At 38.4% G+C, this 72,089-nt stretch overlaps 3 protein-coding genes and 2 long non-coding RNA genes across 5 annotated transcripts in view; 1 reads left to right on the top strand and 4 right to left on the bottom strand.

Moving 5' to 3' along the window:
- Positions 1-3,323: 3,323 nt before the first annotated feature.
- On the bottom strand, positions 3,324-7,647 carry pex11a (peroxisomal biogenesis factor 11 alpha). The gene is made up of 3 exons (XM_034878270.1): positions 7,294-7,647; positions 7,007-7,122; positions 3,324-4,527 (listed from the first exon to the last, which is right to left on the bottom strand). The coding sequence occupies exons 1-3, from the start codon at positions 7,347-7,349 to the stop codon at positions 3,959-3,961; spliced, it is 741 nt and encodes a 246-aa protein (XP_034734161.1). The 5' UTR covers positions 7,350-7,647; the 3' UTR covers positions 3,324-3,958.
- Positions 7,648-21,196: 13,549 nt separating this feature from the next.
- gnrhr4 (gonadotropin releasing hormone receptor 4) lies at positions 21,197-43,803 on the bottom strand. The gene is given in 3 exon segments (XM_034878267.1): positions 21,197-21,660; positions 22,891-23,086; positions 43,226-43,803. Coding segments are annotated over 3 exon segments (1,176 nt in total). The 5' UTR covers positions 43,742-43,803.
- Positions 43,804-62,261: 18,458 nt separating this feature from the next.
- Positions 62,262-72,089, top strand: part of LOC117948578 — a 13,672-nt gene continuing 3,844 nt past the window's right edge. The window contains exons 1-2 of the long non-coding RNA XR_004657485.1: positions 62,262-62,332; positions 66,239-66,243. This is a non-coding gene — a long non-coding RNA (uncharacterized LOC117948578). The remainder of the gene's footprint in view (positions 62,333-66,238; positions 66,244-72,089) is intronic.
- LOC117948579 overlaps positions 64,667-72,089 on the bottom strand; it is a 21,906-nt gene continuing 14,483 nt past the window's right edge. Inside the window, exon 3 of the long non-coding RNA XR_004657486.1 lies at positions 64,667-64,678. This is a non-coding gene — a long non-coding RNA (uncharacterized LOC117948579). The remainder of the gene's footprint in view (positions 64,679-72,089) is intronic.
- Positions 67,540-69,767, bottom strand: si:dkeyp-59c12.1 (uncharacterized protein LOC555379 homolog). Its single transcript, XM_034878271.1, has 4 exons — positions 69,556-69,767; positions 69,413-69,466; positions 69,251-69,327; positions 67,540-68,668 (listed from the first exon to the last, which is right to left on the bottom strand). The coding sequence occupies exons 1-4, from the start codon at positions 69,602-69,604 to the stop codon at positions 68,243-68,245; spliced, it is 606 nt and encodes a 201-aa protein (XP_034734162.1). The 5' UTR covers positions 69,605-69,767; the 3' UTR covers positions 67,540-68,242.

The following is a 72,089-nucleotide window of genomic DNA, read 5'->3' as shown; positions in this document are numbered from 1 at the left end:
GGTTCCAGGAAAGTGCTTGTGCACATTTAGTGTCAACTTCACACACATGTAGCCTACCACAAACTGCCTTTTCATCATCAACTCTCTCAAGTCTTCTGGTTCTAGGTTTGTTTACTGATACACAGTACACACAGTCATCATGCTTTATTTACGCTGTAGACTTATGACTACAAGCCCTTTGAAACAGAACTTTTCACTCTCCAGGCCATTTTAAAAGTTAACAGGGTATTTTATCTAAGTAATCAAGCTTGTCCACACATTTTTTGATTTACTATCTTTCTTGGGTTGAAGTCTTGAGATTGATTGCAATAGAGATGCCTTTAACTAAATGGACCTTGGAATTTTTAGTCCCACGTGTAAAGCGTGTGGAGGATGGCACTCTGGGCCGGTCACTCAGTTCATACCACTTTGGTTCTGATGAGTGTAGGAAGCAGGCGGGCCTCTAAAAGGCTGCTAGCAGGGATTTTACATTTGTTTTAGACTTTCTGGAGTTATTTGTCCCAAGACAGGTACATCAGAATAACCACAAAGTGTCATTTTATTTCACCTTAAAATGGTGTTAAAATTAGATGTAGCCTTAAGTAGGAAATAGTGATCAGATTTCAGTGTTCTCTGGATGTTTGCATCAATGTAGCTGTTGTCTTAATCATGGCTTAAAATGGGACGATTAAGCTAATATTTGCCTTAACACGCATGTCTGACATTTCCAAGAATATGCCATCCCTGTTCTGAAATGTTCTTGGTTGAACCTTTTTCCGTAAACGTATTTTATTTTGAAGGAACTTCAGTTACTGGATAAATGTTACTGGATAGTTGTGTTATCTGTGTTGTTCTTGGTTGTTTTTTTCATGTACGTCTTAATTATTTTCTGTTTTATCTTAATCTGTTGTCTCATAATCTGTCAAATAATCATGAACTAACTGATTGAATTCACTGTCCAATCTTCAGTCAAGCACCACTTTCGTCCTTACAGAAATCTACACAAAATAATGTGCTTTGCTTATCTTGATTTCTCAGTGAAAATACTTAGTGGGCTTATTGTCACACACTTAGCAGCTCTTCTGCATAAGTTAAATGTATGTTGTTTTTTTACATGTGGAGGGTTACTTCTGGTGTATTTCAAGGATGTAGGACTTGCAACAGTTGCTCTGTCTTGGCACATATGATCATTTCCAAATAAGGAATATTTATTAGCACTGACTATTGGAAAAATTAGAATAATAAACCCAGATTTTGAGCATTAAATACCATTAAAGCTGAAAATGCTGAATTTTTAAAGCTCCGGTACAACTAAATTTTTTTATTTTATTTTGACTGTTTGGATCTCGTCTCAGGGCCAGACCTCACATTTTTATGATTATTTTGTAAATATACATTTTGATGAGCCTAGCAAATAGCCACACAATGTAGCTCCACCCAACTAGAGAGAATATCTGACCAGTCAAAATGACTGAAAACTCAGTTCTGGTACTGGATCTGAACTTCAGTGAGGCATGGTTTAATTGTTTTAACCACGTCTACTCAGATATACTAAACCATTTCTGTTTTACAGAATTTGTTATTCAAAAGAGAAAGGTACTGAATGATCGAGGGATTGAAACATCAACATAACACCATTTAGACCATGAGACCCTAAAGGTAATCATTTAGAGAACTACTTTAAGTTAAGGGCTTCCTGTTTACCACTAAAGTAGTATTGGTCAATTATAGAAAACATGTAACCAAACCAATTGCAGCATGGGCAGAATATTAGTCTAATCTGTATGAATAAAGATAATCGGACCATTCATGTTAACCAGACCATTAGTGAAAGGGGCCTCTCAAGTGCTAACTGTAATGTGTTTTTTTTTTTTTACTGTCGCAGGAGCCAACTACTGATGGTGCCTTTTTCATTCAAAGAGCAGAGCCACTCTGCATGTAACTATCATTGGTATTTTGAGAAAAAAAAAAAACTTGGGTCAGCAGTATTTACACATCCGTAGTTTCACACTGTTGCCACTGTTCAAAGTGCTCTGTTCATAATTTTTTTAGATTAAGTTGATATCAGATTATGAAATGTATAGTTTGTTGGCGCTGACCTTTTTTCAGACATGAAAAAAGAAAAGATTTGAAAGAATTGCCTGGATTTTGCTTTCTTTTCTACTTCCAGACCAGCACACTATTTCAACAAATGTAATACCTGTGCGTTTAATTGTTTTTTTTGGTGCTGGAAAAATAACAGAAACGTGAAATCAAACATGTTGCCTATCATGACTCACCTAGGAGAACAGCTTTCATTATTTATTGCTTTGTTTGTTTGTCCTATTATAGGATTCATCTTTGATTAGTTTGACCCTTCTTTTCACAGCAAAATTCAGAGTAAGTTGAAAGGGAAATGGAATATATTTTTGCAATTTTTGATGGTGGATGCCTTATCAGAATGTCATCCTCTTGAGAAAAGATTTCAGAAAGAGTGTATTGTTGTCTCAGTATAAATAAAAAATAAAGCTTTTAATTCAACACTGTGTCATGCCTCCTCAAGAGGGCAGTGTTGCTCTGAAACAGCTGGTTTTTTATTGATCACCATACACACATTTTTTAACTTCATAAAAATATAAAACATGTAGTGTTGAAAAAGCACAATTTAAAATATTAGTTTGTTAGTGTTTTATTATTAACCTTTCAATCAACTGTGACAGTAAATCCTTAAGTCTTCTGAACTGAATGACACTACGACATGTGATAATAAATGTCAAGTGTACCTGCAGCTTTGAGGACTGAAGTTCATTATTTTCTAGAGCAAGTTGGAGGTTTCTAATTTATCCTTGCCCACTTGTTTTGACTTTTTCCAAAGATTTAAAACATTAAAAAAATACTGTACATAAACATACAATTCCTAGACAATATATTAAGAATAATTTGTAATCACATTATCAAGGGTGTCTTTGTTCATTAAAATAGTTACAACAGGAGCCTTTTTGTATTCATTGTTTCTTTACACTTTTTTTTTTTTATAAATGAACATAAAGTATAATCTGCTGAGTCAAAGTCCAGTCTTGAATAGCAGAATGAATAACAGATGAGATAATAGGCCTTTTCCACAGAAGATATTTTGAAATGTCACAGTAGGGAAAGCACAGGTGTAAATAATGAAATGAATGATGGCTCAATTCCATTTAGGTGCTGGGTCATGGTATTGTCCTAGTGGCTCACTCTCACTCTCCCTGGGACTCTTGTTGTTAGTTATAAGTAACACTTGTGCTTTTTCTACTTTGAAAGTCAAAATGTCTTGTGTGAAAGAGGCCTGCAGCTGAGCGATTTCATCCCTGAGAGATTTCATCTCCCAGCTGCTTTTTTACCTCTGGAGGCACTTCTGGTTGAGAAGCAGTTCAACTGATCAATTGAATCATAGAGATCAAACATTTAGCAGCATCAAATCACAAAACAGAGAGCCGAGACAGGCAGTGAACTTAAAGTGGCAACCCTACTCAGGTTAAGATCTTACTGTTTTCTCAGATAGGTACAAAAGCTTGTATCAATAAGAAGCACTTCGTAGTTATAAAACTGCTGTTATGTGGTGTTGGAGAAGACAGGAATGCACCAGTCCAGTTATTTAATTATGAATTATAAACAGGCTACTATGTAAACTTAATTTGCTTAGTTTTAAACCAGTGTTTCAAGTTAATTCTCTCTAATTAATTGTTAGTTTGATTTTCAAAAATATAATGTAATTTGTTTGATCAATTAATCAAAAATGTGTTAAAAAACTATCAAATTCGGTCCCTTCAATTATTGCTGGCCTGAGTTTGGTGTCAAACAAATGCCATTCAAACACCTGCTACAAAATGTGCCTGTGATAGACATTGACCTCGGTCCACCATTACAGCTCCAGGTAGATGACACTAAATCCTTTTAAAAACCCTTCATGATAATTTCTTATCTGCAATTAGTCAGTGAGGTTTTATCTCCACCCTTGTTATCACGGCTTGAGTCCTAACTTGGGCTGTGCAAGGGTTACAATCCCAATCAATGAGGATACCAAACCACAAAATCCCACCACTCCTGCATTTGACTTGTATATACCCATCCTGTCTAGGGGAATGAAGAGATCACATATATTTTTCAACGTGTCCAAGGCAACAGCAGGGTGCAACTTTAGGCTCTCTAAGAGCAGAAAGAGAAACGCATCTAGGGGAGGAACGACGACTTCAGCTATTTCAGGACTCTCATTGAGCTGCAGCTCCATTTTCTGTCTGAAGTGTTTATCTCTTGCTCTCTGTGTCATTAACTGGAGGACAACATAAACATCTCTGGTCAGACTCATAACTAGCGAGAGAAAGTAGCAGCGAGAGGAATTCAGGCTCCAGCGTTCCTTGTCGATATTGCGGATAAGACCGACATTTCTGGCCCAAAGTACATTGTCACAGATAAAGTAGAGAGCGCGGTTCATGTTGGCAGCAGTAAGGCAGAGGCACAGCACTCGGTCAGAGAGTTGCATGGTTCGCTTAGCAGCCTCAATGGAATTTACTGTGTTTCCCAGCCTGAACACTGACAAAGAGGAAGAAAAAAAGGATATTAGAGCAGTTACCAATTTAATGTGAAATGCCAGGTCAACATTTCATAGTAGCAGTCCACTTTGGCGAGAGGTCAAGGTACATCTAAACCAAACTGCCTTTCATCTCATTACATTTGTCACACTGAAGGAAAGAGATCATGGTTAGTTATTTAGCGTGTCTACATACTGTCACGGCACCTTTTCTAGCACGGGCTCTTCGATGCATTTGTTGCTTTCTGAGCCCTCCAGAAAGCTTGGTATTGGCATCATTTACAAGCCACTATCACAAGCTGGTAAATGGTCACACCTGCATGTCTCCATTACTGAAGCCAGACAGACCAGGTAGAGAGACAAAAGAAGCCAGTGGCAGCAGCTTGGATGCACAGAATAGATACTTAAGTGGTGCACAAACAGAGCCTGGCCTGGTTCTCTTTGGCCCCAAGAGGAGCAAAATCTTCCTTGCCTGACACTGCTCTAAGGCATTACCATATCCTTCATTTCCATGTGGAGCTTGTGTCAAGTCTCTCTCCGAAAGATTTTAAAACATTTTAAAACCACAGAGTGTTGTCAAACAGATTTGTGATTTATGGACAAATTCACACATAATCCTGAGAATTCAATAAACAGTAAAAAGGGAAACAATTAACCGCGTATGAAAATAATCATAAAGACACTACCAGGACCTCAGTATAAAGAACAAGTTGTATCAAAATGGTGTATACCTCCCCAACACAAATATCTGCCTGTCCTGTATAAACTAAAATGTAACCACAGGGCGTCAAAGTTAAAAAGGTTTCAGTCAGGGTTGTAATGTAAACTACTATCTATGAGCTGTCAAGGCCAGTTTCAGGGTAATCATTGTTATTGCCACAGTTGGTGCAGGTCCACTTGTCGGCATAGAGTGTACTCACCGACATAATGTCCATCTCAAATCAGAGCGGGTAAAAAGCTGAAGATACAAATCGCAATAGTCTGGTCTAAACAAATGGGCTGAGGGGATATAAATACCAACGAGAATGCAAAAATGCCAAATAGTACTCTTGTAAACATGTTCAGTGCATTTTGTACTACACTTTTATAGAGCTCAAACAAATACACTTTGACGGTATGTAGGTTGAGCAAACTTTAGTTAACCAAGTGCCCACTGCCACTTGGCTTGTTTGAAAGCCATGATGTCTCTCTCTCATGGCCGGGCCAAATTCTCTGGGTGGACAAAGCAGAGAAAAGGGAGGTAACCTTGCCCTTTATGACTTCATAAGGAGCAAGATTTCAGCTTGGCCCATCTGAGCTTTCATTTTCGCAAAGGCAGAGCAGGATACCCAGGGCTCGGTTTACACCTATCGTCCTTTCTAGCCACTGGGGGACCATAGGCAGGATTGGGGAACTCGTATTAATGTTAAAAAACTTAATAAAGTGGAATTTTCATGCCATGGGACTTTTAACTTGAATAACATATTTACCTTCATGGAAAAGGAGCAGATGTGCTATTTAACAGAGAATATAAATGTAATAACTGTTAAGGCTGTCATCTTCTATTAAACTGAACATGAGACAGGATGAGTAAAACCTAGGTTGCTTACCGTCTCTGCTAAACAATTTAATGTTTAGTTTAAAGTGAATCTGTGAAATGAATATTTAAACTGAAACTATTCTATCCCTCTATTCTTAAAGAAGCTATATTTCCTGGAACAAAGGTGTTGGTTCCAAAAGATTTTTCGTATAATAGATGAGATTATTGAATTATTGAAAATAGGGCTCGATGGGAGCTACAGAAAGTCAAACAACTGAAGCTGTTATTTGTTGTCACTCAGCTCCTGAATTGTGAGAAGTCAACATCTCACCATGACCTTGAGAATATCCTTATGTTTTTCATAAAGAAACTTTAAAAGGGTTTTGAAGGAAGGAAAAGTGGCTAAAAATTGCCATGTAGTGGAATAAAAACACTTGACTTCAGATTAGGGTGAGACCACAGGGCTATCTTATATTAATAAAATAATAAAAAAATAATTCTTTATGTTGCTGCTTTTGTGTATGATGCAAGCCTATGAAACTGATGGTGAATATGAAGGAAGATAACTAAACTGACTACGGAGCACAGTGACTCAGTGTTAACACAAGGCACTGATATGGTAAGCACTGTCTACATAAGTTGACTTAATTTTTGAATTGTAAGAATAATATTAATAACAGTTTATTTGGAATAGTATCTTTTAAAGACAAAGTCACAAAATGCTTCACATGACATAAAAAAGTACTTGTAATTGTATGTGAGGACATACCCCTAACCTTTGTAATGCATTATCAATGAAGGTCAATCTTAATGATTGTATTTTATATTCAGTTGCCCTACTCCTCATTTTGTAATGGACCTTCTAATACTTCGGGGGTTCCCCGGGGATCACCAAGACCAACTTAACTCCTGCAACGTTAGCTGCTGAGGGACCCCTCCCTCACTTTTGTTAGTATACTCACATTTTCGTCCAGCGCTCATGTTGGTCTCAAGACTTTTAAGCTTCGAGACAAGGTTAATTCTTTCGGAGTTGTTTCGAAGTAAATATATCGACAGTGCACATGTATATTGGGTTGCCCTGGGGGAAAAAGAAGACAGAGAGAGAGAAAGTTGACGTTCAATTAAGAGCTCTTTGCATGCGCTCTTTTAATCTCACACGCCTATCTAACGCTAGCAACTTAACTTTTCTATCAATGAAATACAACGTGGACAGTTTACGACCCGATCACAAACAGTCTCTACGACTCACCTGAATATACGGTCCCTTCCTTGACTTTGGCTTGTGAATTTTACAAACGCTTCCATGTTTAAATCGGTCAACAACAGCTTGTTCTAGTTAGTAAGAGAGAGAGAGAGAGAGTTGCACCCTCGTTCATAGATCGACCCGGAACGTAACCGTTGGTAGACTAGTCAGTTACTTGTATTCAGGTTAAACAACGCTAGTAATGTTGGTTCATTTAACGTTGCCGAATAAAACTCAAGCAGATAAAGTGAATTTGGAAACTTATTCCACATTCACCCTAAACTAATGTAAGGGTCGGTTTGGCATACAGCTGAGCCGTACTTGTTTCACTACGGACAGCTTTGCAAACGGACCAAAACCCGAACGCTTTTCGTTGGTTGACAGCATAGACAGTTAAAGAAGTAGAAGTGGTAGCATAGAGGCTGATAGACGTGCTGAACGTTTTTTTAATTTTTAATATTTTTTTTAATTTTATTGTACAATAGTCTTACAATTAATCAATGCACAATGTGTTTGTACATTTGTCAAAACGTGTTTACAGCTTTGAGGTATACTAAACAAAATATAAAAGAAAATAAAGAAAATAAGATACTGGGTGTCTTTAGTCCAGTAGGGAAAGTAAGTCCAATACTGCAGTTTTTACAGAGGCCAGTGCCGGCTGGAGGGGGGGAGAAGGTGCCTTGATACTTGAACACAGACAGGACCACTGAAGGGGCCTAGGTGAGATAACTTTTTGTTTCATTGACCAGAAAAACTACTTATTTAGACAAAACGGTGATGATGACTTTTTTTTTGAAAGTCAAAATGTAAATTACATAAAGGTGAACATTATAGGAAACGAACAACCTACATTATTTATCTATTTTGGGGACCCAGTGACAAGCCAATCAGAGAAACGTAGCAGATAAGTGGTGTAGCTGGTAGAGGTGATAAAAAATATCTACAGTCACCCAGTTTCCACCCTAGGATGAGTAGGTGAAGTAAAAAACAGAAACTCTGTGCAGCATTTTAAAAGAGGCCGGGAAGCTTGCTACTTCCACATTGACACTTGAGGGTGTTAAGGTAGCTTGCTACTCCCACTGAGACAGGTTAACCTGTGGGACAACCAGTGCACTTGAGGACGACCTGGTAGCTTGCTACTTCCTCAGAGATAGGTTAACGTGTCGGACAATCAGTGCGTCTGATTGTAGACACTTGAGGGTGTCAGGGGAGCTCGCTACTCCCACTGAGACAGGTTATCCTGTAAAATAGAGACATGTTTTCTTCCCCCCTAGAATAGACTACTTTGACTAACCTATTAAATGGGAAATAATTGCTGCGAGAAGCAGTCGGAGGAACTGACTAGGGATGGGAAATATGTTATTGAGGAGAAAAAAAAAAACGTTAAGTTTATACAAAATGGGAGAGAATACAAAAATGTCAAAGTAAAATTAATTGTACAAACCGTTCCCAATTAATGGCAGAAAATGTAAATAGAATGTGCTAATGAAGAAGAAAAAAAATGGGACAGCGCGAAATAGATACCTGGCTAGGGCAGACTGGTCATAAATGAATCGCTGCCTTCAAAAAGAGAATGAGGACATTGGTGTTTATTTCAAAAGATTAAAAGACACCTTTGATGCAAACAGCAACCTAACTGCTCCCTGGTTCCAGATCCAAACAGCCCTTATGAACAGTAACTAAAAACGTGTTTTTAAAAGGCTCTTTGCCAAAGATAGGTGGTTTTGTGGAAGAGCATATGATCGATTACCACACTGCTGGATTAACTAGTTGGGGTTGCAACCAAGTTTCTTGCACACAAACTACATCTCAAACCACATCTAATTTGTAAATATACTTTTGAATTCTTGAACATTAGCCATGAGGCTTCTGGCGTTCCACTGTAGTACGTGAATTACCAAATGTAATGTCCTAACATTCAGCAAGTGTATTTTCTCCATTTTCAGTTACTGTCAACAGTTCATGTATCTGATCTGCTTTAATAAACCTTATATCAAGGAATCTTTCTGCTGCCTCCACAATAGCCCTGATTGTATCACTTTTCTTTTTCAACTGGGATGCAACATTGCTAGTGTGACAAATGAAACCCACAAAGTTTACATTCTTCACTACCAATGTATCATCATCAACATTGTATTTGTGGTCACAGGCAACCTTAGGAAGAACTGGCGTCTGCACGTAGGCTTGATTAACTGGAACTATATTTCTTTGGACCATTCCACCAGGGTTTTTGTTATTTAAATCTTATCCCTCTGGGCTTCTCTGGCTTCTCTCTGCACCGCACATCCTCCTTACGCAGCAATATTCTCCCCTCCACAGTTACAGCAGTTAACTTTTGCATCCTATTCACACTTAACATACTCATACTGCCCCCCACATCTAGCGCACCTTTTCTTCCTTTGTACTGCTGTGCTGCATGCCCCATTCTTTGACATTTATAACACCTGATAGGTTTGGGAATGTACTCTCTCACTCTCTGTAATTTATGCAAACCATTTTCACCGACTTAGGGAAGGTTCTCTCAAATTGCATAACCACCGACATTTCCTATATTTCCTGGAGATACCCATCTCGTTTTGTTTTCAGCCGTGTGGCTTCAATCACTTTACCTCCCTGAATCTAATTTTTGCCATCTTCCACATAGTTATTGGGACACCTGAGATAACCCCTCTCACTTTTGCCTTCGCTCCTGGGATGTGTGCCTTCATTCTTTCCCCTTTAAGTGAGGACATTTTGAGAATCTTTTCTTGCTGTTGTTTGCTGGTTGCATATATCAGTATTCTTTCATTGCTCATAAACCTAGCAAATTTAATTTGACCAATCTCTTTCTCAAAAGCCTTGGTAAGTGGTAGTGTCCACCATCCTGATGAAAAATTACAACTTTCCAGAGGATTTCTTGAGCATTCTCCATTTTATCAGTTTTCTGCTTCACATACTGATTAGATCTCGACTTCTTGCTATTATTTCCCTCGCCAGTCTCACTATAGACCGACCAACTTGTTCCTCTAGCGCTTTCTTTCAAAGCCATTTTCAATCTCAAAGACCTGGATATCTTCCAATTCATTTCATTCCCATCTGAACTAGTTTACATGATGTACAGTCACAGTACAGTTTAGTTAAATCTGCCAAACCAATTGCTCAATCCGACAACCCTCCACCCAATTTTCCTGTTGTCAAAAAGAAGACAGCTTCGTGATTCACTTGGTTCTGTTTCTATCCAAAGCGTCAATCAAAGATCCTCTGCACACTTTATTTGAAAGATCACAGACATGTTGAAGTAGGCTAATTGAAAATACACATTAATAGATTTTAAAAATATAAAGTACGTTTTACGTTGAAGTAGGCTAATTGAAAACATTAGTTGGAAATCTGAACAGTTTAGCTCACAGTGGTTTGTCTAAAATGTACCTCATTATTTAAAGTTGTGGGCATGTTTAACATGAAAATTATAACACTATAACATTGTACCGTAGGAATGACAGAAAATACAGAAAAGCGTATGTGATCATTATAGTTATTATAGTTTGTCATTATAGTTATACATATATACTGTATATATATACAAACCATGTTCCTTGAAACCCTTAGATGTAGCCGTATGTTTTACATTTACCTCCAAGAATGATGTTATTTTTCTCTTAATCTTTAAAATACAGTATTAGATATGTTGCAGCTGGTGTCTCTGGTGTTTCACGGACACACTGAATCATAGCTAATAACATATGTTCCCATGTGAGTCCAAGTTTATTTCTGAGGTACATTTAAAAACACTAGAAACTGATTAATGTGCAAGAACAAAAGGATTAATCGATGTAGACAGATCGATGAATAGACCAGACTAGTTCAACAACAAAACCACACACACCGCAATGCATTTACAGACATGTCATGCCAAAGGGCCAAAGAGAGAGAAAAAAGGATGTGAGAACATTTTCAAAAGTGTCAGGGATGGGAGCAGATCGTATATAGTGTGGGAGGCTGATAGGTGGAATATTTCAGCATGTAGGTTTTCAACTGTATTTCATCTATTCTAAGGATCTTCCACAGAAGGCTTAGTTTGAGGTAGCCCCATCCCACAGTTGAGAATAGATCGGAATGTGTCTATCTATGAAGGAGGGGTTTGAAGGTGACACTGTATCACAGAAATAGATAAACCAACGTGTTATTCTACTGTTGAGAGAGAAATTTTGGGTACACAGTGTACCCACAGTTATCTTCCTTGTTTAATAATTGAATAAAGCTGCATTTAATCTAAATTTACTGGAATCGTCATGTGTAAAGTCTCCTCCATCATTTCCGGTCATTAATCCCAGATATCAGAGGCTGTTCCATAATGTGGGGGCTACGACCTCAAACAACCAATTTCCCTCAAGCTTCTGCATAGATTGTAGAAAGGCTAATAGGTATCTATTAAGGACCTGAAGGGCCTTTGGGTTGAGTCTGAATGTAGTTGTTCAGAAATGTAAAAAGAAAACAGCCCGTTAAAAGCCTTCCACCCAATAAACAGAAACTGAAAGTCACTACCACGCAAATAATTCAGTGAAGGCGTTCGCATGTCTGGGCTGATAGGCTCTGTAGTCAGCCAAATGGCCACCAGCAACTTTCTCTAAGTTTCTGCTAAAATGTGCAACCTTCAAGTCTTCAACATCTGTTAGCGGCTCCAGTTCTTACCGCTGCTGAGTTCCCACAAGGATGGTCCTCTGCAAACCAACTCAGTTCTTACCTAGTCAGATAAAACAGAGCTGTTGGTGCAGGCTTTTGTGATATGCTTCAGGTGGCTAAGATTTGCATATCATTTTTCTACTTTTACATAATATTATAATATTATTTTTAAGTAATATTCATCTAAAGAGAGAAGAGTATATGTGATCATGAGTGTTATTTTATAATAATAAAAAAGCTGCTGATGGTGAACCCCAGCCAATAATAGCAACTAAGCCACATTATAGCCTTTAACGTTCTAAACACAAGCAGCAACAGTAAGTAGACCTGTTGTTTGCTATGCACATGAATAAATAATGAAAGTGCACAGGCTTACAATTATTTACCAGTCTCATTTATAAAATGAGGATGGAATAGGAAAAGCACTTTAATTGAACATTACAAGTTGGCTTACTGCTACGGGCCAGCCCTGAAAACATAGCCATTTTTCATTGAAAACTCCGTAATTAATATGATAAAGAAAGTTAGAGGAGGCAGAATTTGATCTTCTGTTTTGCATGAGAGAGATGACCCTGCAAGGCTCTTTGAATAACGGCAGTGTATGCTTTTTTTCTGTACAATTACATTTGACTTTGACAAGGAGAATAAGCTAACAGCAGCAGTTACGGAAGCATTTTGGTAGTTCTAGTACCCAGCTTATTACAGTGTAGTTCTGCATTTATATTTATTGCCTATCTTTTGGTATGGAGATGCCAGAGTAGGCTGTTTAAAACAAAACTATCGTTAAATGAGAGATGCTCTAGCATCGTCTGGCTGGCTAGCTGAGTTGCAATCATCTGAGTGGATGACGATGTTTAGTCTGTGTGAAAAGAAGATTGCCATTAAGATAATTTCTGATGGAAGCTTCTCTATTATTTATGCATCTTCATTCATTTATAGTATGTACAATTTCATCTTAGATTGAGTTGGAACATATTGCCATTTCTATAAATCTACCAATATGCTTAAATCAATAGTGAAGTCATGTCGAGGATGCTACTTTGGCTTTTGGACTGCTGGAGTTGTACAAATGAAAAATATGACAAGGAGATAAGCTGGACAGTCTATGGAGAAAAAGGCTCATTGCTGGGCTCTGTTGGTTATTTTACTGTATTTAACTTACTTTCTGAACCTGGAAGGCTTCATTGCTTGTTTTTATTATTTAATGAATCAGAGTAGAGTATAGTCTAATCCAACAATCCAATGCCTGCAATGGATTATGTGTTATTTATAAGTGAAGAAATAGTGTTGAGTTTGTTTGCTGTTGTAAAGTTAAGCATTGTTTAGTCAACTATAATTTGTTGATTTGTTTCTCCCATATTTGTTTTGGTGTCCTCAGGTGTCCGAATGTACATCTTTTGATGAACTGCATCAAGCCGCAGAACCACGTACAGATTATCTGGCCAATACTGGATGTTTAAGGCCTTTGAAACGCATAGAGTACAAAGATCTCTTGGTGGAGGATATCATCATGTTTCAGGGGGTTCATCGAGTCAGTGGAGCATTTCAAAGGTTTGTGTAACTCAATTTTTTAGCAAACATAATTGAGTTTAATAATGAAAGATTTCAACATATCTTTTTAAAAACCAGGGCAAAACCTTACACACACTCAGAATACAGGCTCATATAAATGTGCTATATAAATAAACCTTGACCTTGATATAAAATAACCTAACGAACATCATGTTTTTGATTATTGTCAACGACAATGCCTTTTTGCACAATCAAAAACACTGAATTGTCTTGTAAGTCATCAAAAGATAGGAAAGTTTTCCTCATTACAATTTACTTCCACAAACAAAAACTGACCTTGAAAAAAAAGTAAAAAAGTAGAAATACCCCTGGCATTTTTTGTCCAACAAGGTTCTTTTTATCATTACTTTCTGCCTTTTGATTTAAATGATCCTTGTTCCTCTGAGTTGGTGTTAACTGTACTTGCAAAGCAACAAGCCCAACAGACAATGATAACTCAATATGGCCTCTTTAGCCAATGAGGAAGTGAGAATTCCTTTTAAACTATACTCATGTGATTAAGATTTCACTACGTGTGGCATGCAATTAACCTAAAATCTTTTTGTTATTGTACAGTGAAGAGGACACGTTTTGTAGGAGTTTTGAACCCGCATTACATCCCCAATGCTGCTGATACTATAGCATCTATAGTTATATTTATCAGCCTAGGATTATCTTGTACTACAACATTGATTAGACTAGAATACTATCCTTTGTTTGCTAGACTGCCTTTTCTTTATTGAGCCAATGTTACCCAATGATTTATTCTGAAAATATGTGTGTCTCAATGAGTGAGCTAAACTAAGAGCATAGATTAGGGCTGCTAGCATCCCCCATTTCCCCCCCCCCCTCTTTGTCCCTTCATGTTCCACTGCTCAGCGGAATGAGCTCCGTTTAAGCACAAATATTGATTTTAAATAGTCTTTCAGAGTTTACGATCAGAACTCCACCCAATGGCAATGATCTAAAAGATGATTTAAAAGACCATGTAATGCCACGATTGACCATGCAATATTGTAAAAAGTATATAACGAGGATGTTGTGATGATGTGTAATAACTTTCCCACTGGGTCAGTCTGTCTCACTTAGTGTTTCAGACACACATATTGGATTTTGAAGATAAAATAATGCAATTTTTACAATTGTAAGCTGTGATTTAAAATATACTACACTCTGTCTATATCTTTTTTATCTATTTTTTCTTTCTGGTGCTGATATTACAGCTGAAAACCAACTTGTCTCATGACACTCGCTTCCCTGTATACTCAAAGTTTAATATCACATCAAGCCTTCCTTTTTGCCGCAGGATTCTTCACTTTTTGATTGCCTGGTTTTCAAAATGGAAAAAGGATTTGGATTTGTACTTTGTATTCAATTGTTGTATTGTTGTTTTTATCTTTAAAAGCACTTTGGTCAACCCAGGTGTTTTTAAACTTGCTATATAAATAAATTGACATTTGTGAGTGGGAAAAGAAAAAAGAAACAATACTACACTGTTTCTGATTAGTTAGAACCTTATGTCCTTCATTAACAGTGACAGACAGTGATAACAGTGTAATCAGCTTACCTCTCCATCCATTCCCTATCATCAGTGGTGGTGGTCCGTACATTTTACAAGCAGGTAAGGGAACAACAGCATAGAGAGGTTGATTGTTCCTACAGCACTGGTCTCATCCCCATGATACATAAAATAATAAGAATGAATGACCTGTTGTATACCTCATCACGTGATTCTTGTTGGGTTTTAGGAGATGATACTGGCTGTGGCACAACAGTGTCTCACCATTTTCTCAATTCTCACTGTTTTCATGTTTGTTTTTATTGCAGCATTCATTCCCCCTTCGTCATTGGCTCAAACTCCTTGATTCTTATCTTATCAAACTTTCAAAGCTTACGCCCCAGGGGTCGTAAAGGTCACTCTATCTGTGCTTTTGCACTTTTGCAACGTTGAACTCTGAGTTGCTGATGCTTTTCCTCTTAATGTCCTGTCACTTTGTTGTGCACACAACAAGAGATCTCAGTCAACAACAATAATGGAGAGATTCAGGAGGACAAACGACGTAATACGATGAACGAGGCATATCCTAGAGGTGAATATGCCTAGATTAATAACCTTGGGTTTTGCTGCGGCTTTTCTGTTCCAGGTCACTAACGAGTATTTCACTGTGTACATCTAAGCATGTACCTGTCATCCACATCATGTCCGTTTTTACTGGTTCAGCAAGCATACCCTGCTCACTGCTGAAAATAAAGCTGCTCTAGCCTGAGTTTTTTTCTTTTTCTCTCAACATTAACAGAAAAGATTAATTATATTCATTCATTTATGACAGTTCTCAATACTTGCAGTCATATGCGTGATACACTTTTCACTGTATCTAAGTAAATAAAACAAATTCAAGTTTTATTCCATACATTTCAGCAGAGCCAATCTGTGAAAACATTACTAAATCATCACCATCAACTTTGTAGTAATTTTTGCAGTATAATGTGTTTGTTGGAGTTAGAGAGGTACAATACGAAGTTTTACACCAAATAACACTTCATCATTCTGATAACAGCTATCGATATCAATAGGAAATGTCAACTTTTCTATGTTAACCTTTGTGTTTTCTTCCTGAAGACCATGCACTTGTTGTCACCCCGGGTCAACATTGACCAGGTCTGTTTTGCTAGTTTACAAAGCCTGTTATGCTAAGAAAGTATAAATTATCACCCAATTCTGTGTTACATCTCCTTAGCCAACTTCTTTCCAACCAATAAGCACTAGTTTTACCAATATTTTTTGAATATGTGGTAAAAAAACAACACGATTTGTATAAAAGTATGCCTAATTTCTGAGTTAAAAAAGCTGAAATTATGAATTATTTTGCGGTTGAGATCAGAGGAATATATGTTGACGGGTTATTACAGACTGGTATAAGTCAACATTTAGTCAGGATACTGTTATGAAACCATTTCAATTTTTAGAATGGCTGCAAATAATGAAACAGCAAATAATTGACCTGGTCTGTTTTGAATATTTATAAAGCATAAAGTATAAATTATCACCGAATTCTATTTTACACCTTCTAGACAACTTCCTTACAACTCATTACCACTAGTTTTACACTTATTTTTGGAATTTATGGTGAATAAACTTCATTTAACTGAAATAATACCTTATTTTGAAGTAGAATAAGCATAAATTACGAATTATTTCATTATAGTTAAGATCAGATGAATCTATGTTCATGGCTAATCACTGACTGGTATATGTTAGTAATTAGTCAGGATACTGGTTTGAAAACATTTTATTATTTTTAATGGCAGCCAATATAAACACCTGTTGTTGTCCCAGATCAAAGGTGAGCTGGTCTGCATTGTTTGTTTATAAAGCAAAGGCAATTATACTTTAACACTCATTCTGTGTTAAAATTAAATAAAATACCCCAAAATTCAATAAAAGTAGTGATCATCAATTTTACTTCTGAAGAACATCATCGGGAACCATGCATGTTATTCTTGGTCAATTTGGTTGAAAGAAACTCATATATCTGACAAAGAAACCTTGACCCAAAGACAACACCAAGGTTAAGCAGGTTTTGCATAATTACGTGCCACAATAGAGTTGCACTAGAGATGAACTGTTGAATGACAAGGAAATTACTTGACATGGGTAGGTCTCTTAACACATTATGAACAATGTCACTTGATTAATAGTCCTCAGTAAGCTTTCATCTTACAAACTCCTCATGATGACTTTTGGAAAAATCACTTTTTGGCAGTGGACACAAAGGAAGAGATGAGCTTATGATTGTTACAAGGAATGTTGAATCCATGCTTTACAAAATGCTTGGATAATCAGAGAACAAAATTGTATTTTCATAGGAGTGTTATTCATCACAAGGTTTGCAGCTGGTCTGATCTTGACTCTGATTGCTGGTGTTGCAAAATGGATTCTTGACATTTGGCAAGTGGTTCTCAAATCTGAAAAAAATCTGAGTTTGGAAAATAGACAAACGTTGTTTTTACTAGTACCACATTGTGGTGTGCACAAGCATTGACAGGAAAAGGAACATACTGAAATTTCTACAGGAAGGGTTACATGTTCTGGGAGTGCTCTCCTATTGGTCAGTTCTGGAACCATAATGCATCCAAAATTTCCACCTTGATTAATGTTACTGTGCCTGTTACTGTCAATATTTTGATTCTGAATGACCTGTCAGCCGTTCAGCTTTCTAAAGCTCAAAAAGGTGCTGTGTTTGCTGGACTAATAAGAAGATGATAGCAACCCGTTGGAAGCCACCTCGTGACTTATCTGTTCGTTCATGGATCCTTTCTTTTTTGAATGTCACGTACACGAAACTCTCGACGGTTCGTGTGGGTGGAGCCCTGGGAAGACTTGTGATTGGTCCCTTTGGACTTGTGATTGGTCCCTTGTCTCGTGTCTGTCTGTTTCTGCATGTGTTGTTTTGTCTCCCTCCCTCCCGTTTTTCCTCTCTGTGATTTTGTGGTCCTGTTCCTATATTCTAATAGTGTGTTGTTTGTGATTGTTCATGAATGTTATGTTTACATTACAATTTTTTCTCAATATAAAAATAAAAATAAAAATGTGATAAAAAAAAAAATAGAAAGGCAATGATAGCAGGGTAAGACACAAATTGTGACGAAAATGTTTGCAATTCCTTTTAAAACCGTATTTCTGGTGGTGAGGATTATAGTTCATCACTGTAATGACCTTTGAAATTGCAGTTGAGAAATCTCACCACAAGGTCCATTTACTAGCTGTGGTGAAGCTTTCAATTATATCACATGGGCTTTATAGGCAGGTGGTGATGCCCACATGATTAAGAATTCCTGAAAGAAATGAAAACATCTATAATTCCGTGATGATAGGGAAAACTCCTCAGGGAAAAAGTCTGCTCATGTGATTTGATTAAAAGCTCTGAAAGGCTACTAAATGGGCCAAACAGTGAGATTGTTTTCTTTGCCCCTTTCTGGTTTTTGTTTTGCACGAACATAAGAGAAAATGCAACAAAGTTCAGTTCAAATTCTGTAATTATATTGTAGGAATAGGATGAAATGCAATGAGGAGCTACTCATATGTATCACCTCCGGCTTAACTAACTTTCTATTGACCTTTCCAGAAATAAAGAAAAACATATACTTCACTTTGTTTACAAAAGTCTCTCTCAACTGCATTTGAATTGAAAGTGCAACTGTAATTAATTGTTATACTTAAAATAGTTGTGATTCATTTTCATACGACCGGTTTATTGTCAGACAAATATATTATTCAGCAGCTCTATGACTCAGTTAAGTCTGTGCTCTTGTAAATACCAAGACGTGCTGGAATGGTTGAAAAAAGGTCACCCTTGCCAGCCAAATCTTACGCATCACTGCTATTTTAAAATAAACGGTTGAGGTATTACTTGAGGTTTTTATTTTGGTGGTGAAAAATAACAAGATATAAGAAATCAGCGAGTACACTAAAAGCATCATCATCCCAATACCATATTGATTTTCATATTTTCTCTATTTCCAGCTGATGATAAATGTACATAAAATCCGTGGGAAGCCGCTCATTGTTTGTGCATCACCCGGTGCCCGGGGGAAAAGGCATCATAGTTTTATTTAATAAATAAACATGCTCCACTGCAGCTATTTTAAAATAAACGGTTGAGGAATCAGGTGAGGCTTTTATTTTGGTGGTAAATAAATGGCAAGATCCAAGATATCAGTGATTACACTAAATCATCATCATCCCAGTACTATAATGATATTCTTATTTATATTATATTGACCAATTTTCAGCTGATGACAAATGTACAGTACATAAGTTCAGTGGGAAGCTGCTCGTTCCATGTGCGTCACCCAATGCCTGGGGGAAAATGCATTATTGTTTTATTCAACGAATAAACACATTGCAAGTATACATTACAACATCTTCTATGATTTGCAGGAAAGAAACACATTCATGCAAACAAACAAATGCTATTGATCGCTCTCTTTTTTGTAACAACATATCAGAAAAGTAAATGAATAATTTACTGTTAACCTAACAATATCACATAGTTTCAAATTTAAATTAAGCAGTTTGAATACTTCATTTTTGGTCACACAACTCACAACAAAATACCCCAATGACGCTAATATTAATGTAAAATATGACAAATGGAATGAATGAATCAAGGATGTTTGACAGAGCTTTGTTTCCAGTGTGATTTTATGCAACACAGTAAATACAGAATTAATCTTGACCAAATTAAGCAGTCAATAACTCATAAACAACATACTGTGCAGATACATTCAATACATAGAACTGTATGTCAACATTTATATAAAAGGCCTGAATTTATATAAAAGGCCTGAATGTTATGATCATGTCATAACATTCATGTTTACATTGAAACAAAATCACAACTTTTTACATTGCACACACAACACTGCTAATGACAATTTAGAGCAGTTTTAAGTCAATAAGCAAGGATTAGATGACCTTGTGGCAAAAAAACTCCCAACATTTAATAAATACAAAACGTAAATAAAGGTTACACCACATACAGTATGTGATCATAAATCAAATGCTGATTCTGGTTTCCAACTTTGCCCCAGGTGTGTCTGTTACAACATGGACGGAGACAACTTCTCTCTTTTGATGCTTTATTACAATCAAGCATCAGTACAAACATGGACGTGGGTAGCTCTGCTATGGCTTTGTCTGTGTGTGTGTGTGGTTGTAACATTGTAAAGGCTACCATATACAATGCATAGGAATTATATATATATATATATATATATATATATATATATATATATATATATATATATATATATATATATATATATATATATATGCTAGCAAATAATAAAAATACTATAAATTACATTATCTTAATGCAGTGTAACTGTAGCGTGTAAATAATGTACCTAAAATACAAACGTGAGCAAGGGCGTTCAACAATCGCCATTATGTCGAATCAACAGCCAGTGGCAGTCTAACTAACAGATGAAGAACACAAACAACAAAATCATTAGCTAACTTACTGTAAATGTGCCAGAGATAGACCAATACAACAACAGGCTTAAATGAATTGACAACATAAGTTATACAACTTTCTCAAGTATTTGTAACAAAGTATTTGTACTTTGTTACTTCCCATCTCTGGTGTGTGTGTGTGTGTGTGTGTGTGTTTGTGTGTGAATCAAAGGTAGATTTTTTATTTTTAAACCTACGGTTATGTAGGTGTGGTGCTAGAACATACGGGTGCAAGTCATTTTTGTTCATTTATAACTGTGGTATCTCTGCGCCATGTAGGAGTGCCTTGGTTATGCTTCCACCCAATATAGTCCCAAATCAATATCTGCCTAGGAAATCGTCTAGTCTTAATCTACATTGCAGTTGTAATCTGCATATGTGTATTTGTACACAGGCCACAAGAAGTAATTCATTTTTATTTTATTTTTATTTTTTTGGCTTACTTTTACTCATTACATGCTAACTGGCAACATAGGTTTCCATTCACTACGCCAATCTAACCAGACCAAAACAATGCATACACTGAGACAAAAAATGCGTTGGCCCAACTATCTACAACTTGGGGAGACCGTGATAAGCTCTATTTCAACTAATGATGGCATATTCCTTTATCTGCTGGCCACAACGGAGGTCTGCACACTGTCAGGTTCCAAGTAAATAGTTTTGTTTTTCTTTCCTTTACATCTTGCTTACTGGCATGATTGGCCTTGAGCCACTTTTTGGGCTGTTGTTGTCATTTCCTTCCTTAGTGTCTGTATTGTGGCCACTTGAGGCAATCCGCCTGTTAGATAACCGATGAGTCATGTGTAAAAGAAAAGTTGTGTTTTCTAATTCAGTCGGTGTGCTTGAAGTCGGACAGAATCTCTTAAGACCCTGGTGAAGATGAATGGTGAACAGACCATAGGTGATGGGGTCTAGACAAGCGCTGAAGAGGCCAAAGATAAAAAGCATGTGCGTCAGTGAATGAGAGACCGTTTCCTCCATTTTTTCAGGAAATAACCAGTACCACAGGCCTAGCAGGTAGTACGGGGTCCAGCAGATAATGAATGACATCACTATGACGATGCTCATCTTAAGAGTCCTCATCCGAGCTTTAGGGATGTTGTTGTGGGAGCGACGTAGATGAACATCTCTCGACAGCACTGGAAGAGAAAGAAAACACCATCTTTGTCACGCACAGTTCCTTGGGTCTCAGACTCAATTTCCATTTTTTCTGAGCAGTTTCCAGAACAGAAGGGAAGTAGTCCAATCACAGAAAAATGAAATCCTTACAGAAATCTCCAAATGTCAAAGGTTTCTGAAACCAAATCACAGCACTGGTTTTTCAATCTTGTTCCTCAAGGTCTTAGTGTCTTAAAGGAGAATTCCGGTCAAGTTCAACACCTGGCTCTGTTGTCTGTAAATTTGGAGTGCTGTCACTAGAGAGAAAAACAAAAAACTATCGGTTCTGACCTTATAGGGTGGCAGTAGCTCAGTCCAAAGGAAGTTGGGTTGGGAACCGGAGGGTCACTGGTTCAAATCTCCGTGTGGACCCAAAAATTTGGGAGCGTGGATTGGTGGCTGGAGAGATGCAAGTTCACCTCCTGGGCACTGCCAGGTGCCATAGTGCATGTATAGGTCTTGAGCATGTGTGTGTATTTCAGGCCTGTGTGTGAGTACTAACAAAAGTGTGTATACAGAGTGTAGTGCAGTAATTTCCCCATTGTGGACTAATAAACAAATTATCTTATCTTATTGTGTTATCCTCCTGCTAGCGTTAGCACCCAACAGGCTTCAACAAGGCACGTTTTCAAATAAGTTTTCAGAACTCAAAATTTCATTAAAAGTGCCTACCCATGTGCAGTGATTCTTTCTTATTGAATCATTAAATTGATAGCCTACATATTTTTGTTTTATCTCTTTTCTGTGTTGTAGTTTGTAGACAGTCCCTAACACAGCTGAATTAGCACAACTTTTCATTTACTGAAGTCAGATCCGCTTTGTTCCCTCAGAAAGAGTCACTTCACTTGGGTAGTTACTTTTAATGACATTTTGAACATGCTAAGAGGCTAAAAACACGTTTAAAACATGCCCTGTTTAAGCCTTCTAGGTGCTTACGCTACCATGAGGATAACTTGGTGTAAGCAGCACCGATCGCTTTCATTTTTCTTGCTATCGACAGCAATCCAATTAATCTTCCGGTTCCCTGCTTTTAGATGCTGTATACCACTTCCATGTGGCATCTATTCTTGACCTGCTATCTCCCACTAAAGATCTACTAACCCCCCCCCCCAAAAAAAATCACATTTTTGTTATTCCTAAAACTGTATGTGGCCCTCACCTGCCCCCCACCCTTATTTGACGGCAGACTTCTAAGAAAACTTGAGACTTACATTTACTGCGGCTGGATATCTCAATGAGGATTCGAGTGTAACAGAAGATCATGATGACCAAAGGCAGGAGGAAGAGGCACACAAAGGTGAACATGTTGTAGAGGGTCTCCTGTCAGTGCTGGACAAAGCTACCATGGGTGGTGCACTGTGTGAAGTTCTCCGGGACTGTGATGGTCACATTGTGAAATATAAACATCTGCATGAAAAGACAAGAAGGGTTTTGACTTAGACCTAGAGTGATAAGTCTAAATCAGTCAGACAGATGGATGACAAACACCATCAAGATTGATGCTGCTACATTTGTGGCAAACAAAATTCGTTATTCCACCTGCTTTGGGATTATTCAGCTGTTAAAACACTCTGGTCCGAAGTAATATCACTAATGTCAGAGTTTTTTTATGTTAAATGTGACCTACTGGTTAATTCTTTTTTAGTAATTTCTGTCATATCTATAGTGTTGCAATGTCAGATGTTTATATTAAACATGGGCAAATAAGGTAAATGACAATTACATTTTTTTCCTACATGTTTTCTACATATAGTCATCTGCTTTAGACACGCTACTGCAGTGTTTACATCACATACACTACCACATTAGCTACCTGCTAATATCAGAGAAACCTGTCATCTTGGCTGCAGATGTTAATTTCTCCCCAATTTTGATCACTTTGCTGCTGGAACATTTCCGCTTGTGCAGTTATTGATTTAGCCTTTATAGGGGATTTTTGAGAGTACATTGTGCTACATTCCATTTCAGTCCACTGCTAACTACATTTTGTACACAGCTTTGTTGAATACTCAATTCTGATTGGTGAATTACAGCATTCTACAGTATGTCATTGTTGTATAGCAGACCATTGCTGAGCATTTATAGCTGATTGTGATAGATAGATAGATAGATACTTTATTCATCCCGAAAGGAAATTTTAAGCATCCAGTAGCAATACAACCATAACACAACAAACACATTTACACACATATATCACATACATAAGAATAAAAATATAAATCACTCACAGAAGTGCAATAACCATGACAAGGTGGCTGTGTGCAAAAGTGAACAGTGCAGGGATTGAAAAGTGCAGTAGATCATGATTAATCATTAACTAGGACTATGAAATATAAACATAATAACTTATAAACTGACTGATTGAATAAGAATAACAACGAAATGTAACAGGAAATAAGTTATAAGATGTAAGATGTAGATGTAATGACCACAGTCCAGATTGTGCAGAAGGGCTAATATAACCTATAAGACAGTTGTACAGCAGACAAGTGATATGATGGTAGGGGCTCAGGGAGACAGGCTTATGCTGAAAAGTACATTTCTCCCCTCCCCCTTTGTGTGGTATTAAAGAGCTGAATGGCCCTGGGAACAAAGGACCTCCTTAACCTGTCTTTTGAGCATGACAGTGACAGAAGTCTGCCATTGAACATGCTCCTCTGTTTAAGGAATTTGCTGTGTAGTGGGTTGCTTTCATTGTCCTTGATTGCCAGCATCCTACTCATTGTCCGTTTTTCTGCAGTTGCTGTGAGCGACTCCAGCTCAATGCCAACAACAGAGCCAGCTTTCTTTACCAGCGTCTCTCTTCTTAATGGTGCCTGCTCAGCACACCACAGCATAAAACACAATGCTGGTAATGACTGACTGGTAAAACATCCAGAGGAACTTACTGCAGGCATTGAATATTGAAGTGGAGCCGACTCTGCTCTTTGCAAAACAGCGCATTTGTGTTGGCTGACCAGTCCAGTTTATTGTCCATGTGTACCCCCAGGTACTTATATGTGCTGACCACCTCTACATTGACCCCTTTAATGGAGCAAAGCAAGTCTATTCATTTCAGTAAACCAAAAATAAATCTGGTCCAAAGCCAGGTGGCAAAATAAAGAAGCCAGTGCAAATTAAATATCGGCCAGAAGCCAGTGGACAATTAAATCTTGGCCAAAGGCTGATGGCAAATTACAATAAGAAAAGGCAAAATTGCTCTCTGCAATTCAGGCCGGCACAACAATCCCTGCAACCAGGGAATATCCTCAATGCCTTCATGTCTGATGCAACTCCGGCCACCTAAAAGCAATATCATTAACCTACACACACACACACACATATATATATATATATATGTATATGTATATATATATATGTATATATATATATATATATGTGTATATATATATATATATATATATATATATGTATATATATAGTGAGGAAAATAAGTATTTGAACACTCTGCTATTTTGCAAGTTCTCCCACTTAGAAATTATGGAGGGTCTGAGATAAACACATAATTCAAATAGATGAATCTGCCGATTTTGCCAAGAGCAAGGCATACCGTGCGCCCTGACGCTCATTCAGGAGTGAAGATAGTTGTGAAAATTGTCCCGGCAGGTCAACAGTACAGAAGTTAGCCAGGCATGGCACAAAAGCACATATTTGGATTCCTTTATAAATCAACCATAGGCTAAAAAGCCTAAAAGATTGGAGGCAGAAAACACAGCAACTGCAACCAAAAGAAGTAGCAGCAACACTCCCCGAGCAGATGATTTAGCAACTGTGCAGTAACAGTTCAACTCAAAGGTTGTATGAATTAATGGAGCTAATTGTGTTATTTTATTTAGGTGTCCACCAATCAACTAACAAACCCTCCCAAACTGCCAGCTCAGCCCGCAAAGCCAGAGGAGCCAACAGCAAGCAGAAAAAGGAGGGTTTGTAACACCCACCTCCATAAGAACGGGGTTTCCTCATGGCCGACACCGTCCCAGTGACGGGGCCGTTTTCTCCACTTAAGAGAAAGGTTTTCTCCTCTAACACATTTTCACAAATTGCAGGCATTAAATCTTCATAAAAACGTTCATGCAGCACCCCATTTGAAAGCTCAGAGTCTCATGATTTGAGTAAGCCCTCACTCAAAGCATAAGATGACTTATAGCGGTTATAATCCTGTGATAAAATATAGAAATACAGAAAAATACTGCGCCGCTAGTGTCTAAAGTCAAGTGTTCATCCATACCTTATTCCTTGTGTCTTTATTCCCAGCGGTGAAAGATCGCCACATTTTTTTTTTAATCAAACAATCCAAGGAATTAGACTATCCAAGTTATTTTATCCAAAACAAGCTCGTCCCATCACTAGCTTGTAGATTATGGCAGGGTTTCAACGGAAAAAAGCTAAACAGTTTATAATTTTTGGGTTTTGATCGCTTCTCTCTTCTCCCGGGGCTGCTACACTGTAAGTGAGCACACCGGCGAATTCTCTGAGGTAAGCACATTCCAATGCTCGGGATATAACCCGAGATGGCCCTAACCAAAGCCAATCATATCACAGAATTCAGGGAGGAACAACGTTGGAAAGATTGACATCTATTCCTTCTAGTTAAAACTAGATGTTATGAAACCGGCCTACCTGTTTAGCCAATAAGAAGACGAATCGGCCAATACTAAACTTGACCAGAACATTTTAACCGTGGGATGACTGCAGCTGTGTCAAAGCAAAAATAGGGTCTTAGTTATTGCATTTCACAATTTCACCAATTTATAATTACTTGTTTCTATAAATTTATGTATGTAGTTATGTCAAGTATGTGTGTGATTGATGTGAATGTGTTATTGTATTTGAGACCTTTTGTATTTTTCACTTTGTTGGCTTTTTTCTTTGCACTTTTCAAAAGGAAATAAGAAAAACGCACAGACATATCTGTAGAAATAGCTACATAAAATATCAATTTTCTTAGTGTTTTTCTTTTGGATTTTTTCTGTATTAAGTTAAGGCCATGTGGCTATGGTACTAGTTTTGTGTGTAGTAATCTGATATGCTTACAATAGTGTTTTTAAACATGTTTTTACAGAAGTAAAAATTCTCTATTCTAACCTCTGTAGCTCTGTGTCAGTAAGGCCTAGAATCACACTGACAATTGGAACAAAAAGTTGAGAGTGTTAACTTCTAAACAACCTCAGGCACATGCCAGAGGGCCAAAGTATATGGGAGCTGTATCACTTTTTTGGTAAAACATTAGGGCAAGAAAGCATATCTTTTCAATTGTCTGTAAAGAGGTTGTGAACCTCGTTATACAAAACACACTATTTATCAATACTTTTCTTTTCTTTAAATAACACAATGCTAAAGTTATGTTCAAAGGTAAATTACCTAGATGGTTGATACATTACCCATAGTCCCATGTAAATACCCCTCTCCTTCTGGTTACTTCCCCCAATGCAGTCCATCTGTCTACAAGATCCAACAACCCTGGGTACCACAGGAGCAGTAAGTCATGGTAGACTAGGGGATAACTCAGAAAATATAGCAGTTATGAACATGAAAGTTAGGGCCTAGAAGTGCGCGAGACAGCGCAACTTCGATTACAGAGACCAACCCTTGATATTGACGCAACATGACGAATACCCAAATGATATGGCTGCAAGAACAACGACCACCTCATCAGTCTCTGGATGGGATATCCTCCCTCGTCGTATATACAATATTCCCCATATTCCTCTTCTGCAGCGACTGGTGGACACCTCCTGCTTTGTCAGAGCTTATTTCACCTCCACCTTGTTCCCATTGATGACGTGGTACTTCATCAGCACTGATCTGGTTGCGCAGTCGGTATCCTTGAAGAGTATTTTATTTTGGGTGGAGACATAACTGTAGCCGATTTGTGCTTTGTTGTGGGGAAGGGGAGAAGGTTTAATAGAAAGTTTGAAGATTTTTTAAACTCAATGGTGTGAAATTGTTTTTCTTTTCCAGACTGGTGCTCCAACAACATACTGAGCCATAAATCCCAACACGCCTATACTGTGCATGTGGTTTGATGTTGAGATTGAGCTGAGGCAGGATTTCCGCCACACCAGAAGAGTGATGCACAGCTTGCAGAGGCTTTCGCAAAGGGAGCAGGACCACGGCTGGGGTATTAAGCTAGAAGCACTCATATTTACCTATTGGCTGACACATCGACTCTCCAATTGAGTAGTAGCCCGTGTCTTTAATGTACCAAAGGCTACAGTTCACCACATCATCCCCTGAGTGGCCCAGAACATATGGGACAATCTTAGGAGAGAAATTGACTTCCCTCAAACAGCGGATCTGCCTGCAGTTGGTCAGGGATTTGTCAACATTTCAGGAACCCCCTGCATTCCACAATGTGGTTGGACCAATCAATGGCAGTGCAAGGACAAGTACAGCAGAAATTTAAATACTATCAGTCAAGGGAGTGCAGCACAATTGAACGGGCGTTCGGCATGATGAAGACCAGATGGAGGTCAACACTTTTCAAAGCTTTGGAGGTGAAGCCCCATTTGGCACCCCAGGTAATTGCCTCATGGGCAGTTTGCACAATGTGTGCATGGACAATGGTGACACACTGGTTCCAGATGAAGACATTTTAATGGATGACACCCAACCTTCCTGTGAAAACATGGCATACAATGAAACCTCTGGGAATGACACAAGAAACAGACTGGCTGCCCTAGTTTCAGTCAATGTGCCAGCCCCATGAACATGACCAGTGTAAATATTTTACAGCTCTATTATGTTGATGCATGTATGTTTACTAATTAGGTCTGTTTGCAATAAGTATTTATATAGACACAGCATAGTGTTTTGTTTATCTGTTTCAGTTATCATAGTTCTGAATGTCAAACTACTTACAGTTATGGTCAGTCTCTGTGGTTGTTATAACCACTGCTTCAGTTAAATAATGTGCTTAATTAATAGAAACTAATATTGTTCTGTTGGCTTTAGTAGCATTGAACAAAATGATTTGATTTGAAGCTGGGAGAGTTGAGTCTGGTGTCTCCTTTGAAATGGAAGTGAAAATGTTTCAATAGTTTAGTTATTTGTTGAAGCCTTATGATGGCTTGATGTTTGTTATGTTGGTGTTACGTTCTCTAATGCTATTCTGGCCTCTTTTTTTGGAAGAGAGCTATTTTGTTTTTTCTTTCAGGTCTGCCACCCCTGACTGCCTGATCATCCACAGGTGTCTTCAATCCGGTTATCAGAGGCTGCATAAAAGCGCCCAGGTCCAAGACCCTCCCCCTTCCTCTTCCCACAATTTCCTGCCATGCTGAGAGTAGTTGGTGTACTACTCTCTGCTGGTGCATATAATTTGGGAATTGATTGGGTTGTTATCTGAAGCGGGCAAGGGTTCTCTGCCATTTGTTTTGACCCCCTTTTTCTCTTGTTTTGTGGACAGTCAGGGAGATTAGCACCTTGTATTTTGGTTTGATGCTGTAGCTCAGATGCCATTTTCTTTTTAGCTAGTATGGGTTTTTGTTTGTTGTTTTGGCCTTGGAGACTCTGATGTATTTTACAGCTTCTATTTTTGTTTTGGTTACTGTTTATTACCCTTTAGATAAATATATACATATCTTTAAGTTGTGTAATAAAAGATACTTGTCACGGTACTCTGACTTGTTAGTCTCTCCTTTTGTTAGTTTGAGTTTATGATTTGTTACTTCTTAGCTTCCCCTTGGCATACAACTTAAAGGTTGTAACAGTTGGCATGTTCCTATTGGCTTGTATTAAAGACTCATGATATGACTTCACACAAAATATGATTGAATTACTGTAATAACACATTGAATAGATTGGGACCAACAAAACAAACCCATCTGAGATGAAGGCTGAAAAATCAGACTGAAGTAATGCCCAGAGCAGCAAAAACAACCAACCTCCCCCGGCCGGAAAATTGTCCATTCGGAAATGGACCTTCAGTGTCCCTTCTCACGACAATACCTGCATGAGTCAGAGCCCACTGGAGCGCCCCACCTACCATGACCAGCCCTATTGGGCAGTGCGTCATTTGTTAACATTGACTTATTCTGAACATGGTAACAGTCAATCTCATGGCAAATGTCTCCATTACTTCCAAAAACACTTTTGTGGGTCAACACAAATTCATCTGCCAATACAGCAGCCTCCCTGGGTATCTGCACCTTACGCTCATTAATAAATGCAACAACCCTCTCAGGGATTGAGTTCTTTTAGCTGCTCTAAAATAACCAGATTGCAAAGATCCTCAAAGAGCCTCAAGGACAAGTTCATAGACTTTCAACACTGCTGACTTTACGGTCTCATAGTCCCTGCAATCAGCCACAATCAAAGTCGAGTAGGCCAATTGCGTTTTTGTCAAACACACTGTAACACCACAGTTCTGTCTGCATCTGGCCAATCCCTAGCAACCGCGATAAACAGAGAAAAAAAAGTATCCGGATCCGACTGAATGAATTTAGGAAGCAGGCTTCCTAGATTATGAACCAAGTCCAAGTGAGTACTCCTGCCCCAACTTCCAGACCACCAGTGCCTGGCACATCTGATAGCTTACCATCCTTCACCAACTGCAGGTGATACTGTTGCACCTCCAACCTCGAACGCCTCTCCCAGCCAGTGAGATGCTCCCTAGCTAATAGCTCTACCCACCTTTGCTGCCACCTAAAGCAACACCACGAGTACAATGGGTGTACCCGCTGCCAAACCTAACAGGGAAAGAGGTACTCCTGCACAAAACATCAAAATGCTCCCCGTTAGTCCCACTTTATGGCATCGATCAGTTAAACAACTCCAAGATATTACAACAAAGCTCCTACAAACTAACAACCTGGAACTCCCCACAAAATAACCACTGCAGAATCACTCCAAGCCCACAAATATACAGATGTAGATCAAGACCTCATGCACACCACTTAACACCAGCAACAACCACTGATAATTTGAGATAGCTATCCAAAAAAGAATGACATACCTACCCAGGATATAAGCACTTGACAAAAAAAAAGAGGATTTAACAAAAGCGTACGTCATGAGAACGTGACACAGCGTAACAAGTTGTCGCCAAACCCATGATAAAGGAATAAGACTAGCAGGATAGAAGTCTAAACTTATACCAGTTACCGTACAGTATGTCAAAACAATTGCGAGTAACATGACAGTGATGCCTCCGAGTGACACGCTAGAGGCTACACCCGTGTAACAGGAACTGCACTCTTCACTCGGAAGAGAGAACAGACTTAAACCAGAACGTAGCGCCTCAAAGCAGCTGAACAGTTTAGGAGATAAGTGATGAAGTTATTGAAGTCTCTAAAGGCCTCTGACCTGAGAAAATTTAAACACCAGCAATGCTGCTCCTGGCTATTTCTTAGGTTAGGTTGAGGCCTTCAGATATCAAAGTGAAGAGAAATGCACTGTGAAGGCTGAGCTGTCATCAGCTAAACCTATTGGCAGTCAGGAACAGCAGATAGATAAGCTCACTTAATGAGCAAGACTCCCCTATTTATCCTCCAAATCTTTGCATGAACACAAAACACTTTCAGGACACACATTATTATATGGAAATTCCAAGTCACTCAGTAATCTTCCAAAAGAAAATGTGTTTCAAAATAAAATAAAATAATTGATCTGCTTCTGACATTCACACCTGTGATTATGACAGACATGCCTGTCTAAGGATATGCTTTTGAAAGCTGTTAACAACTGTTAGTTGCAACTCAAAGAACATTTTCATTTTAGTGAAAAAGAAAAATACCAAACAAGTCATGCCAAATCTAGAGAAATGTGTATCAAATGACCATTTCCATTTCATAGATCATGGAGCCAAATAAACATGGAGTTTTGGGTCTAAATATTGAATTCAGGTATCATATTCTGGAGCTTCAATGAAATGTTGGAACAAGCTGGTACAGAATATGCAGTATATGATACTGTCAGACAGTGTGGAATGAGACGATTTTCACAAAAAGGGGAAATAAACAGGATAAGTGGATGACAGAGGTTAAAGAATAACCTGTTTTTCATAAAAAGATGTTTGCATTAAGTTACCTATGTGCCATACATGTCTGACGCATGTAGCAAGATTTAGGGTTGACGCCAATATGACTGATGTTAATGCTGCTGCAGTTTGCTTCAGCGCTACGGTAGATCTCACATGCTACAGCAGAGTCAGAAGGGTTTTTCTGCTTACAGCTTTAATAGTGATTTATTATAGGAGTTGTTAGCCTACAGTGATTCATATAGTGACAGTCCATAAATGAGCGACATAGACACAGATATGTGAATGTACGATTAGTGGAACTGGATAGAAACCAGTTGGCTCATCATGTATTTTGACCTAAAATATGATTAAATAAATAATTTAGCGTAATTGGATTCCATACTAACATTAAGAATATTGCACAATATGTTCTAAAAATGTTAAGAATTTAAAGATCTTACAGAAAAACTGACAGCATACAGATGAGCATAAGTCAAAGCTGACGGTCAAACATCACTTATGTATTTAACACACGGATTACAAGCTTAAATCACATTAGACGCTGTCATCCGGGACTCAGGGAAACATGTAGTCGTGTGCAAACATAGAAATAGACGTGGTACATTTCTTACTGTTTCCAAACACTATCTGTATACTGATACTATCCTGTGTTACATACAGTAGCCTCCGTTTATAAATTCATGCAAAGCAAGTGGACATCAATGCCTGTAGTGTCAAACGATGAGCCCAATTTTTTGTCCCCAGAAGTGAGACAAAGCTTAAGAAATCACACTGAAATTTTCAACAAGTCATCTGTATTGAATCCACACAGGACACTTAGAAATACATGCACATTAACCCTAAGCCCATGGCTCATATAGTAAAACCCCTAGCCAGTTGTATTCAGAGAAGTACAATGATTGGCAAACAGATGATAGTGAGAAAGTGAAAAGATGCAGAAGGCCCGTTGTTTCAAGACTTGCTTACAGAGCTAGGCAAAGTGGCGTCTTTTGAAAGAATATCCTATAGTATAATAAATGACATTGATGAATATGATGAGAAATTAGGACTGTTCTTAAGATTGTATTCATTACATGGTAGCTACAAGTTGTGTGTAGACACTCTGATCATTGTGGCCTGTTCTTGGGGGGCCGTCACGGAATTGAGGGTGAAAGTGGTTAGGGTGCAATTCAGGGGTCTGGTTATTGGACTACCTCAGCCGCACATTGTTCAATAAATGGACACGCAGCAGTGTTCTGGTAGTCTCCTGGAAAGACTGCTTAACATGTCGTGTATGGTCTAATTTTTCTTGTCATGGACTGTCTATTTTATTTTATTTTTATGTGTAATTCTATCCTTATCTTGTTTTAGTGCCCTCACTCTGATATTTCATTATTAACACAATATAGTTGTGTATTTTAATTTTGCCTATTTGTTTGCTGTAAAAATTAAAACTCAATGAAGTTTGAATCAAAAAAAAACATTGAGTGAAACATCCATCGTGGATGACCGAAGCCTGAGTGCTGTATGTGGCAGATGAGTGCCAATATGACACCAACTGTCCATGAAAGTACATTTCATGAAGTCAAAGTTGAACGCTCTTTGTCTCCTCTTCCTGCTAAAGCAGGAGACATTTGTGTCCTACAGTATATCCTCTTAATTGTCATTAACCATCTGCCTGCAGTGGTGAACCCTGTCTCCACTTGGATGAGCAAAGAAGCATGCTGGAATGAATTTTTCCATCTTACAGTAAGACCCTTCTGTTACTGTTTAGGTCAGAGATTTATAAAGAAACTTTCCATGTAAATGAGTCCGAGCAAGAACAAGGCCGAAGGTTCATACGCTCAGAACTGTTCATTTTTCAGGAGTTCAACCTTGAAACCCCCAAGGAGGGCACGATAGAGGTCCCTACCGAGAAAAGAGGGGTTCTTCTTCTTTAACATTCTACATAGATTTTGCCCTTTTTTTATCTGTTTATAAGGCAAAATGTACTGTAGATCTATTTCAAATGTTAATGTATTTCTCTTCTGGGAGAGCTGTTCTAGGACCAATGTATTAATTAAAACCAGCTAAGTCATGCTTAATAGATTATTTCCACTAGCTAGATATACATACATGTTAGTCTTGAACAGTGCATTCTGAGCTCTTCAACAATGTAACACATGTACGTAAGTGTGTTAAAAGTGTGAAAACTATGTTATCTTTGACAATCTCATGGTCCTCATCAGCAGATCGAGGACAGTGAGATGCAGTTTAAAGCTCTGGAAAATGCCAGTAAGTGGACCTTGACTTAAGTTTTTTTTGTCAAGAAACTTTTTCCACGATTAAGAAAGATTAGGCACAAAAAAAAAAGAGTGTAAGGTGTGGCTGTGATGTGACTACCAGTACAAGTGTGTAACGTAATGTGGCTCCTCCCTCACTTCTCCCTATATGTCCATTAATATTAGCAGTCTATGCTTTTAACGTACATTCAGAACAGATAAAGTGTGATTAATTTGCAATTAATTGCAAATCATAATTACACATTTTTAATTGATTAAAAGGCCTAAGGGGAAGAAAAATAACTCTCTATACCGCAAATTCAAAATGTACAGAAAATCACTGTAAATTAAATGTTAATGCCCCTAATGCAATGTTTATTACAGTAATGAAATGGAAAATTATGATATTTTACTGGGCATTTTGTGGTAAGTAACCAATGAAATTACAGCAAGGTCTAACAGTGTCAACAGAGTCACTGCCTTATGTCTTTTATGTTAACAAGCCTGTGATTTTAACCCCATAAGAAGCCTTTAGATTGTAAAAACTGAAGCTTTTCACTAGAAAATAATATGTAAAACAGTTCAACAAAGGAAGCTTAAAGGCATTTCCTCTTTCATCTTTGATCAAAGCTGAACGTACACCTTTCTGATTTTAAAACGTTGCACTAGATTTAATATTGAAGTATACAAGTACTTATACAATACAAATACTTTGTGGTAATTTAAATTTTTTTAAATTACTTTTTAGGATTAAAGGCTAATGGAATTTGTAAATAGAGATTGGATCCTTTAGCTATTTAGAGGTAATGGCCGGTAGACTTTGTGAGATAATCAGTATATCTAATATTCTGTCCAGCAGCCTTTATATTAGGCTACACACTGTGCTAATACAGATGATTAAATGTCAGCTGTACAACCCTAGTCTACCCCTACAACCCTAGGTCTATTCCAGGCATCTTGGTATTTTCCATCAAAATTTCAAGTCTCCGCTCTGCTCTTCCTTAAAGCCCTGACATGATAGATAATTGTAAGGTGTTGCGTTGCTGAGGGCTTGTTGCTACTGGTTACCAGTAAGAAATAAGCAATGGACCAGAAAGTTTAGTTTTAAGAGACACTGCACAGTGTGTATATGAGAGGAGATTTTACAACTCTTCTGTGTCTTCTCCTCAGTCTCCAAACTTGGTGATGTAGTTACAGATTCTTGGACTGTTTTACCAGGTAATCTTGCACTCTACTGCAAAAGGAGGTCTGTTTTTTTTTTTTTTTGCTGAGATATATCCTGCTTTTCATGCCTCCTCTCTGACAATAGCTGTGGCTGGAGCCATTGTTTTTTTTGTGTCTTTCCGTCCATCTGTCACAATCATGTAAATACAATCTATCAGGAACTCCTGGAGAGAATCTCTTCAAATTTGGGAACAAATGTCCACATAGAGTCATGGATCAACTGATTAGATTCTGGTAGTCAAAGGTCACTGCAACTTCACAAAACACATTTTTGGGCCATTTCTTTCTTTCATTTCTTCTTTCTTTTGGCAAGTATTCATGTGCTAATTATGATAACATTTCACACACATGTGATATGAAGTGATGACATTTTATATCCAAAGGTCAACTTCACTGTGACATCATGATTTTCTGCAAAAACTATTTTCTTGCCATTGTTCAACACCTTAACTCAGAAACAAAAGAGAAGATTGTGACTAGGGAGATATGGAGAAAATCAAATCTCACGATATTTTTGACCAAATACCTTGATATTGATTCCGCAACAATATTGTAGTGATCTTGGGTGCCCACCTTGAACCTGCAATTATTGTATCGATCTGATTTGTGTAAAGCATCCACATTTTAGAATTTGAAGCTTCTTTGCAGAATTATTGATGCATTGTCTACTGTCTACATTGGCCAAGCATGTGAGCACAAACAAGTAATTCGACTTGTTTTTTGCTTCTCTTATTGAATTAAGATAGTACTACACATACAGCAAAACAAGAGCAACAAAACTTAACAAAGTCAAATCAGTTGTTTTTTTAATTTTAATTTTTTTATATCACAAATCAAACACTTACCTCAAGGGGCTTCAGCAAATGACATCCTCTACCCTTAAGTCACCTATACATGATTAGAGTTAAAACCGCGAGGTAGGGCGCAGAACACAGTGCAGGCACTTCAGCAAAGCACAGCACAGGCATTCCTCATCACTGCTTCTGACTAAGTTCAAAAGCAACTCAAAGAATTTGATTTTCAACTATTAACAATTTGCATCGAGCTGTCAATCTGCCACAGCTCGTTGTAGAGAGGGCAGGAAGGGTTGTTGTTTATTATATGTAAGGGGTTTTGTATTTCGTTGTCCTCCTCGCCACTGCCGCCACGCTGTCCTTCCTTAACAGCAGGTTGAGTATGCTCTGTCCCTTACTGAATAGGGTTGCAGTGATTTGAGTCCAGTCCAGTTTTTTATTAAATTGGACCCCAAGATACTTGTATGAGTCCACACTCTTTACTTCCTTTCCCTGAATGACAGCCAGGACAAGAAGCTTCCTGTTCCTCTGGTAGTCCACCACAAGCTCATTGGATTTGGTGATATTGAGCTGCAGGTGATTATTTTTGCACCATGTGACGAAGCTCTTATCAGTCCTCTCTACTCCTCTGTAAAAATAGTCTTGAAGTAAAGACAGCATGTTTCTCACTGGAATGTATTCACTTGAATCAATCATCACAATTTATTGAGTGTAAGTAAGTGTGAGCTAAGATGTCGCTAAGTATGAGCTTATGACCAGGACATGGTCAAACCCTACACCCCAACCCGCCCACTCTGCTCTCCATCAGCCAACCTGCTTGCTGCCCCCTCACAGCGAGGGAGAACTAATCACTTCACAAAACCCGATTGCTGTCCTGGCTCCCAAATGGTGGAAAGAGCTCCCTAATGACATCAGGATGGCTGAAAGCCTAAAGGCTGAAGGCTAAAAACACTTTTCTGACTACACTTCAGATAAACATGAAGTAGGAAAAGAAGAAAGGAGGAAAATATAAATATATCATTTTCTATAGAATCTTGAAACTACACTTTAACTGTCTCTTTGTGGTTTTGCTCATTTACTACTTGATGTCTGGAGTTGGTGCCTTCAGGGTTGAAAGCACTTAATTGAAAGTCGCGTTGGATAAAAGCATCAGCTAAATGACATGTAATGTAGTCATTTAATACATTGCTAATGTAAAAATCATAATTACACAATTATAACAGCTTTAACCATATGTTAAGCATAGTTTATTTAACATAACCCGAATATTTGGTTTCTTGTAAATAATTTTATGTTATGTTATGTTTTGTTTGTTAATTGTTATCAGTGCATTAACTGTTGTGGGTTACAGATTGCCATAATCCATCAATATTTTCCTTAGCCCCCCCCCCATCATACTTGCCATACACAGATATTGTGAGAAACAATAATTCTAAAAATATTTTCATTGAACATAAAATGTGGTTTTGCAGATAGTTCAACAACCTGTCTTGGGAAAGGGTTGTTGTTTTCTTGAAGAAGTAGGCAGCATAGAAGCCGGCTTTCTAATCGTACAGCATACTTTCTGTTTTACTTAAATTACTGTAGCTATGGTGGCTGTTATTTCTGTGTTCAGGTGATAGACGTGCTGCTTCATAAACCATGAAGGTCCATGCTCAAATCATAAGTTAGTTAATAATGCAAATGATGCAAGAAATTGTAGTAGATAACATAAAACAGAATTCTTATTTGTGCATTATTTGAATGCTCTGTGTTTTTAATTTGGTTCTGATTGTTGTCAGATGAGAGCCTTAGGACTCTAACGCTGCAGCAATACATTTACGTAAGGGATAATGTAGAGTGAGGCAGTTGTTGTCGCAATTACAAACCCGACAGAATGATCAGGATCCCGATGTAAAGTGGACGAGTCTTGGAGAAGCTTCTCAGCTGAGAGATTTTTGTTTAGAAGTCAGTGGTTCTTGGTTTCTCCCTGCTTTCTCCCTGCTTCCCTGATCCAAGAATCAGCCAATCACAGTGTGATGCTGGAAGCTATGTGTAATTTTGTGACTAATTATACCAATTATCACTGAGCAATATATGGTAAAAATGGGTTACAGGTAAAATATGTGGATAAAGAGGACACTGAATGAATTACGTTTTTTTTCATATAACACTCAAAATGTGAGAAATGACTAATTTTAATGGTATGGTAAAAAAAATCCAAAGTATTGTCCTGAAAGTGTTAATGAACTTATTTCTATTATGACCACTCTAAAAATAATGATGACACATGCCAAACACTGTGAATAAGAGAACAGTGGCAAAAGCAACAATTATAATTTGACTGAATTAAAGATGGTAAAATGCAGTTAGATTATACCAATTATTCAGTGCAACAAAGCTGTGGAAAAACTTCAAACAATGTTTTTGGCATTTCAAGGAAAATGCTTTTTAGTCTGCTTTAGTTTGTATGGTTTGTTTGTGATGTCGCAAAGAAATTGAGATATCTCAGATCACTCGTTCAAAAATAAAAAAAATAAAATAAAGGCCCCTGAGTATTCAAAAATGCCTGGGCCTTAATAAATGAAATAAAAATACAGTATATAGTTTTAAATTTTTGGGCAGACTTTCTTCCTATTTCCTATCTGTGAATGTGACGCCAATTGATTTGACTTAAAGATGGATGGATGGATTGATAACTGTTATCCCACCAAGACAGTTGACTTGTTTTTGTTATTGCACACACGGCTCTCAAACAGTTGGACTCTACTTTTTTACCATTCATATCAACAATTTGTGAGGCATCTCTCTCCATTTCTTATTTTATAAAATGGGCTCTGAATGAGGATGTTTTCATGGCTAAGAGAAATATTGTCTGGGCCAAACAAAAGATCATTTAAAGCTGTAATGCGAAGTTTCTGGCACCCCCATTAGGAATTTTAAGCAATGACAACAAAACTGTTGGCGTGTCCACATGATACAAGCCTTCTGTGATCACGCAACCGCCCCCACCCCTCCTCCATGCAGTTGCTAGTAGCCAAGAAGGACAGGGCAACAGCTAGCTTTGCACTATCCAAAATAATACAACAATAACAATAATGTGCATTTTTTTAGCTCACTCTTTATTTAATCTTTACAAAATCAGAAGTGTGCAGATATTTAACCACCATGCTCATTACAAAAGTTAGGCCTACCACTAGCAGCCACCTAATTTATTTTAGTATAATGACTGTAAACAAGGGGAAACGGCTAGTCTGGCTCTGTCCACGTAACTAAATCCACCAATAAGCACCTTTAAAGCTCATTAATGAACAGTTCTCGCTGTTTAATCAGTACAAACATTTGGACAGAGCCAGGCTATTTGTCAACCCCTGCTTCCAGTTTTTATGTTAAGCTAATTAGGTTTACCTTCTCCTAGCTTTAGCTTCATGGTGTGATGCAAAAAGAAATATGTTGAGAAGACCAAAAAGTTCATTATTGATTTAAAGGAAGAAGACAGAGGTCTTTCCAGTCATAATTAAGGGTCAGCAGATAGAAACTGTCCAGTTTTATGAATATCTTGGTGTCTACCCGGACATTAAATTAAACTGAAAAAAGGAACACTGATGTTGAATTCAAAAAGGCTCTGTCAAGTCTTGAGGAAACTTTTGATCATTTGATATAAACAATAAGCTTCTTCATGTTTCCTATCAGGGAATCCTAAATCTCAGTATTATGATGTGCTCTGCCGGGGTGGAGGGGTGAGGGGGTTGAGGGGCAGCAGCACTTCAGATGATTTAAAAAAAACACTAACAATTAGATGCTCAAAAAATATTGACACACTTGACGTTACCGTGGAAAAGAAATCAAGTGTCAACAAAACATTGAGCGACTAATGATGACTCAGAGTGTCATTTGTTCTAGCAGTGGCCAAATGTTTAATGAACCCTTTTAGATGTGGTCTTTAGATGTAGTACCTTTCAGATGTTAGTCATGTCGCAAATATTCTCACTTTGCCAGACATTCCTCCAATGCTGCAGAGGAGGGTCTGGGTAGTCCACACAGCAATCCGGAATAGGAGAAAAACGCAACAAGCCAACAAGGAACTTGTTTTGGTGAAATGTGTATATTAAAAAGTTGTTTTAAGTCATGTGAGAGAAAACTCAGATTGCACAGATGAAGTTTAAAATTCCAACACAAAAAATAACAATATAATGCTGCGCTATTGACTTTAGACCAGGTCTTTGTTGGTCAATGGTGCGATCACTTACCACTGTCTCAAGATAACAATTTGCCAAGAATTCACCTGAACACACCTCCCTGTAAGACCAGCACGCCCAGGGGCGCAAAGATGGGTGCATGTGCATTTGCTATTTCATCAACATGGGCACCGGATGGAAAACTGACAACGGCGTTGGTCTTAAACTAGCAAAGGCACTTGCGTCGGGCTTTGCGCTGCGCTGTGCCAGGTGGAAGATAGAGCAACTCTCGGCAAGAAAAAAAAACTTAACTAAACTTAACTGACAAAATGTGCCTTCCAGGCAGACAAATAGAAATGTTTTCTGATCCGACACACATAGACATGATTACTTAATTTATCCGTGCCTTCCAAAACCATTACAAATCACAGTTAAATAATTAATATGTGTAATGATGTGACACTAATTTGGTTAAGATTTGGTTAGGTTTAGAGAGATATCATGGTTTGTTGACCCATTCCCATTCATCCAGTCCGACCTCCTCATAGTCATAATTCCTATGGGCGCCAGGCATCTTTGTCACTTCATCAGAAACGTATGCAATTCTCCCATTTGTCTTAGGAGAGTCTCTGTCTCTCACTCTCTAGAAGAAGAATAAGAAGATCCCTTTGGGGAGGTTGTTATGTTTACACATTACACACATCTAAAATACACACATCTGAAATACACACACATGCACAAACAGGACCTATAGCCATAAGGGAGAGATGTCAGAGCAAGGACACCTCAGCTGTGCCTGAGGGAGGGAACTTAGCACCCCTCCAGCTACGCTTCCAAACTCCAAACTTGGTCCGTATGAGGACTTAAACCGGCAACCACGGACAGAGGTGCTACCTACTGTACTGCTTCAAGATATGTACTCTCTCGGAATCCCACTAAATGTAATTTGCCTTAAATTCAATAAGTCCTTCAAACCATACAACAATAGATATTTTGTGATAAAGTTCTGTGTTTGTTTGACCCATCCACCACCCCAACCTGCCTCCTAAAGCCCAATTCGTGGTCCTGCTTTAAACCAACGCCAAAGGCACATACGGGTAAGTGTAGATAGAAACCTACACCGTATCTTACGCTGTATCCGCCTAGGGAATCTCAAACTGCGGTGGATTTATGAGGACTGTAGTTAACTGCTCCTCAGATCTCTGCAGGGTAAATCCAGACAGTTAGCTAGACTATCTATCAAATTTGAGTTTACAACTCAAACAACTTTTGAACGTACACATATTCCACCAAAACAAGTTCCTTCCAGAGGCTAATTTGCAGCTGCGCCGTGGCTCCCGGTGCTCAGTGTCGCCCATCTCAATTATGATTGGTTTAAAGAAATGTCATATTGTATTAGTTTTGTTTCCAACTTTTTGTTCTTTTAGAGTTATGTTTAAGTTAAAATTGTTTTTTTGAGTTTGTAACAAATTACTTTTAGTAGCTCAAAACAACCTTGTCTCTGATCTTTTCTGTGGGCTTGCCTGGGTTGTGGGAGTCCCTGGGATTGCTAACAGCTGGAATCATATTTTAAACTTGTTGTGTGAAAGTTCCGAGGTGGCGTTATCAATTATTAAATTGCTAAAGTTAGGCTAAGCCTTTCAATTGGGTCTGGTTACATCAATAAACCAGAGCCCGTTTTTCTCCTTTCCAGGAAAGCTTTGTGGACTAGCCAGACCTTCCTCCGCAGAGCTGTGGGGGAAGGTCTGGCAAAGCGAGACTACATTTCCCCCTCCTTGTTTCCTGGTTCGACTTCTTCATAAACAACATGAAATTAATGAGAGGATTACTTTTTTACTGCTACAGTTTTCCAACTGTGTTCAGAAATTACAGGGGTGACTCTTTGTTTCTCTGTTTATGCTTCCACGGTCGGTACTCGCTCTGAAGCCCGGACACTCTCTCACTTACTCTACCACACACTCCACATGCACACTGGCTCAGCAATTCTCTTAAAGAGATATTCCAGAACATCCCAGACATCAGCGCACAAGTATTAACTTGCGTAGAGTCCCCGCAGAGGCATAAATCCCCCTTTAAGCTCTTTGGCGCTCTTATACTGCGTCACCTTATTTCTGGATTTGCTACTGTCACAACTGCTACGTCCACTAGAGGGCGCAGCCACTATAAGCGTAAATATACGCCGTAATTGCTGCTTGAACAAGGGGAGGGGGATGACATGAAAACTTTTATTAGTACAACGTAATCTCAATTTCAAGTTGTTAAAATCCCAAAAATTCCCATAAAGTATAGAGTACATGACCTTTGTGTGCCTAAATCACAAATTAATCACAAATCTAATCACAAATTATAATCACTGAGTTTGACAAGTTTAGTTGTCAGATCTTAACTTTTTTTCAGTTTGGTTCAGTCACACTATAAATTGAGGAAATAATAAGGTGATCTTCCACTTGATGAGGTACTTGATAAACATTTCTGATATTTGCAAACGTCCTGAAAGTCTTTCATGTCAATAATCCCTCAAAATCATGCTACACCTAAGTAGAAATCCAATTTGATTCGTAGGAATCGTTGTGTTCAGCAGTTTCAACCAAGTCCTGTTGTTCAGCAACCAGTGAACTGGAGCTTGTTCTTGTATGTGCTGGAGCAAATCATAAGCTAATGTTTAGTAATGTGAAGCTTCCCACAACTTGTAATTTTAATTAACAATAACACTCAATTTAATGAGCGCCACAGGTGTTTTGTTGAGTATCATCAAGCAAAGTGTACCTATTCAGAGATTATATTATGTCTTTCACAAACATTATTGCAAGCAGCCCTGCAGATTAAGTGAGCCAACTGCATTTTTCAGGTTATATAAGATTTGTTTGTGGGCCTTGAATACCTGGATGTTTTTCATCATGTCCCCTGCAGACTCAAACAATTCTTTAATTAACTTCACCTCCGTTTCTCAGCAAAGCTAAAGATGGATTTGCTAGAAGAAATCACACTGTCAGAGTTTACATAGCCTTTTTGAACGTGGTTTTATTTTCCTGCTAATAAAAAGCCAGTATGTGATGGGAGAGGTGTAAAACCAGCATCTGTCATTTGACAAGGATCCTCAAATGAGTGTAGAGAGGGGATTGACAAAGCAAACAGAATAAGTTTTCTCTTACCTGAGGGAGCGAGAGGATTACACTCATTGTCCAGGCCACAGTCAACATGATTTTGCTTTTCCTTTTGGCTTCACTGATGCCCAGAGGATTGAGAATGGCAGACTGCCTATCCAAGCTAATGACCACAGTTACAAAGGCGCAGGAGTACATCGCCACCAGTTTCATGAACATCAGCAGCCTGCAGGCGACATCTCCAGCCTGCCACTGCACCGTGATGTTCCACACTGCGTCCACGGGCATAACGATGAAAGTCACCAGCAGGTCCGCCACAGTCAGGTTCATTATGAGGATCCTGACGTGCGACTTGCGCTTGCCGCCGTTGCCGGCTGCCCACAGCACAACCAAGTTGCACACAGCTGACACTGCGCACAGAGTGAAGGTTATGATGACTCTGACTTTGGCCGCGGTGGAGAAAGTGGGCAGCTGGAGCGCGTCTCCATTAGCACTGTAATTGCACGCTGAGGTGGGTCCCTGGCAGCTGCCATTCATTGTTGGATCCGTCAGCTGGTAGAACATGATGAACTGCGGAGTCTGACTGACAGGAGGCACAAACAGGCAAATATCCCGGATATCGTAGACACGGTCTTACTTCTTCAACTATAAGAACTTCAACCGTCAAAACTAAGAAGAGGAATAAAAATGTGCAGGTGATGTTCAATAGTGACACCTGTAGCCTAACATGCAGTTCAGTAAAAATTCCTGGCACGTGCAACTTAATGTTCGCACAACAAATGACCAAACACCCCGTTATTTAGCTTCTAGGCATGCAAAGTGACCACACAAAACAGTCATGATCATAAATCAATGTAGAATAGAAAAAAATATAACTAAAAAGCAGGAAAAAACACGTGAGTAGCCTAATAGTACTAAAGTAGCCTAGAGCTCTATTTGCTCAACTTCTAACCCTCATCTTTCATTTTTTTCCACGGGTCCACAGCATCGCTTCCCTTAATTGAAGGTAGCCTACCTGCCTCGTTACTGCCCCTAAGGAAGAGAAAGAGAGAATAGGAGGAATCTGAAGTAAACCGATTCTGCAGGCAGATACAAATAGCTTCCCTGCAATTAGTAGCGGAGCTGACAGTGAGGGGGATCTCACTGAGCGGGTTTCTATTGCCGACACTGCAGATGTTGCTTCATTCCTCCACTCCGACGCGCAAAATGACAAACGGCAGTCGGCTATCCGCCGTGTTGGTCTGATCCTTAGACGAACCACTGGAGCTCCTCTTACAATAGCGGGGGCGTGTGTGTTTTACCATTTCAAATCTCTGATGAAAATAAAAAGTGCTTGTGTTGATGCACCATTCAGTTTCAAGTGTGAAAAAAGAGTGCAGTTTGAAAGACAAATAAGTAAAATGGCAATTAACTAGGCCTAGATGACACGTGCAGCAGGTATCTCTGTTACCTCGGTTACCGCTGAATAGGATGGAGACACCGGGTGAAGACTGCCAGGTCCCTATGCAGTTATTAAAGAAGTAGCCTAGACCTACTTTAAAGTGTTCCACAATGTTGGAGCTTTATAAACTATTTTTTTAACTAATGCTGGTTGCTACCATCTAACAATTTTTAGTTCCCAGAACGTCCTGGAAACATTTGTTTTTGGTTGCAGGAACGTTCCCTGAAGGTTAGGTTTGGTTGTGTTTTGGTTGATCGGGAAGTTGAATGTTCCCCTAACGTTACCTGACAACTCCCATAAAATGCCTGCCCACACTATTAAAGATTCCTCACATTGATTAACAGATGGCAACAAAACACAGTGGGTTGTAGGCAACATTTAGCTCGAAAGAAATGTAAACACATTTGTACAGAATATCAGAAACTTTTGAGGACATCATTTATAGGCCTACATCCATTATGTACGTCCTGCACATTCAAACCCAAACCACTAACTCATGGCTCAGGGGTTTGTGTTTTGTGTTCTGCACACCAGGTGATGGATCTTTGTGCGTTGACTGGCAACACGAGTACCTGCTTTTTAAGACTTTTTAGATGTCACAGAGAAGATTATTACATTTTGTGGTATTTTTTTGTGGCAGTATATTTGTGAAATCCAGTAACCATCATATTGATTGTTTGATGGGATGGTTGCAATTCCAAATTTTGATGAGATTTATTTGTTGTTCTTGTTGTTGCAACATTACCCAGTAAACAACCCTATAAGTCAATTGTGCAAGCAGCTCATAATGAATCATATCAAATACCAAATTCCACGTAAAGAGGCAGGTTGGGGTGATGGGGCTTTCACTCAGGAGACTGGGTTATCAAAGTTTATGGAATTTCTTCTGTGAAGCTATTACCTTCTCATTTTAGCGGTTTAACGTCATTTTAAGCCAATCCCTGCAAAGTAGGGCACAGAGCACAGAGGCAAAGATTGCAGAGGTATAAGTCTTCTTTACTTCTGGGTTTAGTTATGCTCTAAAAGGTAAGCAGCAACCAGGCCAAAGTTTAAAATCAATTTAAACTTTGAGTGCAGCACTCAGCAGCTACTTTAAACAGTGCACCACTGCAATTGGAGCGCTTCCTCCAAATTGTCTTCAGCACTCTCCCAAGAAACAATGGCACAGCCAGCGAAGATACAATACCTGCTATGTAACTGTGTTATAATATAGCATTCTTTCAGTATAACATACCCATGTGAATTTAAATTCTCATCAGATGTTTTTTTGGTTTTAATGAATTCATTTCTTGCTGCGGTGTAAGTCTGGAAATAGATGGAGACAATTCTTTGTTTTTTGTCCTCAACGTGCTCTGTAATTTCTTATATAGAAATTATATAACATCTCCATTGCTCTTTTTAAGAGAGGAATTAGAGAGGCTGCATGGGAAGTTATCTATTAAAGAATACAGCTGTTTGTTCCTTTCTTTTGAATTCTCTTTAACACAGAACACAAAGCCAAGAGAATAGGTTTGGTGAAGCCTTTACCAGTTTTGTCTTTAATTCTGGGTTCAGACTCATCAATGCTGTCTGGAAGCAATTGCTGAACCATTATTGAAATTACACAATGGTCATTCATATCGTGTACCGTTTGTCGTAACACTCTCAGAAAATGAAGTACAAAATTGTACCTTAAGGGGTACAATGGCTTGTCACTGGGGCTGTACCCTCAAGGGTACAAAAACTGTCTTTTGAGGGTTGCTTGGGAACATATATGTACCTTTTGACCCTCAAAAAGGTACATATATGTTCCTTGAGGTCCAACAATGAGCCCTATGGGGTACGTTAGTACAGATTGTACCTTGGGGGACAGAAATGGACCCCTACTGTACCCTTATTTCTGACAGTGAATGATATAGTCATTTTGAAAGTATAACTGTGTTGCATTTGTCATCCTTCATTTGCGAGTGCATTCAGTCTGAAAACAAATCTACTATAGAGATGTGTGGGTTTGGGATAATGTTCAATATTCTGTCAATTCTTTGACATTTGAAATGCTGTGTTTCTCTGTCACAGAGAAACACTCTGTGACATTGCATGTTTTATTGGGTAGAAATTGTGTTTTATCCCTAATCCATACAAACAGTGAAAACCAGGAGACCCCATTTGTTCTGATAAATTTAAGTCATTACACCTTAAATACCTCAAAACAAACCTAAAACCCACTCAAATTATATGGTCTCAGACAATACAATAATAGATAAAAGCACATTTCCAGTCCTGGATAATGGTGAGAGAGCTCACAGAGGCAGAGCGATTGAATACATCTTAAAATCATATTTGTTGAATCTAAGGGATGAAAAACAGATTTAAAAACTGTTTTTCACACAGGTGTTGCTCCATTTCTTTATTTTGCACTTAATTTAACACACTAGTAATTCAGTGTTTGTGAGAGAAAATAAAAAAAAGGTGTGTGGGTTTGTTTTAAACCAGAAGTAGTAACATAAAAATGAACAGTTAAGATGGGCGATCAATGTAATGGGATACTTACATTCTAATACTGATCTTCTGTTTTTGCCTCTTTTTATGGTTGAATCTCACATGCTGAAGTGAAAAGGGAAGCTTGAAAGCTTTTGTGTGACTTTTGTTTTATGTATGGGACTAGGTACCAGTTTCCAGCAAGCCATCTCTACCTATACATTCTTTCTCTTGGCAGTTGAGATAAACAGGATTTGTAACCCGGGGTGAATGGTGTACGGAGGGGAAGAAGCAAAGTGGCCCCAGACTGTCTCTTGTGTTTAGATATTCTATCAGAAATGCTGAGTCATGTTAATAAAGGGGTGCTCCTTACACTCTGGGATGTATAAGCCAGTTTTTTCTTCTACTTCATTGAAGACTTTTCCACACTGCGTGGCTGTGCTCCGTGAAAAAAGCTATTCCTATATCTGCAGGTATAAATAAAATACAAAGACCAAACTCGGTTTTAGTTCTCAACTCTCTTATTTTTGTTTTACTCTCAAAACACTCTGCTGCAACAGAAACTTCCACAACAAACTTGGCGTTGTCGCCAGGATTGATTGGAAGCAGGGAGAGGACTCAATGGCTCGCTGAGGACTTGCTATGCAGGGATCAAAAGATCGCTTGCCTCATTCCACGCTTAAAAAGCATTCAGAGAGAGAGGTTCAGAACCACGGAGGACTCTGGACTGATTCCACACCGATCCGAGGAGCAAGGAAGCAATTTCAAGCAGCGGGGGTAAGATCAAAACTAAATGAATTAATTCAAAAGTGAACTTGAAATGGATAATGAATATTCCAGAAACAAAATGCGTGACAAAGATTATAAAAAAAGGACAAATTGTCATCTTTATTGTTGGTACTACTGAAACAAATACTGATGTTGTGAATTGAGTGAGTTGATACCTTCTGGGGTTTTTGTATATCAGTTATTCAACTGGGTTTACGGTCATTCTGGTTGTATCTTTGGACAGGTAACGGGCATATTTTTGAGTATTATGGGGCAAAGAGGACACATGTTTTGTGCATCGCCGCCCAAACACTAGACTCCCCGACAGAACCGCCGGCATCCGACACACCTGCATCAAGTGGAAAAACCAACTAATTTGTGAGAAAACCATGTTAGAAGCGTCTGTCTGCATGTTACAACAGGCTGGTGGGCAACATATGGAGCGCAGACCCAAAAAATGCCGCTGCCACGAAGGGTATGGTCGAGCCAGAGGAGATCCCAGACACGTCAGAGGAGGCCGAGGTGGGTACCGTGGACAAAAGGATGAGCCCTAGAACCCGGACCAGTGTTGGTACCGCAAGGACTTTTGAGATTGGGTACATAACTGCCCAAAGAAAAAGCAAAAAACCCTCACAGACGGACTACAACACTTGTTGCTCTAATTGACCGAGTCCAAAACCTGATGAGGGAGGTATTTCAACCACACACACACACTGGCTTCATGCAATAAATGAATGCTTGGCACTGACACACTGTTTTTCTTGGCTATTAGGGATGAGAGGTTGGAATGTTCTGAAAAAGAATCTAAAAAGTTAAACTAACTTACAGTATGTTATCTTCTGAAGCCTACAAGAAACTGCCTACTATTAAGTGTAACGTTAACAGGGTTCCACTCACATTTTTAGTAGACTCAGGTGCTACAAACTCGATTATTAGAGCAAAAGATTTGGCACCGAAGCTTAGTGGTCGTTTTGTTTGGTCAACACTAAAAGAACACTTCTCCGTTCCTCTCTCATGTACATTGGAAACTGAGGACAGCTCAGTTCTCAACAAGCACTCATTTTGTTTTATGTCTGATTTATTTCCACTTAATTTGCTTGGTCATGATATAATGTGCACTTTTAACATTGACTTTACCCTCAACACCTGATGGATTGAGAATTTTATTGTTATGCTGCATCTGACATAACCACATTTGGTAATTACAGTGTGGCTAAAATGTCCTCACCGAGGCAGCGTCTGTAATCGCCCTGCCTCAGACTGCATGAAACTTGACATCCTGCATTGGACAGCTCATGTTAGTACAGGGCCTGATGAAGAATGCTAAAAACGGTTCTTCAAAGACACACATGACAGTTTGACAAACCTCACATCTGATTTGGCTGACACTGACTATGTTGTAGCTGCATGCTTGACTGACAACCAATATCCCCTTTTTAAGTGCCCAACCCCTTGTGAGTGTTTTTCTCCCTCTCTCAAGGCTGCATCTGCTTTTTCTTCCTCAAAGAGAATTTTTTTTTTATTGGTACAATGCCGTTTTCCTGTAAAATTAACAGAATAGCAGCTATTTTCAGTTTAGTGTTAACGATTAGGATTTTTACTTGAGACTGTCACCCACAATGTCAGCGCACATCCCTGATGTCACTGTAAAACTTCTGGCTGCAGAAGGCTATGAACAAACAGGCTACTCCAGTTTGTTCAACAGGAAGTTTTTTTTTCTCTGGGTCATGTGGTCACAGTTGATGGCAAATCCATCTCAGCTGACTGAAACTTTCCCAAACATATCATTTAGAAAAGTCTTCTCTTTCTGGAAATATGATCCTATTACACACGTTTATTTCTAGTCATGCATTTATGGATGCTCCTTTGAGCTCACTGATTCATGCTAAGGTTCTCAGTTCACATCAAAGAATCTCTTGGATGCCCGAAGCTGATGAACCGTTGTGAATATGATACTGACACTGCAGTCTACCCCGACGCTGGGACTGCCAGATGCCTAAAGACAGTTTAGTGCGGACCGTTGACAAGCACAAGAGCTACATGATCTCTGTGTTGCTACAACACCACAGGAACAAACTCCTTCCGGTTGCAAAGTTCTCTGCTAAACTCAATTCTGGAATACAGTGATGCCTCCGTCCAGTGGCTGCCGCTGAGGAAGCATTAAACACATCTGGAAACACTGTAGGCCACTCAGACGTTGAGCTCCCTGTTCCACATTCTGTGTCACACATTTTGTGGGAACAGAATGAAAAACTCATACATCTGTGGTAATAACCCTAGATATCACTACTCTGTTAGATTGCCAAATGTCACTCTAACAGATGCACTGTTCTTAATCCTGCATTTTTTCTCCCCACATCAGATGACAGAGAGGAAGAATTGTGTTGCACAGCTACAGGTGGTCTGTATACCACAGCCTGACATCTCTGACACACCTCTCACTAACCATGATTTCATTTTTTTTATGTTTACAGTTCTGCTTCCAGAGACTGGCACTGGTCTGAACCGTGTGGGTTTCTCTGTTGTACCTGATTCTGTTGTTATTGATTTGGACCTCTGCCATCTCATCTCTCAGTATAAGCAGTAGAGCTCATTCCCTAATAGAAGGCTACCCAGCCATTTCTTTCCTCATATTCCAAAGTTGACAAATGGGTTAGACCAATGCGTAAAAAGGGGGATTGATTAGAGTGATTGAGGGCAAAACCACTGTTTCAAAATGATGAAACAACATTGGTTCACAAGAATACCGTCAGGCATGTGTCATGTCAAAACTACAGTCTGTGTAGTGGCCAAAGCGCTAGCTGAAATAATTCCAAAATGGAGACTTCCAACCAAAATCTCAAGTATAGTGGTTTGCATGTGGAATTTAGGTTCAGCAATGATTTTGATATACATTTTTGTTATCAATTACATAATGTGATACGTTTCCATATCAGGTAATACATTCGATGAATACACTTCAAATTAGAAGGGCTTAGGTTTGATCTACTAGGCCTAAAAACATTAATCCATAATGATTTTTAGAAAAACCAGACAGCAGATAGTATTAGTTGATGTCGCAAGCCGACGACAAAAATATAATAAACAACATATTTGTGTTTACATTTGTCTTAGTTTATTGGTTACAGTGAAACCAATAAAGGTTGATATGAGATTTCATCCTGAAAGCTGATCATTTAATATTGTACTCCAGTGAGTTCTTCAGAAAAGCTGCACTATTGACTTTGTATTTTGAGTGACTATATTACAAATTGTCTAAATTGTTAATATATATTGATGTTGCAAAACGTTTTATTTTGGTGACCTGTGGATGCTGGGTGAGGTTTACTGCTGAGAGGGTTTGAAACTATGATGATTGAAACCTTGCATCAACAACTTTAACACAGAGATTAGGATTAAGACAATCATCGAAATGAAAATGTTCAATGTTGACATGAATGCTTAATGATGTACATTATGAGTAATGTACTGAGAAAATTGTATATTCATTTAATATTTACTCTCATGAGGTGAACCGAGGTTTAATCATTTTTGATGATGCAAAAGTAATTCAGGAAAAGTAAGATATAATATAAGTTAAAGATACATTCTCACAAAACATGAATAACTTTTATAATATAAAGAAAATAATATATAATCTACTAATGTACGTAGTATATTATGAGAGACAGGCTCAGATTTCACAAGCAGGCCAGCCCAGTGAGGAGGAGTCTGAGAAGACCGTCACTGAGCTGCTGCAAGGCACTCAGATCGAAACTTCAAAGACTAAAGAGCTACGAGACAACTACATTTACTTTGTAATCAAGATAATGGGTTTCCTATAGATGGATTGTTAAGGAGTTAAATTTAACAGTTACTGTCACTCAGAAGGTAATTATGTTTGACATACTGCTTGCCTTTATCTGAGAGATATTTAAATTATAGTTTTCCTATTAATGGGGTAAATAGGCTTTTTTCTTTCAAAATGTCAAGAGCTGATGAAAATCAAAAATGATAAGAAACTGTAAAATAAAGCTGACAAAGACTAAATATATGTTTGTGTAACTAGGGAATTTCCCCAGTCTGGGGTAAATAAAATAATTTTTGTCTTATATACAGTAGGTGATTAAAAAAAAACCAGTTGATTTTTGATTTCAAAGACAATGTATTTAATTTTTAGGAATGACTAATTTCTTCAAAAGACAAAAGAGTTAAAAGCAGAGTTTTGTCAAACTGCTGCCAGATATCAATGTAATCTGACATATTTTGGTTAAGACAAATTGGGATTTCTTTTGTTTGCTTATGAAAAAAAATGGATTGTCATGAAACCACCCAACAAATCTATAGGCCCAAGAGTCCATCTGAAATGATTGCTTAATCCCTTGGTTGATTGACAGAACTGCTTTGATCATTTCAAAAAATTGAAAAGAGGTGTACAGCTGTGTAGAGTAGATTGCATAGGACAGTTTTTCTTCCTACTCTATAATGCAGTCCAAATGTGTCAGAATGAAAAAAGCTATGAAAATTACCTCAAACATTCTTTTAAGCGTAAGCACAGCTTGATTCCACCAAATTACTTTGTCTGGCATCAATCTGTAAATGTAGTTAGTGTTTTTTGGAGAATCTGCACTTAATAGCACTTTCTCCAAAGAATTTGTTAGGAATTGCTAAACGTTAATGACAAAAAAACACGAAGTGAAACGTCACAAAATCACTACTTATTCTGTTAAATTTGAACTAACTAAAAAAAGCCCTAATCTGTATTCTTCATCATGTTGCCAGCCTATGTATGCTGGTTGGAAACTTCACTTTAGTACAGCTGTAACTGACATTGATCCCCTGGTGAGTGCTGTTTCATCCACACTCTTGAACCAGTAAAAATACTCTTCAAGTCACACACCTACTGAGATGACAAAGCGTGTTTTCAGTTCTGCAGTCTGGATTAAATGGTGTGTGTGTTCCTGTAGCACAAAGGTCATTGGCTTCAGCAATTTTAAACAGGATAATGGTCTTTCACACCCACAGTGGAAGGTTGAGAGAAATAGAGAGAAGAGGGGAGAAAAATCATTTAGATTTTCATTTTACCAGTATGTCTGGAGACACTGCTATAGGCTGTCTTCTAGAAATTATGTTAAAATACTTCTGCCAGTGACATTATGATGGAAATTTAATTGCTGCAGGGATTATGATCAGTGGGAAGGTTTTTGTCTTTCTTTTGTTAACAACACAACAGAGAGAGAGCAATCCCTGTCCTGTACGCGTAGACTGAAACACATTGCCTACCAAAAGTAATCATCTTTCTTAAGCTTTCTTTTAACCAGGAAAACAATCTGTTGAACCTTTTTATTTGCCTGAACCTAAAAAAAAGTCTTGCTGGTAAGACTTTTTTACAGTTCCAAGATTTCCAATAAAGCAAAACACTCTCATGGGTAATTTTGAAATTCTCTGACAAACAACCTATTTTATTGTTGCTCCACTTTGCACACGTTTGCCTTGCAAAGCCATTTTTTGGTTAAATTGCTGCTTGTAGCTAGCAAATAACATATTTTTGTTTTGTTAGGGGCAAGCCGAGTACACAATCTTAAAATAAAGTGTTGTTTTTGAAATTTAAGTGAAAGTCTGTCACTTTTGACAACACTTAAACTTGTACTGCAGTGCCCCTGCAGTGTGTTTCAGCTACAGATGTCTGCATGTACACTCAGACAACACTGTCGTGAAGTGCACTGAGCTTTCACCATTTTCCCATAGGGTGGTTTTGGCTCAGGGGTAGAGTGGTTGCCCACCAATTGGAAGGTTGGTGGTTTGATCTTTGGCCTTGCAGTTACATGCAACCTTGTATGGCAACCTTGGCTGCAGTGTATAAATATGTGTGTGAATGGTTCCTGTGCTATTAGTAGTTGTTGAGGTGAGAAAAGCACTGTATGAGAAAAGAGACTTTACAATACGTTGAGCTTTTTTCTATTCAGCTGGTTAGATGAAGGGATCATGCCAGAAAGAAGTTTTCGCTGATGTTTGTTGATCCATTTATGCTGACAGATCCTAATTTTACCTACTACATATATTTTTTTGTATACAACAATTGTCAATAGAATTTTTTTGGTGAAACAATGGGATTTGGCAATAGCATTTCATTTAATATGTCTATCTGGTAATGGTTATTATTTGGGTTATACTTTATTATGTGCAACCAAAAAGAATAATGAACATGCAGATGTTTACTGTAGCAGGTGTAATGTCTTCCATCTTAGCTGACTGTGATAGCATGCTTACACTTGCTAATTAGCACTAAACACAAAGTATACAGTTGAGTAGAGAGTACTGCTGAGGCCGATTGGAATGTCATTAGTTTTACAGGTATTTGGTCACAAACCCTCATGTTGGGGCTAAACTTTGCAACTATGCTTCACATTTCTCTCTCTCCAATCCTAATCAGCTGCATTTTCACCAGCTGAATTTGGGCGTTTACACTTTCACTTCAGCCAACCCTAATTTGTCACAATTTCTGTAATCTATTGGGTTTGATACATTCAAACTTTTAATCTACTCTTTGCTGCTGTAAATTGTCATTTTAGGCTAAATCAATGTGACCCTTCTCCACTCCCTTCACCTCCAGTTCTCATCATTGCCAAGCACCCAGTGTTCCTTGATCATCAGAAGACCTGCTTCAGATCACATCCATCCAGATCTTTAAGCTTCCTTTATTCCTTCATCACCTCCAGCAGTGTCTAGAGTCCATCGGGGGGGATACATTCCTATATATCCACAGCCTCTGTATCCCTAATAATTTAATATTGCAATGAGTCCAATCACCGAAGACTCTTAACATATCAACATATCATGCACCATGTTCATACAACTTATTTCCCTCCTATATGAAGTCTCTCTTGATTTAACTGCAAACAGTGAAGTGCAACAGCACCCAAGTCTGATTGCAGAACCAATATTTTTCTCGGCAATTTTCCTCTCACTTGTGTATTGCGGTCAGCTTCCCAAAGTAGTGTGCAGCAATCAGCACGCGGATACTCTTCTCCACATGTGGAACCTTGGCTCTGGACTGATGCCCTGACACTTGGAAAATGATCCACACAGAGATTAATTTGTTGTGCTTCAATATCAGTCCACAATTCAAACCTCTGTTGCCAATCAAAACAAGACTATTATAATTCTAGATTGTCAAAAAGTGATTAATAAGGTCTACTTAAAATTATAGTGATGACTTGACAGACATAGAGACAGAGACAAATAGACACGCAGGCAGAGAGACTCTGATAGACAGATAGACAGACAGACAAATACAAAACAGATAATTCCGACCTGCAACCCTTTGCTTCTTGTCAAAATATTCTTTTAAAGTAACAACCGACAAATGGGGGCAAGCAGAGAGACATACAAATACAAAGCAGACAAGTAAACAGACAGGAGAATTAAACAGACAGACACGCTTACAGAGTTCACTGAGCAGCTGATTTTTTGACACAGCTGCCCTCATGTGATCATTTTTAGAAATACAGTTTGTGGCCCCAATGGGCCGTGTCTTGAACTTTCCTAACAACAGTTCATACACACTATGTATATTTCTATGTATATATTTTTTTTACAACAAAGCATACTGTTGTTGATATATGAAAAGCTATAAACAAAACTTTGATTTAATCAAGAAATTAAGTAGATAGTAAATCAAAACAAACAGAAAGAAAATTATATATTTATTGTTTATTTTTCAACACACAGTTGAGTTCAAAATGATGGCAATCCAACATCACTAACCTCATAAATCCTATTTTTTGGTAGAAGTGATATTTCTACATGTCAAATGATTTACTAGCAATTGTTGTAGAGTCATAGAAAATTCTCATTGCTCTCAATGCTCATTCTGTGTAATTGAATCTGTAATTGAAAGGGCCATCTTCAAAATAATAGCAGTGCTGTGTTCAATTAGTGAGGTGATTGATTTTGTGAAGAAAGAGGTGTCAATTATGGCCCACATTTAAGGAAGGAAGGAAGTAAATGTTTGGCATGCTGGTTATAGTGCATTTCACACTGAAATATTCAACAAAATGGGTCGTTCCAGACATTGCTCTGCTGAACAGCGGACTTTGTTTGGAGAGGGGAAAACATAAAGAAGTGCAGAAAATTATAGGCTGCTCAGCCAAAATGATTTCAAATGCCTTGTAATGGCATTCAAAAAAGACTACCTGTGAGAAGTTACCTGTGAGTACTGTTACAATCAGAAGAAGGCTAAGTGAAGCAAAACTATCAGCTAGAAGGCCCGCAAAGTCCCATTTCTAAAATAAGACATGTACTGAATAGGTTGAAATTTGCCAAAGGACACAAAGGAGAAATGGCACAACATTCTGTGGACTGATGAGAGCAAAACTGTTCTTTTGGATCTAGGGGCCGCAGACAGTTTGTCCAACAACCCCCAAGCACTGAATTCAAGCCACAGTACACTGTGAAGTGGTGTTGGGCCTATTCGTCGCATACCAGGGATCATGAATCAGTTTCAATAAATCAAAACACTTGAAGGTCATGTTGCCTTATGCTGAAGAGGAAATGCCTTTTGAAATGGGTCTTTCAACAAGACAATGACCCAAAACACACCAGTAAGCAAGTAAAGCCTTTGTTCCAGAAGAACAAAATTGATGTTATAAAGTGGCCAGTCCAATCCCCGGACCTCAACAACTGGAACACGGTTTCTTAGGCAAAACCCAGTAATACAGAGGAATTGTGGAATGTAGTTCAATTGTCCAGGGCCTGGGCTTTTCACAGGTGCCAGGAGATGTGTAGCAGTTTTCAGAAAATAACTGTGTTAGTGCAGTGATTCAAAGTAAAACAAACCCTTGAGACACTCTTCAGTTCATACAGTAAATGTTTGAGTTTGTAAAGAAAAATGCAATTAATGCAATTTTTGCATTTTTTTTTGCGTTTTTTTTGAGCAGCCAAATATAGCCATTTTTACTTTCTGTAAACAAACTTGATCAGTTTCGGTCATGTTTTGATTTGTAATTGAATGTGCAGTGTCCCCAATGCATTGATTATTATGGAATTAAAAGCTATTCTAAGGATTTTGAGCATTATTCACTTTTTTTAAACACACCATTATTCTGAACACAACTGTAGATGTATGTTTTTTTTTTTACTTGATCAACAAATGTTAAAAGATGAACAATAAATAGTTTATTAGACCTATATAATATGATACTGTATGTGAATGTGTACATATTTACATCCTTACATCTTTTGTTTCTTACATACTTCATACTCAAAACTGTGTATCCCTACAAGAGGCTGTAACAGCTCCTTACATGAGAATAATGAGCATTTTTTAAATCAAAATTTGAGTTATTAAAATGACCCAAAGAGCTTTAGCACTCTTAAATTACATTGAAATCATCACATTAGACTGAATCTTTCTGCATCAGTGTAAGTGTAACCAAAGCTGTATACGTTTGAATAATGTAGTTGCCAAAATACCTTTCATTACCTTGAAATTGTTGCGGTTATGTGATGCTCCATCTTATTCATCCATCAACAAATGTTTCAGCTAATAACGTTAAGTGATGATGGGCAGTAGATTGTCACAAATGTCCCATCACTTCTAATTTTCCTGTCCGAGTTGAGTGCTTTCCCCCCCAAACATCTGATGTTTCCAAGGGAACAGGAGTCTGTGATGCTGGCCTGCTGCCCAGCTCCAGAAGACTTTGACACTGGACAGCACTTTGTGCAATGAAGCACACAGACAGATGGCTATCAGCTTGATCAAACACACAAACATGAACCAAGGGAGCTGGTCTTACAACTCTGCTGTGTGTCATCTTGAAAAGACAAAAACAGCTTTGCCCCTCATCAAACTATTGGCGGTAATTATTGATGTGCAGTAAAACAATAACATTACTTTAGATGATTTTTTTAGTACTTAGAGTTTATTTTTTTAGACCAATAAGATGTCAATATCAACATGGACATAAGAAAACCTTTGTCAAACAAATATAGGTTCCATTATAATCTAAAAACATTAATTTAAAGGAATAGCTCCACATTTTTGGAAATATGCGTAAGAATTAGTAATTTAGACCAACATCAATATCACGTCTGTCCATTCAACATGAAACCGCAGCTAGCAGAGGGGTTAGCTTAGCATAGTGCAAAGAATGGAAACAAGGGGAAATAGGTAGCCTGTTGAATTCATAGTTTTTACCCTTTGGTTTTTGTACCATTTAAAGACACAGTAATGCATTAGATTAATTAGTGAGCTTCTTGGGTGCTAGTCAAATTCAATTGCTAAAATAAGATAACTGGCTGCTGGTAAGAGCTTTAAATTTACCCACACACTAATAGCATCATGATACTAATGGTATCAATCTTCTAATGAATACTAATGGTATCAATCCTTGTATGAGCCATTTGCATCCACCGTTTTAGTTGGGTTACTTTAGTTATTTATCTTAGCCACTTGGGGGAGTATTGCACTGGGTGTGAGACGTCACTGAGAATAAGGTATATTTAAAAGTGTGGTAATCAGTAAGGGAAAGGATGGCGGGGAACACACGGTTCTTACCGTAGCTGTGAGCACGCCACAACAATTTCTTAATCAGCACTGGGTAAAGTACCAATTTATGTGACATACCCTTACTCATTCATTCATTCAAACCTTTATTTATCCAGGATAAAAAAACTCCTTGAGATTAAAAATCTCTTTTACAACTTTCCTGGCAAGTGACAGCAGCACGTTTCAAATAGACAGACAATTACATGTAAATACATAAACATACTTTCACTCATATTCAGACAACAGTATCATCATAAAAACCCTGGGTCCCTACTCGACTTTTATAATAAATGGGAACACCACCCACAAACAATCAATGCCTGGACTTAAGATCTTTTTGCTACGTGTTGAGAGCACCATGCCATCCATACCGAGGCTTATAGGTTAGCCTCCACAATCTTCTCATCTTACTCTCAGAAAGAAAGCAAATAAGTGTATTTCCCAAAATCTCATTATTCTTTTAATAAATACTTTTCATCTTCAAAGCAATTATCTGAATTAACTGAATAAAATTCTTTTTTCTTTCTTTTTAACTTTGTTTACAATGAATTCTATCGTTAGGATGTCAGTCTTCAACTTAGTAAAGCCACAAAAAATTGAAATGGCTTTGAAGCTTCCGGTGGACGTATCAGAAACAATAATGTGGATGAGGGCCAAAATCCAAACTCAGTCAGCTGCTTTCCTGAACAAACTCCAAAAGCTGTATTTATTAGCAGTTTTATTAGGTTTAAGAGTTTCCTGCAGCACTGCTCATGATGACTAATGAATTCCCCAATTTACCTGACACAGAGGTGACTGCTGTTTCCCCAAATCTGTTACTTTTTCCTGCTTTTGACATTGTTAATAGCATTCTGCTCATTCGCTTAGAAAATTGGTTTTGGCTCGCTGATAACATCCTGTATTTAATTAAAATTCATCGTAAGTCACAAATGAGGGTATATCATTTTACTCCCCAATCAGCTCAGAGTGATTTTCCCCTAAGATCCCTGTTCGGTTACGTTTCACCATCAATCAGTGGCAGGCTCTTTTGGCACACAGCAAGAAGCTGCTGTGAAGTAAACATATTTTCCTCTATCCTGTTATTATGTGGAGTTCCTTTAGGTGCACTGTATTCCAAAGCCTTGCATCATGTCAACTGAAGTCTCTAGGTGTACCATAAAAGCATTGTTATGAGTCCAAGGTGTTTCCCTGCCTTAGGCACAATGACGTAAAATTGCAATACAGATGCCATTCATTTAGCAAATACAGCCTAAAGGATTCATAACTAACATGTTCAACTATATATGGACCTATTAGTCCTATTAGTCTCTAGTATAATAAGTGCCCCACCAGACATCTTGCTGTGTGACCCTGAATTCTTTGGCAATACAAGCAATACCATTCTTCACATTCAGTACACATTCCCTGCAACTCCCCTTTTTTCAGCATATTTCAGAGGAGGAATATTAGACAAAGGGGCTGGTACACCACATCAGACCCCCGCAGTAAGTTCTGCTTGGAAGGCTAAGCTGCGGAGATGCATGTGCATACTAAGAGGACACATGCTGTACATGCTGTGTGGAATATTTTGCATGTAACCTGAATATCATGTGAGCCATCATTGAGGGTAAATCCAGGTTAAAACAACCTTTACATTTTGCATGCATGTCATTCGTGCCACATAAGGGTACAAACGTGACTTCAGCAAGCAGTAAATGAATCTCTGATTCAATTGAAATAACATCAAGAGACCATGGTCATTTCCACTAGTTATTCATTGAAAAATGTTTTTTGATCCATTTAGTCTATGAGTTTTTACAAATTTAGATACAATGTATATAAAACATAATAAAAGTTGAGCTGCCAATGATCAGAGAAATTCATTTGGAAGGTCACAGAATAGCCATCGATGTAAATCTATTTAAAACTGCTTATCAGTCAAGCAGTATCTAACTGTGGGTGATGTGGTCCTGGACAGATGTTGGGCGGTTTCTGTCACAGTCAATCCGATCTGATCAAACATACACAGTTGTGATGAAGCAGATTAGCTGATTAGATTAATTATTTAATGTTAAATAGAAATACAGCAAAGGTTTTTCAGCCAAGTTTCCAGTCGCTTTTTCATCTGCGTTTTTGTACATCATCAGTTAGTTAAAAGTCTGTTGCCTGGCAACCTTACAGTAACATTAATCCTCAGTGAGATACACGGAGATAGAAACAATAACAGTCTTTTCATCTGACTCTCAAGACGAAAGCAAATTTGCCCATTTCCTGAATTTTGAACTATTCCTTTAGTTCTATACTGAGACTTGTTTGAACCTGTTTGAATTACACAACATGCAGTTTTGTGATGTTATAATAAATAGGAAAATATAATGTAGTAACAAATACCTACAAGTTAAAATATAAATTTGCCTTTTGTGGCTCTTTATAAGAGCACGTATGGCCAGTTACTGCAGGCAGTATCTGCTGCACGGCAAACCTGGTCAACTTCTCAACACGCATTACGGTGTGATGAGTCACTCATCACCATGCCTGATTTAATTTACCGGCTCACAGGCGCTACCCTGTCTCACTCGACCACCACATAAACCCTTCATGTGAGAGGAAACGTTTTCCCAACTCAATCACCCATTTTATATTAGATCAAAGCATTATCAGCAATACACTCTGGACATGACTACCCTGCACTCAGTGTTGTATCTGTATTAAAGGCTCAGGCGAGCAAATAATCTCCTGTTTTGCAGGTGCACGTTAGATGTTGTGATTTAGTTGCTAAAGCTGAAATACAAATTGCGTTTTGTCATTTAATTATCGTTGATGGGAGAAACGTTGTATAATCAAATATAATCCTTTTCTATTATCATGTAAATTGAGAGTCTGTTAGATCAAGAGTGGTGGGCTTGAGACTGAAGAGACTCCTGTACCTGTTCCAATCACTCAAGCTATTATACACATCAAAGAGCACTTGTCAATAAGACACATCCGCATTGCCAGCTTCAGTGAAATTTGAAAGATTAAAAAAGAAAAGAATGGGAAAAGTACAATACAATCTAGCACGAGTAGCAAAAGGTATTTGTGATCTAGACCTCCATATTGTATGCAAAAGTGCTGTTAGCACCAGCAAAATAAACCATTAAAAAGCACTACTGAACTTTGAACTTTCACTACTTTCAGCGTTGGGGGTTAAAGGATAGTTACTGTGTATACACACCAGGACCTTATTTGCAAATCTGCTGAGCTGTAGAGCGCTGCAGGGGGTAAGTCTTTGCAGGGGAGCTCAGCAAAGGCAAAAGGGCATGGGCAAAGGGATAGTTGGCATTCTTGAAGAGTTAACACATTTCTTATTAAATCTGGTTAACAAAAAGGCTCATTGAGCACCATAGTTTGTTTTACAGTCAACACATTCCATACCCCCCTGTGTAAATCCTGTATTAGGAAACTGAAAGTCATTGTCAGATGGACAAAACCTGTAATGCCACGAGGTAAGAGTCCAGGTGTTAGCATGCCTGAACTCAAACAGGGGACATTACATTTTTGTAATTCTGAGAATTTTCTTCTAATAAAAGTGCATGAACCGCCTTGTTTAAACTTAAGTTAATGGGCTAGTGGTTCATCATTTGAAGTAGTAGTTTTGGAAAATGTGCTTATTTGCTTTCTTGCCAGGAGTTAGACAAGAGGATCGATACCACTCTTAGGTCTGTATGCTAAATACAGACCTAATATAATAACGTTTCATTTCCAGAAACTCAGAACTAAAAATGTACAAGGTGCTGTTTTATGAGAGGTGATGTGTGAGACTATTTTTAAACTAGGAGCAGTTGACAGGCAACCAGAGTAGACTCCAGGAAGTAACTTATCTAGGACAAGAAGTAGTCTAGCACATAACTTCAGGTAAAAATCAGGTATGTCACATTGTGCTACCTTAGGACAGAGCCAAGCTAGGTGTTTCCTATTGTTTCCAGTCTTCATGCTAAGCTAAGTTAACCAGCTATTGGCTCTAGTGTCATACTAAATGTACATGTTAGAGTGGTATTGACCTCCTCATCTAATGCCCAGCAGTAAAGGAAGGAAACACGTATTCCAAATTCTCAAACTATTTTTTTTAAATAAAAATGATGAAATGATGAAATGATGGTGTGTGTGTGTGTGTGTGTGTGTGTGTTCTGTCATGTCTATTTCAACAAGACTATAACTTGTATAAATAGTAGAAAAGTAAAGATATTTAAACATTTGATCCCAGTGAACTTTAAACTAATAATCACAGTTTTGTTTATATTTGTTCATAAACGCAATACAGTCATTCTGTAATCTCACCGTTTCTTTTACTTCTTTGTTTACCAGTTTGCTGTACTTGCTGACCTCCAAGCCCATGCATCCTATTTAAGTTGCTTACCTAGAAATGAAATAAACCCTGCTTGTATTTAATAAGGAAAGTAAATGAGAAAATGACATTGTGTTACAGCATAGATTTTGTTTCTTGAAATATGTTGCCAGCCAGGCAGGAAACAGCACTCAGCAGAGGTCTAAAACGTGACCTGAAGCTATGAGACATTGATGCATGTGTTAGATTGTATATCTGTTAGTTGTTTCTCTCCTTTTTCAGTTAATGTCAGATTTCTCTAAAGTTAAAGTTGGCTGTTAAATCAGAAAATACAGATATCTTTCATGCTGATTGTATTCCTTGTAAACAGAAGATTGGTAGGTTTCTTTACAGAGATTACCCGCAGGTAGATCTGGCATAATCATCAACTGCCTCAGAAACATTTGGATTACAATCCACAGACTGTGTTGTAAATTAAAACTAATCAAGACATTAAAATGTCAAAACTATTGCTGGTGAGCGCATTGCATGATCTTGGTTTGTTTTAAGGCCTTAAGTATTTTCTGAGGAAACTTAAGGAGTGCTCTTTATACGTTTTCATGGATACTACAGAGTACTTCATTGTTTACTCACCTCATTCTTCTATTAAGTGACTTTGGCTCAAAGCATCCAGTCAGAGTCCAATGATTTGGTTACTATTTGACTAAATTTTAAAAGGTGAGAGTCACGATATGCTATTTTGAATGAGTTGTAGTGCCAGATGCACTGAGACCATGCTCTCAGGAGCTGATCAACTCCTGGGATTCAAGTGGACTAAATGGTGTTGTAAACAAACTGCTGATTGCTTGTGGGTAGAAAATGCATTTTTGGAGGAGGGGATTCATGATACTGTTGTTACAAATAGCAGACAGGCCACAAGTATTTAAACACCAGCTCAGTATCAGTCTCAAACCTTAAACCAGTTGTTCCACTGTAGCATGGTCTCTAGCAGTGATCACCAGCAATTAAGTTTCTACATGAGATTTTAAAGCCACTTCTTCATGTGAAAACCCACAGTTTCTGTTGGAGAAAACCATGTTGAAGATTTGTGCAAAACTCTGACCCACGGACAGTGACACAGGCTAGTTAGAGCAGTATAATGATGTGTGGACTGGTTTCTTGCCCTGGGCTTATTTGAAAGCAGGTTGTAAACTTGGTTGCTAACCACAACATCTAGTTTCCAATAATTAAATGTGGTCCGGTGCCTTGTCCTGAAGCACTTCCTACCTCTAGTTGGTTTCAGAAACAAGACATTAAGTATTGAACCCCAGTGATGCAGTCTAAAAATTCTGACTCAACAGATCACTTTCAGGTATAATAGGATGTGGTGTGTAATACGAAAAGTAAGAAGAGACAGACACACAAGTACACAATATTTGCTGAATAGACTATCATATTGTTCACAGCCCAAGCTGATCCGCACAATTGTCCCCATAGGCTTTTATGAAAATAATTACAAATAGATCAGGGAAATACAAAATGCATGTACAATGATGCAGACAATAAACAGAAAGTACAATTTAGAATTAGGGTGCCATAAACCAAAAAAAAAAGCCAAGGCCATGCCCTATCACGCAAAGTTAACAAAAGTGAAAATAATGTGTGTATCTGCCCCATGATTCAGATCCACTCCAAAGTCTAATGGCTTCTTCCTTGGCAAAAGCCTTCCACCAATTTTGATAAAAAATCTGGCTAGTTGTTTTTTCCCATAATCGTGCTGACAAACAAACACACAAACAACTAAAAACAAACAAGCCAAACTGACAATGTATCCTCCTCGGCAGACGTAATGTATAATAAAAGACACTTGATCACCCATCCTCCCTCTTCACCCTTCAAAACTGTTTCAACTGGAGTTTGAAAGGATTCCAGTTAAGATCCATTTTGGCTCTCATGATCCCCTGAACAGAAAACAAGTTGTTTCAAAGTGAACTTTCAGTAATGGATCTTCTTCAAGCATCAATGCTCAAATGAGCTCCTTCATTAAATGAGAACTGCAGATGTCAGAGTGAGCAGATGCCTTTTATTTCATGCCACAGTACATGAAATCTCAGCTCCAGCACCTCCAAAAAGCTTTTACTTTGGTAGAAATTGGAATAAAAACTGTGTTTTAATTCCCCATGGATGCACGATGACATTCATTGTACAAAATGTCTTTGTGACATGGAAAAGAGTTTATTTTCACAACTAGACTGATGCATGAGTTCAGTGTCGGGTTGCTGTTTTCTGCAACCGATCTCTCCAATACCATCAGGCAGGCAAACCTTACTGTACCTTGACTAATTCTTGCCTTGCAACATATATAGGCTTATCTGAAGGCAGAAGTATGTCATACACCAGCAAGGTATTTGAGAATGAGTGGCTTTTAGATGAGTGTGATAGATATGTGAGATGTGCTGTGAGGCTTTGAAGTGTGAAGCTATAAAGACCAGCAGCACAAGTCTTTCTTGAAATACTGGAGGACACACAGCTATTTTGTACCGTATGAGTGTTGGATGTAATACATGATGATGTGCAGCTCTTTGAGGGGCATCAAATGTAACATGCTGCACGTGTGTAACATTAGTATGATGCAAGCAACGTGTACTGTTACCATGGGATGAGCAGCCAAGAATACTGTGCACACAACGCATTTTCATGACAGTCTGCCAACTCTTCATGCCGTACATAAAATGTATTTAACGGTGGAAAGTGCTTCACAGATGCCATTTGAAAGCTTTTTACAAACACAAATGTCAAAATGCCGGATTTGTTTTCCCATTGTGCCAGTTGACATGTGTTAAGTGCATATTAATTAAAATTAATACGAAAATTAGCCAACTAGTTAACACTGGCGCATTTGCAGGAATTTACAAAATAAATAAATCTTATATTTAGTGTGCTAAGTGTCCCAAAAGTATCTTTGTGCACAAAATATTGTTGAAGAAGTTTCATCTCAAAGGTTGTGACGTGAGATGCTAGTTATTATGCTGATGTTATTTTGTAATTTATCATTTACATTTTTCCAAATTCATTTTCCTCATTCAGTGGCATGATGAGTGGTTTCAGCCCATCTCTTGCTTGAATCAAAAAAAAATTAATCTCAAACCGAACGATGTGGTTTGGAAATGTCTTTTTTACATATTTACATTTTTCTGCAGAAATCTTGCTTCTTCCCTGTAACTGTTGATGTTACTGTGCCAGCACAGAGAGACACATGAAAACAGCTCTTGTATGTGAAATATCTTTGTCAGGTTTCAGTTTATTCTGGGTCATGCTGTGAAGTGACCAGAGACTGTGACGAGGACCTGCAGGGGCCAGACTGCCCCAGTCTTACATTGTTAACCCGTGCCTTGTTCCTGTCAGATTCCTCATACACAAAAATAGAGGAGAGGGGCGCTGGCACCAGATTACCTGCCATTTGACCTCCCGTGCTGCTGCCTTAATAGCCACACAGATGGACATCTTCTTGACACCAAACAACAGAGGTTGAAGGGAGGAAAAGAAAAAAAAAGACGTGTCTGCTGCCGAATGTTGAGGGGTCAGACCAAGTTTACTGGAGCAGGCCAGCCACAAATTAGAGGATTTTTTCATGTGGGAAGTGGTCTCCTAGTTTCACAGAGGAATTCACAGATCCTCACTGGAAAAGAGGATGGGTCTGATGTGTCAGCATGATTTAGGATGTGGGGAAGACTGGGTGAGAAGTGAAAAGGTTTATTCAAATATGTGGATGTTTTACAGACAATATCATCTATGTGGACTCAATAAACTGAACACTAAAACTAATATATTCGATCTCCTTCTCATGACTAAACAAACACTCAGTTAACTGTTTTTGGCTTGGTCTTTGATTTTGGACTGAACATCCACAAATACAAGAGCTGTGTCAAATGTGAGCATGGCTGTTGGCTGTCAGTACAGGCACAATGCTGAGCATGGGTCTTTTCCTCCATGTGTCCATCATAGAAATATTCCACATACTCCCACAAATGAGGATGCAACTCTTATCCAGCTTCTTCAAACACAAGAGTCCCTACCCGGTCCCTGGTGACTTTAGGTTGATGCCAGTGCCAACACCAGTACCCCTAAAGTGATGCTGATACCAATTCAATCGGGAGAGACTTTGTTGCAGATATGCAAATATTTGTTGTACATTAACATATATAAATGTACAGAATCTGTGGGGATTAGACTCCATCGTTGGAGCCTAGACACTGGTATTGGTAGAGAAAGAACCCAGAGACCGAACATTTTTGCCGTGGGTGATGAAGCCCGGAGGTGGAAGGGGCGGAGGAGGGTTGCACGTTTGCCTGAAAAGACAGCTGATAGCAAGGAGAGAAGACATCTAAACCAGGATGTCATGCTGTGATTGGATCATGAACTTTGTGGCCAATTTTGGTTGATTTACTGAAAAGTGAACGCCTCTTAACAGCTGAATAGTTTGAGGAAGAAATAATGGTGATTGAAGTTATTTAGAAGAATTTTTGAAAGAATTTGCGCTGAGCTCCATTGGAGTACTTTATTCATTCATTGATTTTGTTTAAATATCTAGGTACAAAAATGTTTAAATTCAGGTATTGCTTGACTGGAGAAGTTTCAATATTACTCAGAACCAGTTTATTTATTACATTAAGTATCAAGGTATCAAGGATTGATACATAGCCCTAACCATTACTTTGAGATGTAATGCATACGATGAATATAGTCCATAAGCCTCCATTTTGATCAAGTGCCAGCCACTAAATTTCTACTAAATCTAGCCTTTTTATCTGACTCCATATAAAGGTATGATGGTTTTCTCATTACTGAATAATCATGTTAACAGATTTTTAGAATCAACACAAATAAAAATCAAATTTTATGCTTTATTAAAATCCTTGTAAGACATAAAGACATGTTTAGACAAACAATACAGGACCCATAATTATTGATCAAACATATCAGAGCTCAAAAATATAGAAAACACTTTGGTATTTTGCTTTATGGTGTTTAGACTTGAATTACTACCAATATGTATGTTTTACTTCAACATGATTGAGCACTTATCAGTCACTTTTTCCACAAACGTTTCACTTGTGAATTGAAGAGCTTTTTTTCCCAACCTTTGGTCATTATCATGACTAAAGGCACATTCAGTTTTTGTGTAGAATGTCTTATTTTTAAGCCACAGCTTAAACATAATGCATACCTTGTTGCACTCAATAGTATACGTATTACATGTCAAGCATCTGTAAAATGATTGAGATTGTAATTCCATCAGTTTTGTGTGGCTTGAAGTGCAGCTAACCTCAAAACTTGTCACCAAAAAACATCTGTACCATTGCTTTGTGTCCATAAAGCTTAATGGCTTTTTTCTTTCTGGAGTCCTTCCATACTTTCCAACGAAAAGCAGCTCCCATCTCTGCAGTAGACTCAGGAGACTTCATGGTTACCTTTGGCGCATTAACATGGTAAAAGTTCACTGACAGACGGATATCCATCCAGTCAAACACATGTAATGTGTAACCTCTCTCATGCATATCTTCTGTCTTCTGTCTTGTTGCGGTCTGACTAAAAAGAGTCTGTCCGTCTTCTGGCAAACACTGCAGACATGCTTTTCACTATACCCCTGAACCCCAGGGGCCTCTTCATTGTCAGCTTGGTGTCCTTCACCCTGTCCAACAGCCCGTGAAACACCATGAGCACGCTGTGATAGTTCTCGGCCGCTGACACCTCGTAGAAGAGGCAGTCCGTGTTGAGAGCCAGCATCTGGCCCTCCTCGCTCAGCACTATTCGCCTATGGTGCAGGTCCCTCTTGTTACCCACAATCACTATGGGTGCTTTGTCTGCTTTCAGATAGTCTTTAGTGGACTTGATGGTCTGAATGAGCCTGCTGACGGTGTTGAAACTGGCCCTGTCGCAGATGCTGTAGACGAGAACGTAGCCGTCTGCCCACTGGACCTTCTTCTCAAAGAGTGACGTCTCCATGGAAAAATCCTGTAAACATCAGATCATTTAGGTTTAAAAGTAACAAAATACATTAACTCAAACATTGTTCTTAGGTACAAATACCTGTAGTTTATTTGAGTTTGTTCCATTTTGTGTTACTTTATATTTCTATGCCACTAAATTTCAGACAGAAATATTGTACTTTTTACTGCACTACAGCTGTACTTATTAGTTACTTTTTCCAGATTCAGATTTTACACACAAACACGTGATAGATTATTATAGATAAAATTACCCAGTAGTTAAAATTAGCTGCATCCCACATTTAAATGCAGTTTACACATTAGGGTATCAGTAATAATTAAACAATATGATAATAGTGGTATGAAAGGGACTTTTAGGCTATAGGCCCATTTCGCTAAACTTATACTTGCATATAATTTTGAATGAAGAAACTTCTCTTGTAATAGAGTATGTTTACATTGCCTTTTTCTACTTTTTCTTAATTTGAGGATTTGAGGAGTAGGCCTAGGCCTATACTGCATCGACCACAGCACAGCTTGTCAGCAGAATAAAGCATTCTATCATAAATCATTGATAAAAATGGTCAGATAGTTATTTCTACCTTACCTCAGAATAAGGTGAATCCCAAACATTGAGAGTGACTTCCCTCCCATCTGCCATACAACTGTGACTGTAGATGGATTCTGCAGGACAAACGTGAAGTTAATGGAAAGTCAGATGAAAGTAAAAAAGTTGCATTTCATCAATGTTACTAAAACAGACACTTACCAATATCTCCGTACTCTCCGATGAATCTTCGAGTTAAAAGACGCACAGTCAGCGCTGAAAAACAAAAAGCGTTAACGCATGTGTAACAGAAACATGCATAGGGCCAACCTAAAACTATATTTATCCGCTTCAGACGTGTTTACCTGATTTCCCGACGCTTTCTGTCCCCATTACAACAATGTTGGCGTCCATGTTCAGTAAGGCAGCTGTGTGTGGAGCCGCTGAGCTCCGTGTGAGGAGGACGAGGCTGCTATACTCTTATTATAGGACACACAGGTGGGCGGAGTAAACAAATCACCCATGACAACACCAGCAGCAGCAATCAAGTAATGAGGGGGCCCTCACGTGTTCTCGAGCACGCGTCTGTGTGTGTCAGGAACCCCCCGCAGGTGAGTGAAAAAAAACACCTCTTTGGTATCAATGATAGACTATTCCATGTGTGTTGTCTTAAATGTAGAATAGATTTATTCTTTCACGTGTTATTTTTTTTTTTAACAATTAAACACACGCCTTAACCTCTGCTTTCTTATGGTGGCCATTTCAGTAGATTCCCTGTTTTATTGCATAAGGCTACTTCAAGTAGGCCTGTTAAGTTACTCCTCTAGTAAACTAGTATTCACATGAAATAAAACAATAAAACATTGAGACCATTAAACAAAGCACACTGTATAGCAATAACCCATAGGCCTATGACTCAAACACTAGAGAACTGTTCCCACCTCGGTCCTCCTACAGGTTGTCTCAATGGAACTACAGCTTGCGCTATGGTCCCCGTTTGGGTTTCCTCATTGGACACAACTGGAAATTTCATGCATTGTTCGTCTGCTATTTCATTACTAAATTCACTTATGAGACTTTTTTAAGCGAGAATTCAACTATGTGGGGCTCAAGCAGTTTAACAAAAAATGTTGGTTATTACAAATTTGTTCTGACTGTGTCGGATTGCAGAAGCTCCACAGTCTGACGTGACAGCCGGTGTAACAACAAATTCTGTGACCATCGTATTTTGAGACTGTGTTGGTCGCTGACATGCCCAATTACACCTGACTGCAGTAGATCGGGGTTGGCTGTCCAGCTTCACAGACCCCGCTGTGAGCTGGCTGGAGCTCTCTCAAGGCACTCGAGGACAAGAGGCGTTTATTTCACCGGTGTCTTGTTTAAATAACTCAACACATACAGTATTTCCATTATAAGACATGACATTTGGTTTTTCGAGTTATACTGCTCCACAATTATTGCGGGCGTAACAAGCTCGCTGACCGCCCACGGTGAAAGGGCAGAAAGACACGCGTCTGACTTTGACACACATGTAAATATATTGTAATGTGTAAATCTGTCAGTCCTCTATCATAGGCACCGATTTATGTATTCCTCTGTGCGTGCTCACGCCCTTTAAAAAAAGTAGTGGCTGCTGTCATGTTGCAATCAAAAATACGGTCTATGGTTGCGATTGTTGTTGGGTCAGACCTATCTGCTAGCGATGGGGGGCCGAGAGCCACATGGAAAAGTTTGCACCAAACAAGCTTGTTTGAAATTTGCTGTTTCATGAATACAAAAGTTGGGTGAGCCTTCCCCCTGGACTAAAAAAACGTTGGATGACCCTCCCTTCAACAAAAAATGAAAAAAAACATGACCCCCCCCCTCTGGTGGTCCATTCCAGAAATACCAAACGGTCCCTGGTACATCTTTGCCGAGCACAAACAGTGGTCTACAGAAACCATTACAAATTGAGGTCATGCCTTTTTTGTCATTCATTTTGGAGGGACATAGAAAAATGATTAGCTGGCGAAGGAATGGGTTATATTAACGTTATTTTTGACTAATTGATCTCAAAACTTCGCCGCTAGCCCTTTTATTAAAAAACGAACAGTCCATACATCCATAAAGGCAGATTTTTGTATCATGACATTTTAAGGAAATCAGCGGTAGCCTTCAGTTTACTCAAGTAACTTTGGTCCTTCTTGTATTTGACTCATTTATTTCCATTACATGACACTTTATAGCCTACTTCTACTTCACTACGTTTCAGAGGAAAATGTTGCACTTTTTACTACATTTATCTGACAGCTATTTGCTATTTATAATTTGACACAACCAATATGACAAGCTTATAAAATATGATTCATTGTTATAGATTAAACTACCCAGTAGTATTTAAAAACTAGCTCCACCTCAATCAACTATTAAAATGCTGTAGGGCCTACTCAGTTATAACAGTAATCTAATGATATAAACCAATTTATACTAACACATGGGTTATTTTTCTACATTCATATCATACTATTTTAACGTTTGATTATATGCTATTATTTAGGTAACATTTTAATGCATGACTTTTACTTGTCATAGAGTATTTTGACACTGTATAGGCGTATTGCAAGTTATTAAAAAAGTAGTCCATGTGCTAATCTGTGTGTTGATCCATTTAAGAGTTGCAGGTTTGGAAGTTTTAGAAGGTTTCACCTTTTAAACTTCAATCCAGTCTAACAAATCAATGTTTTCTATTGGTGCAACATTAACAGCAGCCACAAGGGGGAAGTAGATTTCAATAAATGTCTTATACTAACAGATGTTTCTTCCTGAGGCCAGAAAAGGCAGAGGAGGCCAGTTAAACACTGATTGGCTTAGCAGAAGCAGACCCTCAGGTAATTAGAGTGTGTGTGTGTGTGTGTGTGTG

Source organism: Etheostoma cragini, chromosome 8, assembly GCF_013103735.1.
Source record: "Etheostoma cragini isolate CJK2018 chromosome 8, CSU_Ecrag_1.0, whole genome shotgun sequence".
Taxonomy (NCBI): domain Eukaryota; kingdom Metazoa; phylum Chordata; class Actinopteri; order Perciformes; family Percidae; genus Etheostoma; species Etheostoma cragini.
This window is presented reverse-complemented; position numbering and strand designations above follow the sequence as displayed.

Bases quoted from the DNA above. Each gene is read 5' to 3' on its own strand.
- pex11a (XM_034878270.1), bottom strand. From the start codon at position 7,349: ATGGAAGCGTTTGTAAAATTCACAAGCCAAAGTCAAGGAAGGGACCGT. The intron at 7,123-7,293 runs GTGAGTCGTAGA...TTTTTCCCCCAG, and splicing joins GGAAGGGACCGTATATTCAG to GGCAACCCAATATACATGTG. The intron at 4,528-7,006 runs GTGAGTATACTA...CCTCTTTGTCAG, and splicing joins CATGAGCGCTGGACGAAAAT to TGTTCAGGCTGGGAAACACA.
- si:dkeyp-59c12.1 (XM_034878271.1), bottom strand. From the start codon at position 69,604: ATGGACGCCAACATTGTTGTAATGGGGACAGAAAGCGTCGGGAAATCA. The intron at 69,328-69,412 runs GTAAGTGTCTGT...TTTGTCCTGCAG, and splicing joins CGGAGAGTACGGAGATATTG to AATCCATCTACAGTCACAGT. The intron at 68,669-69,250 runs GTAAGGTAGAAA...TGATGTTTACAG, and splicing joins GGGATTCACCTTATTCTGAG to GATTTTTCCATGGAGACGTC.